This window comes from Triticum urartu, chromosome 4A (assembly GCF_056163025.1).
Source record: "Triticum urartu cultivar PI428250 chromosome 4A, HENAU_Tu73, whole genome shotgun sequence".
Classification (NCBI taxonomy): domain Eukaryota; kingdom Viridiplantae; phylum Streptophyta; class Magnoliopsida; order Poales; family Poaceae; genus Triticum; species Triticum urartu.
The window spans coordinates 413,717,355-413,789,443 of NC_141876.1; the positions used below are offsets into that span (position 1 = coordinate 413,717,355).

General features: G+C 44.1%; 2 protein-coding genes across 4 annotated transcripts; one reads left to right on the forward strand and one right to left on the reverse strand.

Annotated features, from left to right (window-relative positions):
• The first annotated feature begins 11,257 nt into the window (after nt 1–11,257).
• On the forward strand, nt 11,258–25,596 carry SPK1 (guanyl-nucleotide exchange factor). Of its 3 annotated transcripts, XM_048714786.2 has the most exons (31): nt 11,260–11,743; nt 11,867–11,962; nt 12,724–12,886; nt 12,966–13,084; nt 13,573–13,685; nt 13,809–13,864; nt 13,981–14,078; nt 14,245–14,382; nt 14,448–14,756; nt 14,847–15,110; nt 15,225–15,392; nt 15,479–15,670; nt 15,770–15,813; nt 16,690–16,759; nt 16,867–17,028; nt 17,832–17,939; nt 18,076–18,113; nt 18,674–18,818; nt 19,493–19,619; nt 19,734–19,927; nt 20,027–20,157; nt 20,577–20,652; nt 20,758–20,868; nt 21,000–21,182; nt 21,577–21,720; nt 22,451–22,624; nt 22,697–23,044; nt 23,125–23,454; nt 23,681–23,866; nt 23,942–24,916; nt 25,021–25,596. In XM_048714786.2, the coding sequence occupies exons 2-31, from the start codon at nt 11,876–11,878 to the stop codon at nt 25,273–25,275; spliced, it is 5,508 nt and encodes a 1,835-aa protein (XP_048570743.1). In that variant the 5' UTR covers nt 11,260–11,743; nt 11,867–11,875; the 3' UTR covers nt 25,276–25,596. The 3 variants fall into 3 exon arrangements, with proteins under 3 accessions (XP_048570741.1, XP_087374628.1, XP_048570743.1); XM_048714784.2 differs by having other exon boundaries at nt 11,258–11,743; nt 22,451–23,044; XM_087518502.1 differs by having other exon boundaries at nt 11,258–11,721; nt 11,809–11,962; nt 22,451–23,044.
• Nucleotides 25,597–25,919: 323 nt separating this feature from the next.
• Nucleotides 25,920–29,559, reverse strand: LOC125551530 (rhamnogalacturonan I rhamnosyltransferase 4). Its single transcript, XM_048714787.2, has 8 exons — nt 29,208–29,559; nt 28,242–28,309; nt 28,057–28,145; nt 27,818–27,971; nt 27,439–27,728; nt 27,141–27,345; nt 26,907–27,064; nt 25,920–26,697 (listed from the first exon to the last, which is right to left on the reverse strand). Exons 1-8 carry the CDS (start codon nt 29,476–29,478, stop codon nt 26,436–26,438), a joined length of 1,497 nt encoding a protein of 498 aa, XP_048570744.1. The 5' UTR covers nt 29,479–29,559; the 3' UTR covers nt 25,920–26,435.
• Nucleotides 29,560–72,089: the final 42,530 nt, after the last annotated feature.

Here is a 72,089-nt window from a genome sequence, read left to right on the forward strand (position 1 = left end):
GACAGGTGGCCCCACCCGGTGGACCCCCGGGACCCCTCCGGTAGTCCCGGTACAATACCGATAACCCCAAAACTTGTCCCGATGGCCGAAACAGCACTTCCTATATATAATTCTTTACCTCCGGACCATTCCGGAACTCCTCGTGACGTCCGGGATCTCATCCGGGACTCCGAACAACATTCGGGTTACTGCATACACATATCTTCATAACCCTAGCGTCACCGAACCTTAAGTGTGTAGACCCTACGGGTTCGGGAGACATGCAGACATGACCGAGACGTTCTCCTGTCAATAACCAATAGCGGGATCTGGATACCCATGATGGCTCCCACATGTTCCACGATGATCTCATCAGATGAACCACGATGTCAAGGACTTAATCAATCCCGTATTCAATTCCCTTTGTCTATCGGTATGTTACTTGCCCGAGATTCGATCGTCGGTATCCTTATACCTTGTTCAATCTCGTTACCGGCAAGTCTCTTTACTCGTTCCATAACACATCATCCCGTGATCAACTCCTTGGTCACATTGCGCATATGATGATGTCCTACCGAGTGGGCCCAGAGATACCTCTCCGCTTACACGGAGTGACAAATCCCAGTCTCGATTCGTGCCAACCCAACAGACACTTTCGGAGATACCTGTAATGCACCTTTATAGTCACCCAGTTACGTTGTGACGTTTGATACACCCAAAGCACTCCTACGGTATCCGGGAGTTGCACAATCTCATGGTCTAAGGAAATGATACTTGACATTAGAAAAGCTTTAGCATACGAACTTCACGATCTAGTGCTATGCTTAGGATTGGGTCTTGTCCATCACATCATTCTCCTAATGATGTGATCCCGTTATCAATGACATTCAATGTCCATGGTCAGGAAACCGTAACCATCTATTGATCAACGAGCTAGTCAACTAGAGGCTCACTAGGGACATGGTGTTGTCTATGTATCCACACATGTATCTGAGTTTCCTATCAATACAATTATAGCATGGATAATAAACGATTATCATGAACAAGGAAATATAATAATAATCAATTTATTATTGCCTCTAGGGCATATTTCCAACACCGGCAACCCCGAAGTGACAATAATCGGGACCACTCCCGGTGATGACCGTAGTTTGAGGAGTTCATGTATTCACTATGTGTTAATGCTTTGTTCTGGTACTCTATTAAAAGGAGGCCTTAATATCCCTTAGTTTCCAATAGGACCCAGCTGCCACGGGAGGGTAGGACAAAAGATGTCATGCAAGTTCTTTTCCATAAGCACGTATGACTATATTCGGAATACATGCCTACATTACATTGATGAATTGGACCTAGTTCTGTGTCACCCTAGGTTATGATTGTTACATGATGAACCACATCCGGCATAATTCTCTATCACCGATCCATTGCCTATGAGCTTTCCATCCATTGTTCTTCGCTTATTTACTTTTCTCTCGCTATTGTTATCATCACTATAAAACACCAAAAATATTACTTTCACTACCGTTACCTTTTGCTACCGTTACCACTACTATCATATTACTTTGCTACTAAACACTTTGCTGCATATATTAAGTTTCCAGGTGTGGTTGAATTGACAACTCAGCTGCTAATACTTGAGAATATTCTTTGGCTCCCCTTGTGTTGAATCAATAAATTTGGGTTGAATATTGTACCCTTGAAAACTGTTGTGATCCCCTATACTTGTGGGTTATCAAGACTATTTTCTGGCGCCGTTGCCGGGGAGCATAGCTCTATTCTTTGAGTCACTTGGGATTTATATCTGCTTATCATTATGAAGAACTTGAAGTATCCAAGAACCAAGATTTACCCTCAACTACGAGGGGAGGTAAGGAACTGCCATCTAGCTCTGCACTTGATTCACCTTCTGTTTTGAGTAAGCTTGCGACACCTAAACCTACTTCTGCTATTAATTCTGATATGTCACATGTTATTGATGATGCCACTTCTGTTATGCATGATACTTATGATGAAACTACTTCTATGCTTGATAATACTGTGCCACTTGGTGAATTTCTTGATGAACAACTTGCTAGGGCTAGAGAGAATGAAATTATTGAAACTGATAATATTGATGAAAGTGATGATGAAGATTCCCCCCCTAGATATGAATTGCCTGTTGTGCCTCAGGGCCATGTTATGGATGAAGAAACTGCTAGAGACTTTCTTGCTTGCAATGATAGGAGTGATCTTAAGAAATTATTAGCTAAGCTGAAACAATAAACTCTGAATGCTATTATCAAATATGATCCTGCTTATGCTACTTCACCTATCTTTGTTACTGATAAGGATTATGATTTCTCTGTTGATCCTGAGATAGTTACTTTAGTTGAATCTGATCCTTTCTATAGTTATGAATCTGAAACTGTTGTGGCACATCTTACTAAATTAAATGATATAGCTACCCTGTTCACTAATGATGAGAAAACTTGCTATTATATCCTTAAATTATTTCCGTTCTCATTAAAGGGTGATGCTAAGATATGGTTTAATTCTCTTAATCCTGGTTGTGTGCGTAGTCCCCAGGATATGATTTATTACTTCTTTGCTAAATATTTCCTCGCTCATAAGAAACAAGCTGCTTTAAGGGAAATATATAATTTTGTGCAAATTGAAGAAGAGAGTCTCCCACAAGCTTGGGGGAGGCTTTTCCAATTACTTAATGCTTTGCCTGATCATCCTCTTAAGAAAAATGAAATACTTGATATCTTTTATAATGGACTAACTGATGCTTCCAAAGACCACCTGGATAGTTGTGCTGATTGTGTTTTTAGGGAAAGAACACCAGATGAAGCTGAAATTTTATTGAATAATATGTTGACCAATGAAAATAATTGGACACTTCCTGATCCAATTTCTGATCCAATTCCTGAACCAACTCCTAAGCCAACTCCGAAGAAAAGGGGTATTCTCTTTCTCAGTCCTGAAGATATGCAAGAGGCAAAGAAATCTATGAAAGAAAAAGGTATTAAAGCTGAAGATGTTAAGAATTTACCTCCTATTGAAGAAATACATGGTCTTAATTTACCGCCTGTTGAAGAAGTACATGGTCTTGATAACCCGACACAGGTAGTAAAGGTAAATTCTCTCTATAGATATGATAAAGTTGAAACCCCATTTACTAAGTTTGCTAGCCCATGCTTGGATGAGTTTGATAACTTTATGGTTAAGCAAGAAGATTTTAATGCTTATGTTGGTAGACAATTGAAACATAATGCGTATATGATTGAACACTTGAGTGATTATATGGCTAATGTTAAAGGTGAACTAAAACTTATTAGTAAACATGCTTCTATAGTTACCACTCAAGTAGAACAAGTACTCAAAGCTCAGAATGATTTAATTAATGAATTAAATAGTAAGAAAAATGATAATGTTGTTAGAGTTATGACTAGAGGTGGTAAAATGACTCAGGAACCTTTGTATCCCGAGGGCCATCCTAAGAGAATTGAGCAAGATTCTCAGAGAAATAACGTTGATGCACCTAGTCCTTCTAAGAGGAAGAAAAAGAAAAATGATAGGACTTTGCATGCTTCTAGTGAACCTGTTATTGACACACCTGAGAATCCTAATGATATCTCTATTTCTGATGCTGAAACCCAATCTGGTAATGAACATGAACCTAGTAATAATGTTAATAATGATGTTCATGTTGATGCTCAACCTAGTAATGACAATGAAGTAGAGATTGAACCTGCTATTGATCTTGATAACCCACAATCAAAGAATCAACGTTATGATAAGAAAGACTTTGTTGCTAGGAAGCATGGTAAGGAAAGAGAACCATGGGTTCAGAAACCCATACCTTTTCCTCCTAAACCATCCGAGAAAAAGGATGATGAGGATTTTGAGCGCTTTGCTAAAATGATTAGACCTATCTTTTTGCATATGCGTTTGACTGACATGCTCAAAATGAATCCTTATGCTAAGTATATGAAAGAAATTATTACAAATAAAAGAAAGATACCAGAAGCTGAAATTTCCACCATGCTTGCTAATTATACTTTTAAGGGTGGAATACCAAAGAAACTTCGAGATCCAGGAGTACCAACTATACCATGCTCCATTAAAAGAAACTATGTTAAAACTGCTTTATGTGATCTTGGAGCCGGTGTTAGTGTTATGCCTCTCTCTTTATATCGTAGACTTGATTTGAATAAGTTGACACCTACTGAAATATCTTTACAAATTGCTGATAAATCAACTGCTATACCTGTCGGTATTTGTGATGATGTGCCTGTTGTGGTTGCAAACGTTACTATTTTAACGGACTTTGTTACTCTTGATATTCCCGAGGACGATAGTATGTCTATTATTCTTGGATGGCCCTTTTGAATACTGCAGGGGCTGTTATTGATTGCACCAAAGGCAATGTCATTTTCATGTTAATGGCAATGAGCATACGGTACACTTTTCGAGGAAACAACCTCAAGTCCACAGTATCAACTCTATTGGAAAAATTCCATCGATTATTTTTGGAGGTTTTGAATTTCCTCCTCCTACTGTCAAGAAGAAATATGATATTCTTATTGTTGGGGACATGCATATCCCCGTTGAGGTAACCTAGTGTTATTCGAAAATTCTCCGGTTCCATATTATTCGGAATGAGTTTGTTAATAAGACCTGATCAACCTTGTTAGTGGATTCCTTTTGATGAGCATGCGATGGATGAATTTAGAAAACACAACTCTGTGTGCCCTCTTTTTACTTTCTGTTATTTATATTAAATAAACCAAAAATAGTATTTTCTGTCTGTTTTCTGAATTATCCATGCAATAAAAATACCCCAAAAGTAAAGGTTCTCCAAATGCCCTGAAATTTAAATATGATTTTTTCTGGAATATTTGAGAATATCTGGCACTGAGAACACAACACGGGAGCAAGCACCTGGCCACGAGGGTGGAGGGCGCACCCTACCCCCTGGGCATGCCCCCTGCCTCGTGGGCCCACGGTGGCTCCCCTCCACTTATTCCAGCTACCACACACTCCTTCCTCCCACAAACATCACTAACCATCTCAAATCCGAGTCCAAGCTCATTTTGCTGCCATTTTCAATCTCCTTGCTCAAAGCTCCATTCAAAAAACTTCTTTGGGGGATTGTTCCTTGGTATGCGACTCCTCCAATGGTCCAATTAGTTTTTGTTCTAGTGTTTTATTCATTGCATATTTGTGCTGCTTAGGTGACCATGTTCTTTAGCTTGCATGTCAAATTTATGTGGTCAAAAGTAGTTTTGATGCATGATATTGCCTCTAGGCACTTGTAGGAGTAGTTGCTATCAATTTTGTTGAGTTTGGTTCACTTTTATTTTGAAGTTACAAAAAAACGGAAATTTTCAGAAAAAGATGAAGAGATTTTTGAGAGGCTCATCGAGCCGAAGCTCGAAGGATAAGCAAAGTGAGGAGGATAAGAGGCCCAAATATAATCTTCCTCGCACCGCGGAGGTTCGGCCATGTGAATGGCCTTGTGATGATTTCTTGAGAGCAGTCGGGATTTATGATAATTTCTATGAATTGGCTGAGAATGCATGCCTCACCGCCTTCCTCCACGACCAACGCAAACAATATCTCTTACTCACCAATATCTTTGTGCAAAACTTTTATTTCCATGCTAGGAGCTCACCACCTACGGTGGAATTTTATTTATATGATGAGTATAAGGAGATGTCACTTCATGATTTTTGTCGGGTTTATTTGATCCCTTTCGAGGGCAGCGTAGAGGAACCACATCGTGACGATGTGGATGGGTTTATTGATACCATCATTGTAGGGGAAACGAGGAAGGTTTCCGACGCACGAATTGCTAGCATACACTTTTCTATTCTACGTTACTTTGCTATATTTGCTAGTAGATGCTTAATTGGGCACGGAAACTGTGGAAACTTGAGTGCCCCTGATATTGTTATTCTGTGCCATGCCTTATTTCCTGATGACACATTCAGTATGGGCGCTATTGTTGCAAAGCGGTTAAATCTTAACCGTACTAAGGGCCCTGTCCTTGGAGGCATCTTCGCCTCGCGCCTCGCTGCACACTTTAACATACCTATTAGGCATTATGAGAAAGAAGAAAAATTGTTGCCCCCTATTTATCTAGATTATAAGAGTATGGTAGCACATGATTTTATTGTTAAGAATAGGGAAAATGCGCTTAAGTACAAATTAATATTTGGTAAAAATCATCCTGAGACTATTACCTTGCCTGCTCCTTCCTTGTTTGATTTATCTGCAGGCAAGTACCTTGTTCCGTTGGAGGCCATTCACGCCGACCGGAACCCTACACCAGCTACAGAGCTAGAGCCGGAACCACAATTTGATCCTCCACGACAGTCTGATTACCAGTGGGATCCGGAGGTGATTGCCAACCAGTGGCAATCCGAGGCTTCTTCACAGTATGACCCCAACTATTACTTTGGATATCCGCCAGGCCAGTCGTGGCCATAGACCAACTTAGGCTAAAAGCCTAAGCTTGTGGGGAGTACATATTTCTCACCGACATTACATTCATGCTCACACACTCATTGCTAGTTGTCCGTGCTCATACTTTTTCATTGTAATATCCATGCTAGTTTATTTTCCTTTTTATGCTTCCTTCTTGTGTGTTTAATAAACCTTAAGAAAAAACAAAACAAAGTAGTTATAGCTTTCAGCTAGTTTACTTTTCATGCCTGTAGTAGTAATAATTAAAAAGAAAACCCAAAAAGATTTCTCGTTCTTCTTTTGCTTGTTGGGAGCTTTCCCGTGTAAATAGTTTTATTTCTTTTCTTGTTCTTTGGGGGTCGAGAGGAGAAGACCATAATGAAAATGTTAAAGTGGCTCTCATATGCATTATTGTTGATCTAACAAAGAGCCCATATTACCTTGTCTTCTCTCTTGAATTGAATGCTTGAAGATTCCAGCTTAGTCCAATGCACGTGCACTATTATTATTATTCATACTATTCAACCGTGCAAGTGAAAGGCAATAATGATGATTATATGATGAACTTATTGAGATGAGAAAAACTGGTATGAACTCGACCTCTCTTGTTTTTGTAAATATGATTAGTTCATCGTTCCTGATTCAACCTATTATGAATAAACATGTTTGCAATGACAATTAGAGATTATAGTTGCTTATGCCATGCTTAATTAGCTAGGAGCTTATAATGGTTTACCTTGCCCGACATGCTATTAAAATGGTTGTGATGTGGTATGATAGGGTGGTATCCTCTTTTGAACGATTCGAGTGGCATGACTTGGCACATGTTCACGCATGTAGTTGAAACAAAATCAACACAGCCTCTACGATATTTATGTTCATGGTGCATTATATCCTACTCATGCTTGCATTCGGTGTTGATTAATTTTAATGCATGTTCATGACTGTTGTCGCTCTCTAGCTGGTCGCTTCTTAGTCTTTTTCTAGCCTTCACCTGTACTAAGCGGGAATACTGCTTGTGCATCCAATTCCATAAACTTCAAAGTTATTCCATATGAGTCCACCATACCTACCTATATACGGTATCTACCCGTCGTTCCAAGTAAATTTGTATGTGCCAAACTCTAAACCATCAAATAAACATTCTGTTTTGTATGCTTGAATAGCTCATGTATCAACTAGGGTTGTCCGTATCTTCCATGTTAGGCGGGTTATTCTCAATAGGAGTGGACTCCGCTCCTCACTCACGAGAAAATGGCTGGTCACCGAGATGCCCAATCCCATGCTTTACGCCAAATCAAATCAAAATAATTGCAAACAAAACTCCCCCGGGACTCTTATTAGTTGGAGGCACTCGTTGTTTCGAGCAAGCCATGGATTGATGCTTGTTGGTGGAGGGGGAGTATAAACTTTACCATTCTGTTTGGGAACCGCCTATAATGTGTGTATCATGGAAGATATCGCCATCTCTCGGTTGTTATGTTGACAATGAAAGCATACCGCTCAAAATATTATTCATATCTATTTCAAAACTGAGCTCTGGCACCTCTACAAATCCCTGCTTCCCTCTGCGACGGGCCTATCTATTTACTTTTATGCTGAGTCATCATCCTCTTATTAAAAGCACCAGTTGGAGAGCACCGCTGTCATTTGCATTCATTACTGTTAGTTTACATTGAGTATGACTTGACTGGATCTCTTTTACCATGAATTACAATGTCTAGTCAGTCCTTAATCTTTAAAGGTGCTCTGCATTTATGTTTTGCGGTCTCAGAAAGGGTAGCGAGATACCATCTTGTTATATTATATCATAATTGTTTTGAGAAAGTGTTGTCATCCGAAATTTATTATTATTGCTCGCTAGTTGATCATGCCATTGATATGAGTAAACATGAGACCTAAATGTTATTTTGGCTATGGTTAGTTCATAATCTTTGCTGAAAACTTGAATGCCGGCTTTACATATTTACAACAATAAGAGCAAACAAAGTTTGCAAAAAAATTTATTTATCACTTTTAGTTTATCAACTGAATTGCTTGAGGACAAGCAAAGGTTTAAGCTTGGGGGAGTTGACACGTCTCCGTCGTATCTACTTTTCCAAACCCTTTTGCCCTTATTCTGGACTCTAACTTGCATGATTTGAATAGAACTAACCCGGACTGACGCTGTTTTTAACAGAATTGCCATGGTGTTATTTTTCTGCAGAAATAAAAGTTCTCGGAATGATCTGAAAATCAACGGAGAATTATTTTGGAATATATAAAAAATACTGGAAGGAAGATCCACGTTAGGGGGGCCTCCACCTGTCCACGAGGGTGGGGGGCGCGCCCTACCCCCTGGGCGCGCCTCCTGCCTCGTGGGCCCCCTGACGCTCCACCGACCTCAACCCTGACTCCATATATTCACTTTAGGGGAGAAAAAACCCAGGGAGAAGGATTCATCGCATTTTATGATACGGAGCCGCCGCCAAGTCCTAAACTCTCTCGGGAGGGCTGATCTGGAGTCCGTTTGGGGCTCTGGAGAGGGGAATCCGTCGCCATCGTCATCATCAACCTCCATCACCAATTTCATGATGCTCACCGCCATGCATGAGTAATTCCATCGTAGACTTGCTGGATGGTGATGGGTTGGATGAGATTTCTCATGTAATCGAGTTAATTTTGTTAGGGTTTGATCCCTAGTATCCACTATGTTCTGAGATTGATATTGGTATGACTTTGCTATGCTTAATGCTTGTCACTAGGGCCCGAGTCCCATGATTTCAGATCTGAACCTATTATGTTTTCATCAATATATGAGAGTTCTTGATCCTATCTTGCAAGTCTATAGTCACCTACTATGTGTTATGATCCGGCAATTCTGAAGTGACAATAATCGGGACCACTCCCGGTGATGACCGTAGTTTGAGGAGTTTATGTATTCATTGTGTGTTAATGCTTTGTTCCGGTACTCTATTAAAATGAGGCCTTAATATCCCTTAGTTTCCAATAGGACCCCACTGTCACGGGAGGGTAGGACAAAAGATGTCATGCAAGTTATTTTCCATAAGCACGTATGACTATATTCGGAATACATGCCTACATTACATTGATGAATTGGACCTAGTTCTGTGTCACCCTAGGTTATGACTGTTACATGATGAACCGCATCCGGCATAATTCTCTATCACCGATCCATTGCCTACGAGCTTTCCATCTATTGTTCTTCGCTTATTTACTTTTCCGTTGCCATTGTTACCATCACTATAAAATACCAAAAATATTACTTTTGCTACCGTTACCTTTAGCTACCGTTACCACTACTATCATATTACTTTGCTACTAAACACTTTGCTGCAGATATTAAGTTTCTGGGTGTGGTTGAATTAACAACTCAGCTACTAATACTTGAGAATATTGTTTGGCTCCCCTTGTGTCGAATCAATAAATTTGGGTTGAATACTCCATCCTCGAAAACTGTTGCGATCCCCTATACTTGTGGGTTATCAAAGCCGCCATCGTGCCCATCCAACACCGAATTGAGGCTTTCGCCCGGAGACAACCGCCAACTCCAAGAGAGCGAGGGAGATGACGAACACGCCTCGGCGACGCCTCCAAGAAGGGGAATGACAACCATGGTTGCCATCGCCGCCGGTCCGATAATAGCCGTGCAGGATTTTCATCCTGCGCGTCGCCCATCTCCACACCTCCAAGGACTTGGCAACAACGCCCAAGTAGTCTCGCACCGCCGCCACCGCATCACCTTGCCGAGGTAGCCGCGGAGCCAAGGACCAACGACCGATCGCACGACAAGGGGAAACGTGGCCACACCACCAACACCCAACCTGGACGGAGAATCACAGCCACCCCACTCCTCCGGCAAGGTCCATGATCGCCCGCTCCAAGGGACGGCCTTGACAACCAGGCCCCCCTTTCCACGCCATGCATCACCACCGCTCACCACGCTGCCCAGTGGGGGCAGACCGCTCGCTGCTCGCCAGGACTCCATCCTGGCTGAGCCTCCATAGTGCCGCCACCTACCTGACCATGGGCTCGCGCCGCCGCCACCAGGAACGTGATACCGCACCGCTACAAGTCCTCGCCAGACCCTCTCGCTCCACCAGGCATCTTGCCATGCTCCAGCCGTCGACCTCGCATCCGACCATAACAGACTGGCCTAGCCCGAACCCCGCAATGTCGAGAGGCGCCGCACCCCCCAGCCCACGCACTCCGCCAGGACGCGCTGCGACCGCCCAGACCCCCGAGAACCACCGTCATGGATGGAACAGAAGCCCCTAGCGCCCCCACACTAGAAGAGGGCGAGACAGATCCCGCCGACACTGGCATCGCATGGGCTTTGCCCGCCGGGGCCCGCCGACAGCGGCGGCTAGGTTGGAGCACCTAGGTCGCCCGCGGGGAGGCGACACAGGGGCCAGGGAGGGGAAGGGAGTCGGTCTTTGTTTGCAACGGGCTCACATTTAAATGTTTTCACTCATCGAATAGTTGATATGCTATTATTTTGAGTACCGCGGACTTAAAAAGACAGGAGCAAACATTTGGGGGAAGGATTGGATGACCGGCTCCCGTATTTGGGTCCGAGGACGAGTCCACGTACAAATACCGTTTTCATTTTAAGAATCGGCGCTCTGGAACTATTTCCACATAATAAAAGAAAACAAAGTCCAGTTTATACAGTAGCAAAACAAAACAAAACCCTTGTTACGACAGTACGAGTACTAAGCAACCCTCGCTGTGTGCCCCATGGCAGACACACCAAACAGTCTAGTGGTGTCATTCATTCACACTCTTGAGTCTTGACAGCGAAGCATCTCTGTTCTGCGACACAGCCAGAGCAGCCGCAGCGCAAGCGGAGGCATATTTCTCGTCGAAAGAGTTTTAAAAGCCCGAACAAATGCGCAGGTAGAAGCCAAACCAAATCTTTGTTTTTCTATTATTTCCCTTTTCCCCTCCCCTTTTCCACTAAGACCAAGACGAAACACTCATCCTCCCAACTCCACCTGCTTCGCTTCCTCTCCACTTCACCAAACCAAACCCTCGGGTGGGGGAGAGCGGAGCAGAGCACAGCGGAGCAGAGAGGAGATGGCGAGCGCAAGCAATGCGCAATGAGTGGCGGCACCCTCGCCTTCACTGCTCCTGCTTTTGCCTTCTACTAGCTGCTGCTCGGTGCCTCGGGTTGGCGCAGTGGGTGGGACTGGGAAGGGGATTCATTCCTTCGCGCCGCGCCTCTCGTCGGCCACGCCTCCACCGCCCGGATCTGGGCCGCAGCGCCGAGATCCTGAGCTCAGATTCGTGAGCTCCCTCCCTCTCTCCGGTACGGCGTTTTCTCGGGTTTTTACCGGGGTGTCCGTTGATGGTGATGTTTGTTGGCTAGTGCAGCCAGCGCTGCACGGATTTGTCCTGAATTGGTTTGGTGGTGGATTATCTGTCGGCTCAGGTGGCGGCCATGGATTCCCCGGCTGCCGGTGAAGGACAGCGGTTCAAGCGGATTCCAAGGCAGCCTTGTGGCCGGAACCTGGAGCTGGATCCACTGGTACGTCTCGCTCCCTACTCCTGCGTGTTTCCTTGGTTTGGTTGTGCCAATGCGGCTCTCGTGTATATTTCGTTTTGTCGAGTGTTGTGGTAGTGCATACAATGTGGTACTACCTGGGAAGCCCCAGAGTTTGAAATGACATTGAATTGTGTGTGCTCCAGATCTCTCCGCATTCGTTGCTTAGGGTTTTGGGTTTCTTAACGTGCGCATGCTTCAGTGAGAGGAGAGCTGAGGAGTTTAAACTGATGTTGTTGGTATTAGTGCCAGTGGTGAACTGCTGCTTGCTATGTGCTGCTCATGTCAAACCTGCATTGCAGGATATAGTTGTCTAATCTCCTTATTTCCAGGGCGCTTCTGTTGGGGTTTTCAACAGATAGCTGATCTTTTCTTATGCTTAGCCTCACAATGCTATGTTGGTTTTTGGTTTGCTGCTATTTTGGGAATGAGCTCATTGAGTGGTCCATTTTGGATGTGTGCCCATATCTGGACAATGAGTTGAATTGTTCACTGTATTAGTAGACCACCAAGAATGGAACCACAGTACTTGACCACTACTATATGATCCATGGCTATACGTTTTCCATCGTTCTCACGTATGGCATTCCATGATAGAGCTATGTCCTTAGTATCAGTATTGCACATCTTTAGTGGCTGATAATTCAGTTTGCTCCTTTGGGTTTCAATCAGGAAAAAGTAACAATTTCCGGCTGCAATTTTGAGAATTAAGGATGAAAAAGCTAAGCTTCTTTCTGTTTTTTCAGCTTAATGAGAATTTGGAACAGTGGCCACATCTAAGTGAGCTAGTACAGTGTTATAACGCTGATTTTGTGAAAGATGACTGCAAATATGGACGCTATGAGAGTGTCGCGCCACCGTCCTTTCAGAATCAAATTTTCGAGGGACCTGACACCGACATAGAAACAGGTAATCCAACATCCTTGTGACTGGATTAGCTTCTTATACATGGTTTACTTAATATTTTTATATATTTGCTTTGTCATAGAATTGCAGCTTTGCAACGCTAGGCATTCCAAGCCTGAGGAAACTACTGAGGATGATATGCCAAGCACTTCAGGGAGGCAAATATATGAAACTGAACCATCTGCTTCATCTTCAAAAAAAGTAAGTGCATATTCACTAGATTTCTGTTTTAGGTGGATTCTTACCATATGTTCTCTTTCTTGCCCCTCTAGTAGCAGACTACATGCTAAACTAATTTCTCTGCGGTTTAACCCTAGTGCCTTGGTCCTCAACTCCTCATATGGGATAATAAAAACTATATTGTGAATTGCTCATACATGTATTTATCTTGTCCTTGTTTCAGCTACTACAATACTTTCCTGTTGAACTTTTGTTCATTTGTATCACTTGTGTCGATCCTTTATGCGTTCAGTCGACTAGTACTTTTTCACTTCGTTTTTTTTACTTCCTGTGCAAAGTGCAAACAAGGTACATTCCACAGTACTGTTGACTTGAATGTTTCTAGCAGAAATTAAGCTGTGACCTTTCTTAGTTTAATGCATTTGACCAATTGTCAATAGCATATACGGTATGAGGTTTGTCATCTTGATGTCAGCATTAACGACATGTTGCCCTGCTTGTTTTTTCAGCATTGTACTCTCTCACCTTTACCGGCATATGAACCTGCATTTGATTGGGACAATGAGAGATCTTTAATATTTGGCCAACGCCTGCCAGAAAGTCTCCCTGCAACACACAGCAGGTTTGCTTTAAGCTGCACACTCAAGCATTACATCTCTTTGCTTTTGTTTGCACTTCTTACTCTGGGCAATCTTTGTTACTACTTACTGGTCACATGTTATAACTTGATCTCTACTGCTTGCAGTGGATTGAAGATAACGGTCAAGGTATTGTCTTTGTCATTCCAAACTGGATTAGTCGGTGAGCAAAAATATTATTTCTATGTGTTTGTTCAACACTTCTAAACTGCAATATGTTCTCATTTATACTTCGCAGCATGATGACTGACCTACCTTTTGGTAATGTATCATGTGCAGAACCTTTTAGCGGTACAATCTGCTTGTACAACAGAGATAGGAGAGAAAAGCTATCCGAGGACTTCTACTTCCACATACTTCCAACAGAAATGCAAGATGTAAGGAGCAACGTTTATTACTCCGTTCGGGGCCAATATTTCTCCTCTAAAATTTTGCTACTGACACCGGCAGATAGAAATAGTTGTAGCTTGTCAAATATACTGAAATTCCATATTAACATAATTTAAATCGCTGACCATTTTCATCCCTTTCGCATTTGACCAGGCTCATATATCTTTGGACCGTCGGGGTGTTTTCTCATTGGACACCCCTTCACCATCAATCTGCCTTCTGATCCAGCTAGAAAAGGCTGCTACTGAAGAAGGGGGAGTAACTCCTTCCATTTATTCCCGTAAAGAACCTGTAAGAAATAAATCTCCCTCCTTTAATCGCATGTTCCATTACTCTAATGCTCAGTTTTGTGACAGGTGCACTTGACTGAGAAAGAGAAGCAGAAGCTGCAAGTTTGGTCTCGAGTCATGCCATACAGAGAGCCATTTGCATGGGCAATGATTCCTCTGTTTGAAAACAACCATGCTGGTGGTGATGCTGCCTCTCCTAGCAGCCCTTTAGCACCAAGTATGTCAGGCTCAAGTTCTCAAGATAGCATTGTGGAGCCTATCTCCAAACTCACTTCAGATGGAAAACTCAACCATTATTCAAGTGGAAGTTCTGTTATTGTTGAGATATCAAACTTAAACAAAGTGAAGGAAAGCTACATGGAAGACTCCCTCCAAGTAAGCATTATAGCTGAGCAAAGTCAGTTAATGTTGTTACTTAAGTGATTATTAACTAATTAATCATGCCAATTCTTGTGTCGCTTGTAGGATCCAAAACGAAAAGTACACAAGCCAGTGAAAGGTGTGCTAAGGCTAGAGGTGGAAAAACTTCATAATGACCGTAATGAGGCGGATACCATTTCTGAAGGTGGGAGCATAACCAATGAATTGCATGATGCTGGCGAGCTCAATAATGGCAGACACAGCAGGAATAGCATTGATGGGATCCACAGTTCTCTGAATTCTAGTGCCATTGTCAAGAAAGATACACACCAGAATGGTCAAAGTTCCAATGGAGAGAATGGCAACAATGTAACTAGACGAGTTCCTCATCCACCTCTTGTGTTCAGTTCTCGATTTTGAAACTTATGTTGTAGGATTTCATGTCTTTTCTGTTCATGTGAGATGCATTCTTTCTTGTTACAGTTTCAAGCTTTTGACTTTCGGATGATGGCCCGGAGTGAACCATTTTCACAACTTTTCCATTGCCTCTATGTGTACCCATTGACTGTTAGCTTGAGCCGCAAAAGAAATCTATTTGTAAGGGTAGAATTGAGGAAGGATGATTCTGACATACGTAAACTTCCAGTAGAGGTTTGTTCATGAAGTTATCATACCCCTTTTGCTCTGTTGGTGGTGTCTGTTCAATGTTCTAAGTGACTAGATATATGGGGTTTCAGGCTGTCCATCCAAGGGATCAGAATTCAACACTACAGAAGTGTGCCCATACCCAAATTTCTGTTGGCACAAGAATGTCTTGCTACCATGACGAAGTTAAGATCAGTCTGCCTGCTCTATTGACGCCCCAACATCATCTTCTGTTCACATTTTTCCACGTAGATCTCCAAATGAAACTGGAAGCCCCTAAACCAGTATGCCTTCTGTTCCTTGTCAATTAGGACACATTAATACAGTTGGTTTATCTCTTCATGTTTATTTTGCTGGTTTCTAACATGTTTGTGCTCCTTCAGGTGATTGTGGGATATGCTGCACTTCCACTGTCGACACACATTCAGTATGTATTAGATTGTCATCTTTATTTTTGTATACACGAAATGATTAAATGGAACTAGTCTGAGCCTGTCGCTTCATACGTGGGATCACATTCAAGTCAACGCGTTATGAATCATGATTTATTTATCATCTTAACTTAACTCTGTTTATGTGACAGAAAGTGAATATATGAACTAAGACGACTGAGCATTGTGTTTGTCCGCTGCTTATTCGTCCTAGGACGACTGTAACCGACTCCCTATCTTTTCAATGAAATGAAACACAAAGGTCTTTTGCGTTTTCTCGAAAAAAAAGAATATATGAACTAAGCTTTCTTGCTAAAACTTGTGAGGTGGTCTTTTATAGTATTGTTTAACTCGTGAAGCTTTATTGCCACCTAGCTTGGCTAGCTAATTAACTAACCTTAGTAAATTTAAAATTTACTCCTGTTACTTGTGCAACTAAGAAGTATGTAAACACCATGGTGCTTGTTCACTAGCAAGACTGCAAGTGCATACTGCTTACTGTACTTTCTAGCACAATGTCTGTATGTTGCTACTTGCTATGGGTTAAAAGAGCTTATACATGTTAAAGAGGATATACTACTGCCTCTGTCAGATCAAATCATCTAAGGAGTAAAGATAATAAAAAATGGGAGCTGACTGCCTTCTGCAATAGCAGTTTGGCCTTCTGCAATAGCAGTTTGGACATAACATATGAACGTACTTCTGGGCATATACCTTTTTTTTCAATGTAATGTTGAAGGGCCATCTACTCAGTTCTACTTCTACCTCAAGTTTGACGAGGAACTCTGAAGTGCTTGCAGTCTCTTAAATATTAGCGTGAGTTGATGAGAATGAAATTGAATTTGATATGTAGCAATTTTTGAATCCAATAGGTTACTTTCGGATGTGTCTTTGCCAATTTTACGAGAGCTTGTTCCGCATTACCTGCAGGAAAGTGGAAAGGTTTGCTACTTGTCCTGTTTCCTTTTGCTGTTTTTCTACCGTGATTGCAGAATTATCCTCAAATGCATTTGCTGTAATAGTACCTGAAAGTTGCAATTCTTATACAGGAAAAAATGGACTACCTGGAGGATGGAAAAACTGTTTTCAGGCTGCGGTTAAGACTTTGCTCTTCGTTGTTTCCAGTTAATGAAAGGATAAGGGACTTTTTCGTTGAGTATGACCGTCACACACTACATACAAGTCCACCTTGGGGTTCTGAGCTTCTTGAGGTATCCTTTTACCGCTGAATGGCTTAGATTGGAGCTTCTGATGTTAGTTTCTTTCATGATCCCTCCCCTGCTGAATGGCTTTGATAATAATATACCTTTGAGTTATGCCTGGATGATACCTATTAGAATATGTAAAAAGATGGAAAAAGTTGTGCAGTATTTGTTATGTTCTACATGTCTAATTAGATATGGAATATGGCCAAGTTCTAGAGCATAGAGGAAATTATCTGTGTTGAAGTGTATATGTGGATTGCCTAGCCCTTTCCATCAGTTCGGACTTTTGGTTGCGTTGGCTAGTGCATGAATCTTAACATGGTATCAGGGCCCAAGGTCTTGTGTTCAAGTCCTGGCTTTCGCAATTTAGGGTGTTGAAGTGTATTGTGGATTGCCTAGCCCTTTCCATCAGTTCGGACTTTTGGTTGCGTTGGTAGTGCATGAAGCTTAACATGGTATCAGAGTTAAGGTCTTGAGTTCAAGTCCTGGCTTTTGCAATTTATCTAAAAATTGTTGTTCCCCCCTTTGTGTCCACGTATAGGCCTCTTGAACCGTACCTCTGAGTCTGTCCACGTGTTGACTTTCCGCGTCACACGTGAGAGGGGGTGTTGAAGTGTATATGTGGATTGCCTAGCCCTTTCCATCAGTTCGGACTTTTGGTTGCGTTTGCTAGTGCATGAAGCTTAACAATCTGCACTGTGTATTTCAATATTTGTTTGTGGCATTTTGCACAAATTTACATTGTGTTGGTACTTGCACCATATACCGACGATACATATCTCTAACCTTATTTTTTGGGGGGGTTGCAGGCAATAAATAGTTTAAAGAATGTTGAATCTACTGCATTGTTACAATTTCTTCAACCAATACTCAATATGCTGCTACATCTTATTGGCGATGGTGGTGAAACCCTTCAGGTTGTTACTTTGCTTATTATGTTTCCATTCTGCATAAGCACATGCGCCGTTTTGACTGAACTACATTTCTTGCCGAGTGTTTATATTGATGATATTACACATTAGTTTTGACCCTATAGATTTATTTTTCTTGCAGGTTGCTGCATTTCGAGCCATGGTTAATATTCTAACCCGGTAATTCCCTGTTTTGCTGTTCGGTTTGTCCTCATCCCTCTGATATTTGTGTGCAGCTGTGCACCAGTTTCTTTCAATAGCTCTAGCATTCCATGTTCGTCCAACTTCTCAAAATCCTAATTCCAAACATTTAGACGGCCTATCGTTTGCTGGAGAAAAAAATAAAAGAATATTTGGATGGCTTTTTCATCTCATGTGTCATGAAGTCTGATTCTCTTAGTTTGTGCTCACTAAAGTGGTGCTGCATTTTGAGCGAAGTATAAACTGTTAAGTTTTATATTATGTGAGCGCTTGCTGATTGCACTTGCATATGTTGCAGCACAACAAACAAGGATGTGGGAAAGCTGTTAACATCATGTTGCCATATTACCATATTTGTCTTTAGAGGCCCTATCACACAAGATCTTTGCGCTCTTCTCTCATCTTTAGCAAAATCTGAATGTCTGGCTTTAATTCTTTAAAAAAATATTTTACGATCCCCCCAGTAGAATTATTCATTCAGGAGTCATGACCATGTATGTACCTTAAATTGTGTTAAAGTCGATGCATTTCTATCGCAGGGTGCAACAGGAATCATCTGATGGAGCTGGGAGAAATAAGTTTCTCGTTAATTATGTTGATCTTGCTTTTGACGACTTCGGTGATCGGCAGACACCTGTATACCCTGGTTTGTCTACTGTTTGGGGCAGCCTAGCTCGTAGTAAGGTTAGTATGGATTTCTTCTCTCTGCTTGAAGTAATGAAATTTGAGTTCGTTCTACTTTATTTCATGCCGCGTTTAATTTTTTATGTATGAACCTGTTAATGCATGGGGGTAAACATTCATCTGCGGATGGTCATAATTGACTACTTGAGGTAAAATGGTGCTAGGTTACTGGGGTAAACATCCGTCTGAATGAGGGTGACGATTTGGTGAGGACTATACCTAGAATAGTCAGCCAAGTGTGCAGGACTTAGAGACTAGGTTAGACTTCTTTGTTATTCATCTTATGATAATTCCCTTATATAGCCATCCGCCTAACAAGGATATCTAGTGCAACCAATAAACTGGAGACAATCATATCAAGGGGAGTGCATGGCAGGACGTAGAGAGACTATGATAGATTTCTTTGTTGTTTACGATGTAAAGGATGATAACACTTATATACCACATCACTTGCACCAATAATAAGTATTTGCATCAGCGACTAGTTAATATAGTGGACTTGATTATTAACCTTTTGCTTTTACTGTTATTTGCAACTCAATATATCCTTTTTAATGGTTATTTTCTTACACTTTTCTGCTTCAATTGTGTCTGTTCATTCAATCTGCTTACTTTTAACAGAGATGCATCTTTCTGCTGCTCTGCTTCACCATTGTACACTTTTGTCATTTTAGGCTAAAGGTTATAGAGTTGGACCTGTCTATGATGATGTGTTGGCAATGGCTTGGTTTTTTCTGGAGCTTATTGTAAAATCAATGGGATTGGAACAAAGTCGTCTCTTCTACCACAATCTTCCACTTGGTAGGACCAACTAGCGAGCACTTATAGCTGCAGTCATTAGTATATCAGTATCAATACATAAATACTTAATTAGACTACGTAATATGGTCCTAATTGTTTGCTGCCATGTGCTAGGTGAAGATGTCCCACCGCTGCAGTTGAAAGAAGGAGTCTTCAGATGCATCATGCAGCTATTTGATTGCCTTCTAACTGAGGTTCATGAACGCTGTAAAAAGGGTTTAAACTTGGCGAAGCGCTTGAACAGCACTCTTGCTTTCTTCTGTTACGATCTTTTATCAATCATTGAGCCACGCCAAGTTTTTGAGCTGGTAATGCTGGACATCACATTTAAGTTTGTCCCTCCCCTTGCTCGTGAGGAGCTTCATTCCAAATACTGATATGCATAACTATGCATTTGTGTTCTTCAGGTTTCATTGTATATGGACAAGTTTGCAGGGGTTTGCCAGTCAGTCCTCCATGATTGCAAATTGACATTCCTGCAAATAATATGTGATCATGATCTTTTTGTTGAGATGCCTGGTCGGGATCCCACTGATAGGTAGGTCCCACTCTAAATTCGTGGATTACCAAGCTAGGGAACTATAAATACTCCAGTTTGCCAAAACTGTTTTAATAGACCAGCAATGTCGTTCAGAGCCTTTGGTCTCCTAATACTCTTCTTACTCCAAGTTCTTTTAACTACCAAGACATTTTTTTACGTTCTCCATAAATATAATGGCATGATGATTTTATACCTTTTGTGTCCTCTAGTCCTTACAATGATTACACTTTGTTTTACTTAAACATTACCAATCCTGGTTTATTCTTTGCTTCGATGTTAGAATAATATTATGTGCAAATATCCTCTTGAAATTCCAATCAAAAACACTTGTGAATGTCTCATGCTCTAACATGCTGCAAATTGTGGCAGCTTTTTATATTTTCTGATGATTTTTTACTATGATATCCCCTTTGCAGGAATTATCTCTCGTCGGTTCTGATTCAAGAGATCTTTCTCACCCTTGATCATGATGATTTGTCACAGCGAGCGAAAGTAAGCATCTCAATTGAGATCGAAGTGCTTTGGTCTACATCTCAATGCATTACTTCGCCATCTCACATATGATGTTAACTCATTCTTGTTTTGTCATTATTGTAGGCGGCTCGTATTTTAGTTGTTCTTATATGCAAGCATGAATTTGACGCGCGATATCAAAAAAGTGAAGACAAGCTGTACATTGCTCAGCTGTATTTTCCTCTTATAGGACAGGTTTGAGATATTCACATCACAATTAACTTCCTTGAAATGAATATCAATAATCAGAACTCTGTTTCTCTGCAAGGTTTGGCATACACGCGGTTCTTCTTACAGTTTCTTTTCCTGTGAAAAACACCTTGCAGATTCTTGATGAGATGCCTGTGTTCTATAACCTAAATGCCATTGAAAAACGTGAAGTGCTAGTGGTCATTTTGCAAATCATAAGGAACTTGGACGACACAACTCTTATAAAAGCATGGCAACAGAGCATTGCTAGAACCAGATTGTTCTTCAAGCTACTTGAAGAATGTATAACCCATTTTGAGGTTCGTACAACCCTTTTTTATTTAGAATGTTGAAGTTTTTGTCATTGTTATCAACTTCTGTGACTGAGTGTGATGTTTCTACACTTCAATTATAATTCTGACTAGTAAAATCTCAGTGCACAAAAGATTTCTGACGGGGTGTACAATTTGTTTGATGATTTGCAAAGTACTCTTGGGTGACTGGTCGGAGTGGTATCTGAATGACTGAATCCAACTTTTTTCTGGCGTTCCTGTTGGATGTTTTGACTTATTCCAACTTAGACAACACACTCTTCTTTTAACTGGTGGCACTATTGCATGACAGGGTTCTGAATCTTCTTTGTTACCATAAAACCACGTTGATTCGCAATAGTTTATTCAGAACTAAACTAAATCTCCCGAATTCTCTCTGCAGCATAACAGAACAGGAGACAGCTTGCTACTAGGTTCTAGTTCTCGGAGCCCTGATGCTGAGCGCCCTGCGTCCCCCAAGTATTCTGATCGGTTATCCCCATCAGTTAATGCATATTTGTCTGAGGCTTCGCGCCATGAAATAAGGGTATGGTGCCAAATTATTTATAGGAGCCTAATTTTCCAGCAGTAGTACTTTTACCTGTACTTTTCACAGGGTGAACAGTTTGAGTATGAATAAGCTCTGACATGCATGAACTTGAATCATGTTGGCTTTCTTGGTATGTCTCAGCATTGTTGGTTACTGTTTTTTTTTGGTGGCAAAGTTAAGATGCTATTGGAGAGAATGTGGACAGTAGATATCCTTATAAGAAACTGATTGGACTTGGCTTGTGTTATATTCCAAACAGTTCATTAAGTGTGGTTCATGTATATCAGTTTATGAAATGCGCATCATTTGAAGTATAAATAAAACATTAGTGAGTAAAGGGTTATATTCTCGACTGTGTTACCATGTGGCTAGCAAGACTGATTAATCAGCCAAGTCTTTCTCACTACACTGGTGCTCCACTTTCAGCTTTGGCCATTACTCTTCTTGGCATGGTTTTTTAATGCCACTAGGATCACATAATTCTTCAGAAGATGCCAACTGACAAAGTTTATTATCTGGCCCTGAAGGAGTAGTTTACTTGAGTGTCAGAATAAGGCTCGACGTCCACTAATATCTACTGAGCCTGCAGTGGTGGAGTTGAGCCTGTTTCATGCTAGAGAGTGATTTTATTTACTTGTTCTGAACACACATACTTTGTAGGAGATGTGACGAAAAATCATCATGAGAAAAATTGTTAGTTATTTGTCATGACTGCTATTTAATGCAGCCCCAGGGAACACCGGAAAATGGGTACATGTGGAACAGGATTAGTCCTCAGCTAAGTTCCCCAAATCAACCCTATTCATTGAGGGAAGCACTTGCGCAAGCGCAATCTTCAAGAATAGGATCAACAGCCAGGGCATTGAGAGAGTCCCTACATCCAATACTGAGACAAAAGTTGGTAAGTATTACATTCCCATGTGAATCTTGTGGTGATTTAAACTTTCTTCAGTCTGACAGAAAATTCCTACAGGAACTCTGGGAAGAAAATCTTAGTACTGCTGTGAGCCTTGAAGTCTTGGGAATAATTGATAAGTTTTCAGTTGCTGCAGCTTCTCGAAGCATCTCGACTGACTATGCTAAGCTAGATTGTGTAACATCTATCTTGATGGGTCTTTTATCTAGGAGCCAGCCCTTGACTTTTTGGAAAGCTTTCCTTCCTGTGGTCTATAATATATTTAGTCTCCATGGTGCAACACTGATGGCAAGGGAGAATGACCGCTTCTTGAAGCAAATTGCTTTTCATCTTTTGCGACTTGCTGTATTCCGAAATGATTCTGTTAGAAAAAGGGCCGTTGTTGGGTTGCAGATCCTTGTTAGGGTAAGCTGCTTGCTGAATTTGAGTTCTATAAAATCATGAAACGACTTTACCTGATACAGATGTTTTTTTTGTGCCTCTAGAACTCATTCAACTATTTCAAGAGCACCACAAGGCTGAGGGTCATGTTGACTATTACTTTGTCAGAACTGCTATCTGATGTGCAAGTAACTCAGATGAAATCCGATGGATCTCTTGAAGAAAGTGGTGAAGCTCGGCGTCTTAGGAAATCACTGGAGGAAATGGCTGATGTAAGGAGTAAGGATCAGTTGAATGATTGTGGCCTTCCTGTTACTGCACTGGAAGTGGCTGCTGAAGGTTCCACAGACAATAGGTGGTCTTGGGTAGAGGTTAAGCATCTATCAAAGTGTCTAGTCCAGGCCCTTGACGCTGGCCTTGAACACGCCCTTTTGGTAAGCAAGTTTTGGCAAAATAATCATTACTGTGCTATCCATAAAAGTGATGTACTACCTCCGATCCAAAATAAGTGCCCCAGTTTTGAACCATTTGTTCATGTCATCTGGACAACCGAAACACTACTAATATGTGATTATACTTTTAGTGATGTCATTTTTATGCATCTGATTTTCTTGATTAAGTATTGAGCACTGAACCTGTAAATTTTAATGTTCTTTTCAGGGTTCTGTAATGAGTGTGGACAGGTGTGCAGCTGCTGAGGGTTTCTATAAGCTAGCATTGGCCTATGCCCCTGTTCCGGATCTTCACATTATGTGGTTACTGCACCTTTGTGATGCACACCAGGAGATGCAGTCATGGGCTGAGGCCGCGCAGTGCGCAGTTGCTGTAGCTGGTGTGATCATGCAGGTTGTAATGTTAACTTCTGTTCTTCTATTCCTTTAATTTCTCTGGAGTTTTATGACCTTCGAACCCTTCTTACAGGCACTTGTTGGAAGGAACGATGCTGTGTGGAGCAAGGAGCATGTTGCCTCCCTCTGTAGGATTTGCCCTATTGTGGGCACTGATATAGGTGCAGAAGTAGCTGCAGCAGAAGTTGAAGGATATGGTGCATCCAAGCTTACTGTGGATTCGGCCGTCAAGTATCTTCAACTTGCGAACAAACTCTTTGCACAAGCTGAGCTTTACCACTTCTCTGCCAGTATCCAGGAACTTATCATTCCTGTGTACAAAAGCAGAAGGTCTTATGGGCAGCTGGCTAAATGTCACACGTCACTCACAAGCATATATGAGTCAATTCTTGAACAGGAGGCTAGCCCTATCCCGTTCATTGATGCTACCTACTACAGAGTTGGATTCTATGGGGAACGATTTGGCAAGCTCAATAAAAGGGAGTATGTGTTTAGGGAGCCGCGGGATGTTCGTCTGGGTGACATTATGGAGAAGCTTAGTCATACCTATGAGGCTAAGATGGATGTGAATCACACGTTACACATCATTCCTGACTCGAGGCAAGTCAATGCTGATGAGCTGCAACCTGGTGTATGCTATCTGCAAATAACTGCCGTTGATCCTGTAATGGAGGACGAGGACTTGGAGAGCAGGAGGGAAAGGATTTTCTCTTTATCCACTGGTTCTGTTCGTGCACGTGTGTTTGACCGTTTCCTTTTCGACACACCATTCACAAAGAACGGAAAAACGCAAGGTGGCCTAGAAGATCAATGGAAGAGACGCACAGTGCTCCAGACAGAGGGTTCCTTTCCTGCTCTGGTAAATCGTCTGGTGGTGATAAAATCTGAATCTCTAGAGTTTTCACCTGTGGAGAATGCGATTGGAATGATTGAAACAAGGACAGCTGCATTGAGAAATGAACTAGAAGAACCACGGAGCTCTGAAGGTGATCAATTACCAAGACTTCAAAGCCTGCAAAGGATACTCCAAGGAAGTGTGGCTGTTCAGGTAAGGGCTGTGATCCTGCATCTCTGCGCAATATGAACCAGCTTAACTTTGTTTGCTCCTCTATTTCTTTGTATTGCTGATTTTCTCAAAATGTTGTGGTGCAGGTCAACAGTGGTGTATTAAGTGTGTGCACCGCTTTCTTATCTGGCGAGCCTGCAACCAGGCTCCGGTCTCAAGAACTGCAACAGCTGATAGCTGCATTGCTTGAATTCATGGCTGTCTGCAAGCGTGCAATCCGTGTGCATTTTAGATTGATAGGGGAAGAAGACCAGGAGTTCCACACGCAACTTGTCAATGGGTTTCAGTCTCTTACTGCTGAGCTTTCTCACTATATTCCTGCCATACTTTCGGAGCTATGACTGTAGCAAGGTGGCAGGCAGTTAGGTAGCATGTGAATGGTTGGTTGATTTTTCAGTTGGGGATCTGCTCCAAATGTTCATATTTCGAGTAGCTTTGGTTGTATAGTTTGAGAACTAACCGGGGCCTTTGCATTTCTGCTGTGTCACGATTTTGGGGTGTAAAGTATATGCAACTTCTTAGTGTGATGTACCTGGATCATCGTGTTTGTTTGTGGTTTGCTGACAGTGATAGGCAACTTAGCTGGTAGCTGTTGGAGCGGCATTATTATTACTATTATTATCATTATCATTATCATTATTATTATTATTATTTTATTGTCATTATCGGGTGTGATGACACACACTGCAAATTAGCCGCTGGAATGGAAGTGTTTCTTCGAAAGCACGAGCTATTAAAATTGTTCATTTAGAGAAGTACGTTTTCAGTATACTAGATGGTCTTGCCTTGTGCTCGTGCCCTTATGGCCTTATTTACGAAACAAGTTGAATGCTTGTGGTATCAGATATTAAGATCGTGGCTACCAAGCGATACGATAAAAATCTCAAGTTATCAGTATGGTGTGCGGCACCTGTGTAGTACGTCTACAAAACATGCATGCCCTAGCGTCATACCAGCTCAATGCCTTGCATCGGCATGCCAGTCATTCGCACTTACAAAAAAGATGCAGTGCATTTTCCATTCGAGGAGTTCGACAAGGTTTATGTACATCAAAAGCAAATGCTGCAATCTAACGCTACAACATAGCATCTGGTGCGACCCAAGCGAAGTTAGATCTACATTACAGTTCACTCACATGTTGCACTTACAGCTGAGTAAGGCCGCACCATCAGAAATCCTGAAGAACTGGGAAACCCTCATCAAGCCTCTGGGTGGCATAGGCTCCTTCACACCCCATGTGGATCATCCAATCCAGAAGAATACTCTGCTGAGCTACAGGTTGCACATGCACAGCAGTGTTACAACTTCATGAGTGGAGGCTCGGCGAAAAAATAAGAGCACTGTCTTCGGTACATGAGGTGGCTGCTGAAGCTTGTTATGCCACTACTGCAGTCAGCTGATCAGGTTATTAGGATGGGCATCTAGATGTAGCTGTCAAACCGTGTTACCGTTTTTAACTTCAGCCTTCTATACTGATCAATCGGGCACCCAAGTGTAGTGTTTATGTCTCTGTATGTTTTAGCTTTTCCCTTCTCTTTCTAGCAGGCCCGAGACACTCATAAGGATTTGCATAGAAGTAGTCCTCTTCCTTAGGCTGCCCTGCGATGACTTTTCTTCTCGTGGGCTGGCTCATTCGGCCCTCATGTAGCTCCTTGACAGCAGTACAGAATTCATTCCATGACAGCTCCTGGTCTTCAAAAAGATCTATAAGCTCAACCAGCTTCTTCCTATCAAGCTGTATAGTCCTGTGGAAGCCCATAAACCTGCATTTGCAACATATACACCTCTCAGTTAACCTAGGGGTGTTCATTTTACTCTTGCTCACTATAGCCGCGATTCTTCAAAGCAAACATCTACATCCACACGATAGCTGTACACTAGACTTCCCACCCAGCTAATCATGTCATAATAACATATAAACATGGTGGGAAGAAGAAAATATGCTCATATTAGGAAGGTCAGATAGACATGCCTGCGGTGTCCTTCCACAACTTTAGCCATGTTTCCATCATTACTGGGAATAAAAACATCACTCGCGACAGAAACAAGATAGTCCAGGGCTGCCATTTGAGTCGAGTGTTTTTGGAAGAGGTGTAGCTCATCTTCAGATAAAAGCATCTCCTTACGCACCTACAGTTTGAATATCAGATAAGCATCATTTTAATGTTAGCAAGAAATTCTGGATGTTAAATTATGATCTGCTTACGATGTTAGGGAACTCTGCCTTCAACGCAGCTAATCTTTTTTCACCACCGTAGATTTCACCAGAGGCAATATATATCCTAGTGTCCCTGGGGATACCAAGAGCTTTGAGCACTAATGTTGTTTCCCCAGGTGTAAGCGGGCAGAGGCCCTCGAGCCTTTTCTTCTCAGAGTCTATTTCCTTTTCTTTCCACCAGGGATATGCATACCTGAGGTCCAAAGAACAGACAGAAATGAACATTCAATACAAATGATGGGAGGAGAAAGTATGGTTAACTGAAAAGCTGTATCGCCGAAGGAACCTCATTCTCGTGAGCTCTGCTGTTTCTTGACCAGAACATCCGTGTGTACAGCCAGAGAAGGCGAGCATATCCATCTCATATCTCAGATGAAGCACAACAAAAGATCCAGTTTTCCTGAGACTCGATATCATATTGTTGCCTAGGGCCTCAATGGATGGTGTAAATCTTAATGCATTGTAGTTAACATGGCAGCGAAGCTTTTGGAGCTTCAGAGGAAGGCCATTGTTCGCAAGGCGAGAATCTGTCCTGCTAAAACGTATAACCTTGTGCTTTCGTACAAGAGGCAAGATCTGGAAGGAAGACAGCTCTGACAGTAAGAATCAAGCAGAGGATAGGACAGAAGTATAAATCTATCTCTTGGAGGAAGATTACTTCTAACCTGTCTCAAATAGTATTTCTCACTAGACCAGCTGACTGGTTGCATTGATAATGGAACTTTCCCATTAAACTTATGTGGGAGTTCTCTGATAACCTTCACCTCATCTCTTAAAGAATAGATGAAATGATTCACATCAAATATATCTCCAAAATCACTGCAAAGTACAAATACATCGAGTCAGCAATTGCAAGTTCTAACTGCATAATCAACCACCAAAAGGAAGTGTGAGAACCACACACCTAGGATCAGCCCAGAAGGATTGCTTATCAAGTTCAGGTACAACCATGGTCAGATTCAAATAGCGTGCTACAGTTACCATGTCACATATCTGCACAAGAGAAGCTTTCGTGGAGCATTAGCAGAGCATAATTGGACGCTAACATTTCAGTAACACAAGACCAGAGAGTTTGCATTCATTACTGACCGCAGCTCGCATTTGGTTCAGACCGCCATTGCATGAAACAAGAAGATAACCGTTACTTCTGTAAGATCCTACAGGAGAGAAAGAAAGATTTACTCTGCCTGAACTTATCATTGTGGCAGCGTAAACAGCTCTGCTACTATCAACACCACTACCAGTTGATGCTGCATATATGTCAAAATCAAACTACACAGTAGACTCAGGTAAAGATGAGGAAACTGTATTCTTGAGCAATAAAATTTTCTGCAAAGGGAGCTACAAACTGTTTCTGTTGGATGTATCACCAACATGGTGATTAGAACATCACCGTGTAACAGGGAAAAACTTCCACGTTGCCGAAACATAAAGTTTTCCTTAAATATAAATACCAATTATCTCCATGTCTACAACAGATATTAGACCTAGCATTCCCAAGCAAACGACACAAATGCACCTTGTCAACAAGCCAAAACACAAATTAAGACCCCACTTTTTGGCATAACGACTCGCATCACAGGACCAAAGCGACCCCAACTCATCAACTAACTGGAAACAGCATAAGACAACACCAAACAATCAATTATTCTCTAGCCAGTCTCCGTCACAAGAGCCCATCGAAATCCATTTTTGACCAACCCACCAAATCGGCATTGAAAACTAAAAGAACCAAGACATGCACTAATTAAGAGAAATCATGCAACTATGAACTCACAACTTCGGCAATCATGAATTTCCAAACATCCCAATGGCACCAGATTAACGATCTACACCAAGAATGACTCAAATTGGCTGGGCTCGTTCGTTCAATTCCCGGTAAACGATTCGATCCTATCTAACGAATGCTGTCAGTAACCACATTTGGGCTGCCGCTACTGAGATAGCGAGCCCCTCAACGAAGGAGGACGAGAGTAGGTAGGACCAGATTCCAAGAACCCAACCCAGAACAAAGAATCGCCCAACGGCGAGATCAAGAAGACAAGAACCACTTACTCCTGGTAGGTAGAGCTGGGGGTGCAAGGTCCCCTACATCGTCGGAGGCGACGGCGGTTACGGCGGAGGCGGTTGCAGAGGTATTGCGGTTCCCTATGCAGGACGGGCGGGCGGCGCGGAGCGGCGAGAGGGGTAGACCGAAGAAGGTGGAGAGCTGGAGGAGCGCCGTCCAGAGCACTATGCTGGAGGCGACCCGCACCGCCCAGCGCAACAAACCGACACCGCCTATGCGGCGGCGGATCACCGGAAGCGAGGCCTTTTGCTTGGCCATAGGGGCTTCCGACTCCTATGGCCACTAACTAGTGGTCGTGTATACAAGCGCAGGATGGCCAGGAGCGTTCGTTGTTCTACCACAGACTGGGCTTAACTGCAGGGTGGGTGCGATTGGTAGTACTAGTAGTAATTAGAGTAAATTCCGGTTTTTACCCCCTATTTTTACATTTTTGACAATAATTACCCCGTTTAGCGAGATTTCATCCGTTTTACCCAATTTAGCAAAAGTGTTGCCACAGTTTACCCAGTTTAATATTTTATGAGCATTCTGACACGCTGATCCAATTGTGTTACCATGTTTGATATTTTTGGAGTTGATGGTATTCTCCTATTATTTATAAATCAGATCATTCTTCTATTATTTGCAACAGATCATGGAAATACACTACTATCAAAATTTATTAATATAGACTACAGATTGCTCGAAAACAGGTTGAATGATGCTTCCCATTTATAGATAGCACCAGGACCTTATAGTACAGCTGAATAACATCACATGTATAGATAGCTTCACTAGTTCACAACTGCAGAAGCTTCAGAATACACCAAACAGTAGCAGTGGCACACACACCTTGTCAGTCTTCACCTTTCTTAGCTCCTACACCTTGCAAAGCTCTCCATCTAGGATGCTAACATCATCTTGTCCTCCATCACTTCCAGGAGCTGTCACAAACCACAAAAATCATCCTCCATCTATCCGCCTTACAACCACTGAAGGAGATCTGGGTTACTCTAAAATATATTCTGATAAAGGTTTATCAAACTGAAGAAGTAAAAGAATTCCAATATTCAAAATGTTGAAAAACACTTTAAATCAATGTACCTCAATTACAGAAGGGTGATATATATAGACATGATCTTCTAATAAGCATCTTAATTTTGTCCGAATTAAACGCCTAACCAGCAAATGTATGAGTCAGGAAAATTTTAGAATACACAAATTGCTGTAATAGAGATGGTCAAAATAATGTGGAATGGGGTATGACTGAGAGGGCTTGTTTGTTCACCAACCTTGCTGATTTGTTGGACCAGACGTCGCCATAGAACCGCCATCAACTGAGCACAGACTAATAGGGTCCCTGCTATGTCGCCAAAGTAGGAAGAAGAACTAAGCACAACCTGATGCGGTCACATACATGATTAGTTTTTTAAGTATATCAAATTCATAGGACTACGCCGACGTCAGCGAACTTGACGGGACCATCGGATTCCACGAGGTCAATTCTTGCCATGATGTTGTGGCCATACAGCCCGGCCCGAGGAGGTATGAAAGCGCATGGCCAGGACCTCAGCACCCGCCACCGTCGCCGTCATCGTCGCCACTGCTTGACAATCCTGAGCAACGGTTGGGGGCGAGCAACGCAAGCGAGAACCGAGTAGAGGCGAGCATGGCGCTCGCCGCTCGGCCGACTCGCATGTTGTGCGTTGGACGCGATGCGAATGATCACCATCAGGCTGTCCTGGTCGGTAGAAGCTACGAGGACTGGTTCGGCATGGAGAAAAATAGGCAATAAAAAACCATTGATGTGGCATGCCAGCTGGACCAGACAATTGAAACTTGTCGGTCAGAACACAAAATCTTGCTAAACAGGGTAAATTCTGGCAGAACTTTTGCTAAATGGGGTAAAACGGACAAAATCTCGCTAAATAGGGTAATTAGTGTCAAAAATGTCAGAATAGAGGGTAAAAACCAGAATTTACTCTAGTAATTATCAAAAGATAATTACTACTGTAGGGATTAAAAGCATCTCCGGCAAGAGCCTCTACTTTAAGCCTACTTTAAAACAAAGCCCACTATTTTAGGGCATCTCACACGGCAACCCATAAATTTCCTCCCGCATCTGTCAGCAGACACGGATACGGGAGAACACCATCCAACGCTAGACGCATACATTTCAAACTTTTTTTCCAGCAAATTGGATGAAATTCATGCAAACACGGCCGGATTTCATGTAAACATGACGGATTTCATACAAACCGGACGAGGGCGGTTACATTTTGAACATATTTTAACTAAAAAGGTAAAACTATGTATTTGCATGTACAGTCGTGCGGAGCTCCACTCCCACGACACGGATACGCTGCACTAGTCTACGGTCGGCCGCGGCGGATCACTTTGTCTTCCCCATGTCCAGCAGCTCGCTAACCGGACCGTCCGAGCCCTGGAGGCACATTCTTCCACGTATCTTTCCTATGTCTGGCTACGCCGCTCATTGGAGTGGCAAAGAGGATGCTTCAGTCGGAGGGGAAGGTGCTTCCGTGAAGCCCAGACGGGTGTGCCTAGGATGGTCTGAGATAAAGACCGGGTAGGTCACTGGCTGTACAGGCCGGCGACGCGCCGACGGTGGCCTCCATGGGATACAAGCGGCGGCGGCCTCCATGCGATACAAGCGGCGGCGGCCTCCATGCGATACAAGCGGCGGCGGCCTTTCATGTTCTACTTCTCCTCGATGATGGCGGGTGGCGCAGACATGCTGGCCGCCACCTCGTCGACATCCGCGCAGCCGACTTCTTTCTCTGCATGCATGGCATGACTACGCGCGCATCAACGACGGATGGCGCGGTCGCACACACTGGAGGCGGTGATGCCCGTGCCGCCGTGCTCCCCCCTGTGCCGGGATGGAGCAACTCGCCACTCTTCCGTGATTTGGCTTCGAGTGGCGAGTTGCTGAACCAGGCGCCGGCTTGGGGCGGTAATTGGCTCCATCGGGCTAGGCGGGGGAGGTGGTGCAGCGAGCTGCCTCACTCGTATCCGGCGGGCTCGGCAGGCCACCCAGCCAGCTTTTATGCCGGAGAACTGCTCTTCCGGCTCGTTGATGCTCGAAAGAGTGGAGAAATGGTGAAGGAGATGGGAGCGGCTGAGTGGTGCGAATCTTGCCCGGCCTCTGGCCTTGTTTAAATAGAGGGCAGATGGGAGGAGTTTGCCCGGCCTTGCGTTTAATTTGAGCCCGCCTGTGAATGGACGTGTGGCCGGAGTAGGTTTCTTGGCTTCCACGTGGGTTTAATGGAGGTGTTTGAATGCGGCGAGGAGGCGCGTTCAGCCGGGCGTGCAGCGGGCGGCGCCCTCAGCCGGCGCGCCATTTCGATGGCGGAGGGAGTGACAAGTCATGTCCACCCTGAGCCGCCTTCAACGTCGAGCGGCGCGCTCTACAACGGCATGAATGCGGGCAGCTAGACGATAGGCGGGAAGTGCGTGGGGGCGAGGGGGGTGGGGTGAGCCAGGGCGGTCAGAAGCAAGTGTGACAGCGGTTCGGACTCCCGCAAACCTCCCCCACGTTTGTCTCCGGTTTGCAGGAGAAACGCGTCGCAGACCGACACATGACTGCGTTGGATGGCTTCCGCAGTCCGGACGCATGCAGGAGGTTTGAGGGTCGGCGTTGGAGATGCCTTAGAGCAAAGGCTGAATAGAGATTACTCAAAGTTCACCAACAATAAAAATGTAAATGCCTAGTTACACTCATCTCTGACCGTGCACACACACGAACACCCGACCCTCCGAGAGATTGGGACCATAGATATGAGATAACGAAGTCATTACAAATGCTTTATAGTTGATAGGCACACCATATCATTGTGAGATAGTAGCGCAGAAAACACTGAAATAAATCAAGAAAAATGGGGTAACATATGCCAAATCTAAAACTTGAACCAAATGGATAGATTCCACCGGTAGAAACATAGTCATTCCATCTATGCTCATCTCGCCTAATAATCAATGTTTGCATCCTCGAATCATTTTTTCCTTTTGATTTAGATTATTTATACTTTTTTTGAATTTTTAAACCCCCGGGGGGTGGGGTGGAATCCCCCACCTGAATCTTTATATATTTTCGATGGGATAGGCCCCAAGTTGGTAACAGCAGCGGTTTACGGGCGTAGCCTAAAGGCTAACTCAAGAGAAGGATTACAGAGGGAGAGGGTGAGGGACCAAGACACACACGATCAACCCACACCATACACCATGGGGGCGGGGGGGGGGGGGAACGCACTGAGCCAGACTTCGACGTGCCCTCGATCAGTCACACGCAGGCGGCCGCGCCAGAGTGTCAGGTCCTCCCTGTAACTGCTTAGGACACCTGACAGGGAGGGGGTAGCCTATGAAACACCACCCCATTCTTGTGCTTCCAGAGCCGCCAGCAGCAAAGCTGGACAAAGACGGTGGGGGAAGCCCCCCGACAGTGTTGGAGACATCGAGCGACTGCAGAGCACGCACCGAAGCACCAGAGAGACACACACCCAGGTGCTGCCAGAACTGAACGATAAAGGGCACTCGAAGATCATGTGATTAGCCGTCTCAGGGGCAGAGGCACAGATGGGAAACTCCTCGTCTCCAGGCGAGATGATCGTCTTCTTGAGCAACACGCCGCGCATGTGGACCCGACATTGCATGAGCAGCTAGTCGAAGAACCGCACTCTGGGCGACGCCCGTGACTCTTATAGGAAGATGGCTTGGGGCGCTTGGGTGGCCCTAAAGTGGGCAAGCTCATACACCCGGGTAGAGGAGAGTGCACCATGGGGAGCTGCAGACACAGGAAGCCACCACACATCCACCACGAGGTGGGACGACACCGCCGCCATGAGCACGAGGAGCTCTGCATGCTGGGCCTCGCCGTAGCGAGTAAGACGGGGAACATGCAATTGTCCAGCCCCCCGCTCACAAACACCCCAGACCGTGAGATTATTCATACTTCCTGGTAGTTTGGATAGAAAAAGTGAGCCATAGTGTAAAAATGCAAGTTTTTAGCCGACTTTTAGAAAAATCGGTATTACTTGAATAACCAGATTATACAAAAATATGTTTTGGTCTGGAAAGTGAAAAATGGGCACATTCAGTTTTTGTTTGGATACTGGTTTGGACTCCTCCAGTGGCCTTCTCTCATGACATTCTCTCTTAATGGTCTTTGATTCCTCCTCCCGGTCTCCTTTCTCTGTCCCTATACGCACACACCTTCATCTGGCTACCTGTTTCTTTTGTTCCTCCTCATCGCAAACAATTAATTGAACTGAACCATATGCCCTGCATCGCACACACAACTAAAATCTGAACCATGTTTTATGCATCCGCCATCGCAAATGCTTTGCACCTTTTTGACGGTTTTTACACCATCATTTGCGATTATTGCATCGCACACAGTTTCGTTGAAGGGTCTCTCATCGTAGTGTCGCGTTGGCAGCATCCTGCAGTAGTGGGTAATAGATGGCGTGTTGATGATGAATTCCTTGCTCTTGTGCTTCAAATGATAGTCTCCCCCAACACTCAACTCTCTCTCACAGATTTGGCTATGGTGGAAAGATGATTTGAGCGGAAAGCAACTTGGGGAAGGCTAGATATCAAGATTCTTGTGGTTGGATTGGAATGTCTTGGTCTCAACACATGAGTAGGTGGTTCTCTCTCAGAAAATGAGTAGTGGAAGTGTAGGCATGTTCTGATGTCTCTCTCTCAAATGGAGAAGGGGGTGGAGGGGTATATATAGCCTCCACACAAAATCCAACCGTTACACGCATTTGACCCAACTCGGTCAGACCGAATAGAAGAACTCGGCGAGACCAATTCAGTTCAAAATGTGAACGTTAGGAATCTTAGTGGGACCAACATGATCAACTTGGTGGGACCGATGTGCTATGGTTAGGGCAAAACCTCATCTCGGTGAGACCGATTGCATAAACTCGGTGAGACCGATTTCACCAATGAGCAGACAAAGAGTTGGTCAAGCAAACTTGGTGGGACCGATTGCATATTTCGGTGAGACCAAAATAATTACAACAGGCAACAGAGAGTTTGCAAGGCCATCTCGGTGAGATCGAGATCCTGATCGGTGAGATCGAATTGACTAGGGTTTCTAGCCGTGGCTAGGCCAGCTGAACTCGGTGGCGCCGAATAGATCAAATCAGTGGGGCCGAGTTTGACTTTTTAGGTTTTGGAAATATGTGGAAATGAGAAAGTGGCTGAGGGTTTTGGAGCGATATCACTAAGCACTTTGAGCAAGTAGACCATTAAGCAACATCTCATCCCCTTTTAGTAGTATTGGCTTTCCTATGGACTCGATGTGATCTTGGATCACTAAAATGAAAACGAAGAGTCTTGAGCCTTTGCCAATCTTTGTCCTTAGAATTTTGAGGGGTCCACATCTCTAGTCCATGCCATGCCAATCATTGAACTTTCTGAAATATTTAACTTGAATGTATATTAGTTCAATGAGCTATATGTTGTTATGAATTACCAAAACCACCCGGGGATTAGTTGCACTTTCAATCTCCCCCCTTTTGGTAATTGATGACAACATATAGATCAAAGCTTCGAGAAATGATAACATGAGTGAAATACATAGTCTCTTTGGGAAGTATGTGATAAGCAAGAGCTCCCCCTAAATTTGTGCATTATTTAAAATTTTCTTTTGAATGCAAATGCACAATCGATTAGGATCATGGGCCACTCTTCCATGTCACATACATCTTGGTGGAGCGCTCAAAATGATAAGAGTTAAGTAACATGCACTCATCACCAAGGGAAAACATGATTTATCACACACAAATATCATAGACATCATCATGCAAGCACACATTAAAGTATAGTATGATCAAACACATGATCACAAGAGTATCTCACAAACAAGCACAAATATTGTGGTATGAATCAAATGAGCAAACGATCAAAGCAAATGATCAAAGTAGCAAGAGAGGCAACAAAAAGCAAAACTCTCTCTCTCTCTCTCTCTCGAAGCCTAATGATCTATACAATTTCTCCCCCTTTGGCAACAAGTTACCAAAAATCTTGAAAATGCATAGTGCTATGCAACACTCTAGGCATGATCTCCAGGAGCTGCTGAAGTGGTCTTCTGGATGGTTGCTCATGTGTGCGTAGAAGGCATGGAGAGGAAAACATTTGCAAACGCTTCTGAAGATGTCTGAGGAGCTGGAGTAGTTGAAACTGGAGGAATGACTGTTGTAGCTATAGACCTTTGTGCCCTGGAGTCTCTAACAACTGGCATAGCTATAGACCTTTGTGCCCTTGGAACTCTCTGAAAAGTGTTTGTGGTAGGTGAGTTACTCCTGTCCTCAACTTCTTCCTGGAACTTCTCCATAGTAGTCTGGATCTCTATGAGCTTCACATCTAGATCATGGAGTTTGGTTTCAATGATCCTCTCAAGACTTTCTTGATTCTAAGTCAGGGTGGCCAAGCCTTTCTCAATCCTCACAGTAGCCTCAAGCAGATAACTGAGTTGATCTTGCTTGGTCTTTAGCACCACTTGTGAAGCATTTGGTACACTAGCCGCTTTTGCAGTCTTATCTCTCTCTCTCTCTCTCTCTCTCTCTCTCTCTCTCTCTCTTCTCATGGGCTTTAGCACATGTTGGATGTGAGGCATCCATGACAATCTCATTGTCCTCAAATTCTGGCCTCAGGGGAAGATGCTCTTTATCAAGAAGATATGTCCCTGTCCCCATCTTGGATTTGATCAACATCTGTATATGAGGGGCATATCCACATGATCTCTTCTGATCAGCTGCAGTTCTCTTCACTGTTTCAACTATCAAACTCATCACTTTGAACTTTTGTGGCACATCAAACATATGGAGCAAGTTGATGGTGGTACATCAAACACACTTGACCACGGATCATCCTATGATCTCCTGACTTGTGCAACAGAGTGTGCCTCAAGATGGTGTTGATGGTGGTGCAGCTGGCTCTTCCTCCTCCTCATCTTCATCTGAATCTCTCATCATGGAAGGTTTGCCAATTACTCGGGCCACAGTCTTCTTGACTCTCTCCTTCCTCTTCTTTCCTACAACAGCCTCTTCCTCTCTTGGTTCAAGAGTGAACTCGATAGTTTCTTGAGTGGAGGCTCTGGCTTTTGACATGGGCTTCCTCTTAGCAGGAGCTTTCTTATGCATTCCAGGCTTTGTGGCAATAGCAGCACACTCCTTCTTTAGCACTTTCTTCTTTGAGGTGACCTCCACCTCAACAACAAAATTCTCATCCTTAGATTCTGAGGTTTTCTTCTTCCTTTGCCTAGTAGCAGCCTTAGGCAAGTTGCTTGGAGTACTTCTGCTACTATCATCATAACTGTTGTTGGAGGGACTAGTGCCCTCACTGAGATTCACTTGCTCTTCAGACCTGTTCTGACTGTCACTGTCCTATGACATCTCTGAAACTGACCCTGTGAATAGATAGGTATAGGTAGAGTGGATGAGCATCACAAAACACAACTATTTTGCAAAAATATTGAGACAAAACTTAACTTTAGTTTTTTGCAGAAAGCATTTCGGAGCTACCGATTTGACAAACTCGATGACACCGAAGCATTAACAAAATCTAAACATGCAATTTTGGTCAGACCGAGACGTAGTTTGGTGACTCTGAGATGCTAGGGTTTCACAGAGTAAGTGATTTCGGTCACACCGATTATTACGCTTCGGTTAGACCGAGTTGTACTTGTGCAATGGCCTGAACCAAATCAGTGAGACCGAGATCCTCAGATCGGTCGGTCCAAGATGAGTTCGGCGGAAACCTAACCCTAAGTTTTTGCATCAAATCTACTCTAATGGAACTTTTTGGTGGATAGATTGATCTCATTCATGGTAAGAACAATGGCAATGATCTTTGTGCAAGAATCGGAAAAAGAGAACGCACAAAGAGGTTGAGTTCGTACCCTAACTTGGCTACGAACTCGCTACAGCGACAACAACGGTGAGATTTCCGTTGACGGTGACAGAGACCAGTGGCAGGAGGACACTGGCGACGATAGAGATGATCCAGAGACCAAGGGGGCGGCAGAGCTGGGACATGCGGACGAGTGGTTTGGAGGAATTTCCAAAATTTCAACCCACGGTATATATACCCAGTCACTGTCGGTGTGACTGAGTGGAATGACTCAGTGACACTGAGATGCAAAACTGCTAGCAGTTACAACAACTCGGTGTGACCGAATTGTTCAAATCGGTTGCACCGAGATGAAAACCTAGATCAACTTAATGAATTTGGTGAGACCGAGTGTGATGAGTTGGTCTGACCAAGATGCATTAAGAGGTTTTGGAAGTTTAAGCCCTTGACAGATCGGTTGCTCTGAGTGTCTGAATTCGACTTGTTCAAGTGTTGTGATGTAGCATGAAAAGAGTTTGAGGCGAGAAAACCATAGATAGCTGGAGGGAGTACTTAGGAATTCTTGTCCATCCATTTGGCAAAAAGAAAAATCAAACAATCAAAGCAACAAATGGATGTCCTCGAATGGAGAAAATTATGCAACCAACATGCTCACAATAAGATATCAAATGAAATATGTGGCAAAGCATGCACAATCACTCTAGCATCTATCAAGCAATTGGCGATGACTAGGTCATCTATATATGAGTATATTGACTGAGGAGTCAAATGAGAACATTTGATCGTAGGTCATACTCATCGTTTAAGCACAAGTGGGGTTACCACTTTTACATAAAAGCATTGTTGTGTTCACATCATTTGAGTTGCTTTAGCTCAATTCTTAGAGCTAAGCTCCCTCGAGATGTGATATCCCCCCTAAGAGGGATGAACTAACCTTGGGTTTTGTCGACGATGACTTCATGTAGATGTTGAAGACGTGGATGCTCAATGTTGATGTAGATCATTTGGAGCAATCCATTGGAGTGAGTTGCACTTCAATACCTACATGGGTTAGTCCCACAAGGAACATACAAGGATATTCATAGACATAGAGTGAAACACACATATGACGATGTCCATGAAAGCATTAGGTTACCTTGTCCCTTGTCTTACCAACAAGAGGGTTTGTGACTCCTTGAACTAGTGCAAGATATGGAAGTTGACTGCACTTGTCCTTGCCAAAATGAATATGAATGAAATATGTTGGCGGAGTCACCGTCAAGAACTCTCTAGTTCTTCTTCTTTGGAACCCACATCAACTTGATGGGAATCCTTGGAGTTGTAATCGTACTTGATGAAGTAGAACTTGATGTAGTCTTGGGAACCCACTTGACCAAGGTCTTTTGAGCTTCTTCAAATGAATCAATCTCTTCTTGAAGCTTGTCATTGCCTTTTAGCTTGTGGCCTTGTGGTGGAAGATCATCTTGAGCTTCTGTCCCCTTGAAAGAAGTGGGGTCATACTTCTCTTGTTGAGGAACAAACTTCATCTTGGGGTATTGATCTTCTTCCCAATCAACTCCATTGGCATTGAACTTTCATTCAAAACCAACGCCTTGATTCTTCCAGTGCCTTCCTTTCTTGCGCACAATTTCCTCAAATTGCTTACTTCCGCAAGGCTCTTGTAAACACCTTTCTCTATAATTCCTTTCAATAAGCTATTTTCTTGCTCAAGTGTAACTTGGATAAGAGAATCATTAGTGAGATCAAGAGAACTACTAGAAGCAGCAATATTGGATTTAACATGATTGTTGTTACTACTAGAAGAAGAATCTTTCTTGCTCTTGTTGCTAGACTTTACTTGTGGCATGTAAGTAGACAAGAGTAAACACTTGGCAATGTAAGAAGAACTTTTCTTTCGAATATCATCATTGATTGCTTTTAAGAACCCATGCTCTTTCTCTAAGTTGAGCTTCTCAAAGCGTAGCTTCTCATGAGTCTTTAAAAGCTCTCGATGATCCCTCTAAGGTAGTTTCATGAGCTAACTTAAGAGTGTTTAGTTCTTTAGTTAGACGCTCAATATCCTTCTTATCATTGTCATTCGTTTTATCTTGATTAGCATGATTAATAGCAGTTTCATCATAGTTTTCATCACTAGTGTTGTCAACAAGTAAATCATCATCACCTAGCAAATCATCTTCATCATTATTGAAATCAACATACTCGGGGTGTGACACCTTAGGGCCTTTAGCCGTGAATCATCTTCCAATTCCTTCATTTGGTGAGTCAAATATATTGTACGAGTTGGATGACACAAGTGCAAGACCGGCAATTCCTTCATCTTGAGTATATTCGGAGTCGGAGTGATAACTTCTCTCGGAGTAGTTGCCGGAGTCAGAACGGGATACCCATTCACCAACATGAGCTTGATGTCTTCGTCTTGTGTAGCTCTTTGATGACTTGTCCTTACTTTCCAAATCCTTGCTTCTACGAGAGGGTCTTCATTCATAACAATCATCTCTACTCCTTCTCTCTCTTGGAGGTGATTCCTCTCTTTTACTTCTCTTTTTAGGCGAGTCTTCTCTTCTTTTGTAGGGACCTGTACACTCTGATACCACTTGTAGGATCAAAATTAGGTCTAGAGGGGGGGTGATTAGACTACTTGACCAAATAAAAATCTAACCTTTTCCCAATTTTAAGTGTTGGCATATTTTTTAAGTGCTAAAAATAGATCTCTAGAATTCATAAAATATTTCATATGCTCAATACTGCAAATCCGAAATTCAAAAGACATTCATATATGAAAGTACTCTCAAAATACACAACACAAAACACAATTCACAACCTGCAAATACTGACAACCCTAAGCTCCTCCTCACAATTCACAACCTGCCCGACTATTGGGTTGGGGGGCAGTCCCCTCCTATTCCTCGGCGGAAAATAGCCGCCCGGTGAGACGTGGTGAACAGTGAGGGAGAGGATGGTGGGGAAGCGTCGTCGGGCCAACTGCTTTTCTCCTCTTGCAGTTGGGTTCGGCCAACGAAGACTCCACCAGCTTGCTTTGGCACAACACCCTCACAAACGACACCCTGTAGATGCTCGATCCTTCAATATCTGGTGGATGCTCCATCTTGGATCGATACTCTCACCACTGTTGCCTCACGATCGGATTCGGTGAATCTGTTTGCTCCATGGCCCAGAGGAGCAGCTCTATGTACTCCCGTGCGACTCCCTTCAAGAGTATCGCCGCCTTTTCGCTCTGTTGCAGATATTTGGCCATGGAAGTCACTGTCGCCGCTAATTGGTCCTTGTTGTCAAACCAAGACTGTATCTCCAACATCCTAGCTAGCTTCACAGGGTCGCCATCTGCGATGCTCACGTATCGGTTGTACTCCTCCATTGATCTACTTCTGCATAGCACCTTCACTCGCTGGCGGTGGTTTTTGAATGGAAGAGGAGAGGAGCGACGCTGGTTTTGGATTAGAATGGGAGAGGAGCGGTGCTGGTTTTGTATTGGAACAGGAGAGTGTAGGATCGAAAGTAGTTCTAGAGGGGGGTGATTATACTACTTGACCAAATAAAAATCTAAACTTTTCCCAATTTTAAGTGTTGGCAGATTTTAGCAACTATCACAAGTCAAGCAATCAACCTACACATGCAATTCTAAGAGTGTAGCAGCGGAAAGTAAAACATTGCATATGAAGGTAAAAGGAAGGGTTTGGAGAAGGCAAACACAATGTAGACACGGAGATTTTTGGCGTGGTTCTGATAGGTGGTGCTATCATACGTCCACGTTGATGAAGACTTCAACCCACGAAGGATAACAGTTGTGCGAGTCCACAGAGGGCTCCACCCACGAAGGGTCCATGAAGAAGCAACCTTGTCTATCCCACCACGGCCATCGCCCACGAAGGACTTGCCTCACTCGGGTAGATCTTCACGAAGTAGGCGATCTCCTTGCCCTTACAAACTCCTTGGTTCAACTCCACAATCTTGTCGGAAGCTCCCAAGTGACACCTAACCAATCTAGGAGACACCACTCTCCAAAAGGTAATAGATGATGTGTTGATGATGAACTCCTTGCTCTTGTGTTTCAAATGATAGTCTCCCCAACACTCAACTCTCTCTCAGAGATTTAACTATGGTGGAAAGATGATTTGAGTGGAAAGTAACTTGGGGAAGGCTAGAGATCAAGATTCTTGTGAGTGGATTGGAATGTCTTGGTCTCAACACATGAGTAGGTGGTTCTCTCTCAGAATGAGTAGTGGAAGTGTAGGCATGCATTGATGGCTCTCTATCAAATGGGGAAGGGGGTGGAGGGGTATATATAGCCTCCACACAAAATCCAACCGTTACACACATTTGAACCAACTCAGTTAGACCGAATAGAAGAATTCGGTGAGACCGATTCAGTTCAAAATGTGAATGTTAGGAATCTGATGGGACCGATGTGCTAGGGTTAGGGCAAAACCTCATCTCGGTGAGACCGGTTGCATAAACTTGGTGAGACCGATTTTAGCAATGAGCAAACAGAGAGTTGGTCAAGCAAACTCGGTGGGACCGATTGCACATTTCGGTGAGACCAAAATAATTACAATAGGCAACAGAGAGTTTGCAAGGCCATCTCGGTGAGACCGAGATCTCGATCAGTGAAACCGAATTGACTAGGGTTTCTAGCAGTGGCTAGGTCAGATAAACTTAGTGGCGCCGGATAGATCAAATCGGTGGGGTTGAGTTTGACTTTTTAGGTTTTGGAAATATGTGGAAATGAGAAAGTGCCTGAGGGTTTTGGAGCAATATCACTAAGCACTTTGAGCAAGTAGACCATTAAGCAACACCTCATCCCCTTTTAATAGTATTGGCTTTTCTATGGACTCAATGTGATCTTGGATCGCTAAAATGAAAATGAAGAGTCTTGAGCCTTTGCCAATCTTTGTCCTTAGCATTTTTAGGGGTCCACATCTCTAGTCCATGCCATGCCAATCATTGAACTTTCTGAAATATTTAACTTGAATGGATATTAGTTCAATGAGCTATATGTTGTTATGAATTACCAAAAACACCCGGGGATTAGTTACACTTTCAGAGAGGAGGGCGGTGGTTTTGAAATGGAAGGGGAGAGGAGCGGCGTTGGATTTGGATTTGAACAGGAGAGGTGCGGCGGTGGTTTAAGAGGATAGGAGCGACGCTGGTCTTGGAAATATTTTTTGTTTTGCATATTTTGGGTCAATGTTTGACCACGTACTGTATTTGACAAGCAAAATGTGAATGCATGTCATAAAAAATTGTATCATTTGGTTCATATCTGATTTTGATTTTGATCCAGTCACATCGCGCCGGCCCTCTCGTCCAATCCTAAATCGCCACCGCACGCTCCTCTCCCTCTTCTCCATTGCAAGACCACCTCCTCTCCTCTTCATCATCTCAATTCCAAAAGCACCTTATCTCTTCTCCCTCTTCTCCATTGCAAAACCACCCCCTCTCCTCTCCATCTTCTCTATTGCAAAACCATCGTCTCGCCTCTCCCTCTTCTCTATTGCAAGACCACCGTCTCTCCTCCCATCTTCCAAAGCTAGCACCAGACCTCTCAGAAGGACATCTATGGAGAGGATGCAACAGCGAATCGGGCAGATCACCGGCGGCGACCCGGCGAAGTTAGCCAGGTTGAAGGAGATTCTTACTTGGTTTGACAACGAGTGGGAGATTTCGAGGACGGTGAGGGCCATGTGGAAATGTTTGCGAAAGAGCGAGATGGCGACGATGTACACCTCGGCGGCAGTCACGCCGCAGTCCTTCGAGTTCATCGAGTATCTCCTCTGGGCAATGGAGCAGACAAATTCGCCCGAGGCGAAAGTCAGGCGATGGTGGTGGGCGTACAGGTCGAAGGTCGAGCATCCAGAGGATAATGAATCGATCGAGTACGGTGTGCCGTTCGTGAGGGTGCAGTGCCAGCCGGATCCACAGGAGTATTCATTCTGCCACCGCAAGAGGAGGCCGGATGGCGCGATGTCGCTTCCCCGCCATTCTCCACGGTCCCCTCACTGCTCGGCTCATTTCAACGGCGGCGGTAGGGTTTAAGGTAAGCTTCGCACTAACCTAATCTTTCATCTGCTCATGCTTACAATCAGTGTGACGGCTAATGAAAATCATGCTTACAATCAGTCTCCAAGTACTACGCAAATCACCCTAAAATAGCTCTGGACCAAAAACAAAGTTGTGACACTGTGTACAAATAAACAAAAATAGATTGGTGCTTCTTTCAGAAAAGAGTACTCCCTAGAAAGGTGCCAATATAAGCTACTAGTATTTGATTAGAGGATTTGCTGTTGAGAAAGATCCATCCACAGAGAGTGCCACACATCCCACTGGTGGTGGTGGATGCCAATGCTTAGATTGATCATGGTTGGTGTCGGTAATTTTTACTTGGCACCTCGCACTCTACATATATGCTGGTTCCATCCGTACATTTGTATAGTTCCACCAAAATGCAGCTGAATAACCATGTTTGCACAGATAATGAAACAGTGTGATTACATTATAGTAGCACTAGTTGATGAAACATACACTAATAAATAGAAGAAAATATTGCAATAGTATCTCAGTATGTCATGCTGCGAGGGCGAGATGGGCCCTACGACGCCTCATACGGTAGGCCTCATACTGGAAATCGACCCAATTCTCCCCGATACACCTTCTGCCAGTGATGAACATCAGTGTACAACGGTAGTACAAGGAGGGGCCTTGAGACATTCCAATCTCTATTTTTGTGCAGATCAACTAAAATTGAGCACCCCAGTTTGCAGAAACACTTAAACATTAACAATGGGACTAGTTGATGAAACATACACTAACAAAGAAAAGCACTTTCTTTATCTACATTGGAAATGAAATGATAGAGAGGACACTCGCTCTATTTTAACAGTATTATTACTTCATTTTATCAGTGGCACTAGGGTCGAGCAGGTGGCAAGCGAGGTGTACCATGCGTCGCAAGGATGGAGCACTACAAAAAAAAGACACATCCGTGACATTTTGGGTCGAACGATTTTTTTTCCTGTCATGCTTATGACACTTCTATGACGATAATTGTGACGAAACCCGGTATCATCATAGATGTGGTGGGCTCCTACTTCTGTGACAAAAAAATCATGACAGAAAATGGGCTTTTCGTCCTGGGCGGACCGGAGACGCAATTGCATGACATTCTTTGGACCGTCCATGACGGAATAAACCGTGGTAGAAGCGAGGTCGAGGAAAATATCCAGGAATTCCCGGTTACGGTGGGTGGTCGGTGGCCAAGCGATGCGCGTTTCTCTCATACACGTATGCGCGTGGGTGCGAGGCATTAGGCTCTAACTGAACCCGAGCGATTGCACTTCAAGCTACGCGTTACTGAACCCGAGTGATCGATCGATCTGGCTGTTAACTGAACCCGATCGAGTGACGCTACTGCTGCTAACTGAAGCCGATCGAACCTGCCGCCTCCTTCCCTTGATGAACAATGAGCATTGTTTGGGGGGGGGGGGGGTTGGATGAGCAGTTCCCGGTGGGGGGTTGGATGAACATGACCCCGTGGTAGTAGAGGCCATTGCCCTGGATGAACAGGGCCCCGATCGAGCTGGTTGGGGGTGGATGAACAGGACCCTATGGAGGGCTCAATGAACAGGACCCCATGGACGGCTGGTTGAATAGTGGTCGGTAGAGGGATGGATGAACAGTAGCCCGTGGAGGGGTGGTTGAACATGCCCCCGTGGAGAGGGATGGTTGAACAGTAGCCCGTGGAGGAGCGGTGGAGGCTGGATGAACAGGAGCCCGTGGATGAACAGTCGCAGGTGGAGGCTGGAGAAGGTCGATGGTGGATGAACAGTAGCCCGTGGAGGCTGAAGGAGGTCGACGGTGGAGATGAACAGTAGCCCGTGGAGTCCCGTTTAACGGTACGCCACCACACCCCTCCCGATCAACAGGACCCCCGTTTTGACTATAGCGCTCCAACACAAGTCCGTTTCCTCTGTTTTGCGGTACGCCACACCCCTCCCGATCAACAGGACCCCGTTTCAACCATAGGCACTCAAACACAAGTCCATTTCCTTCGTTTTGCATTACGCCAGACCCCTCTCGATGAACAAGATCCCGTTTCGACCGTGGTCAGTCGAATAGAAGGCCGTTTCCTCCGTTCTGCGGTACGGCAGGCCTCGTTTCGATCGACTGTTCTGTCCAAGCCAGCTGGCTCCCATTGAACACGACGCATTCTATTCCGATCCAGCCGGTTGGCTGTCAATGAACAGGACGCCGTCGCTGCCTCTCCATGTACACGATCCCTGGTCGTACGTATGCACGAGTAGGCGTTCGAGACCCTGCCCGTATGTACGTATGTGGCCGTATTTACTTTCTTGCACCCTAGATGTACGTACGTGTACAAGCTATGTGCGTGCCTCTTCTACGACACGTGCCCTTCCTTACTTGGCCACGGTTCATCGCTGCAGCCTGCAGACAGACCGATCGACCAGTATGTACGTACACGTTCATGACCAGAACGACAACGTTACGTACGCTTTGACCAGGTGGGTCCCGACTGTCAGGCACTTCCTTGCGTGCGAAGATGTAGCATGTGGGTCCCAGCAGTCAGTGGGTAAATGTTTTTTCATGAAATACGATGGCCCGTTCGGTGGGTCCCTGTTGTCAGGTGGAGGAGTCATTATTTTGCGCGTAATAAGGTTGCACTTCCTTGCTGCAGCTGTGGACCCAACTGTCAGCCTCTCCATGTATAGTACTCTTCCGATGGAAGTTGTTCCTTGACCACATTGACCACGCCGCGCCGAGAGCACCAAGGCAGTCGACGACGGTGAGGCCTAGGATGGGGACGACACAGAGCTGGGGAAGACGCGGCAGTGGATGCCCACGCAGAGAGGAGTACGCGGGTTGACTGGTTCGACTGTGGTGTGAGGCTACCATCACCATAGGGCCTGGCCAGCGGTGGGAGTAATAGGGGGCGGTGAGGCCTCCACGGCAGCACAGGCGGCCACGGGAGGCAGGAGCACGCGGCACGACCGGCGCTGGTGTGGGCAGCTGGAGCAAAAATACCAGAGGTTGAAGAAGCACTACGGCCGTTGGATGGACATCGTACGGTCACTAAATCATTCATATTGACTAAGTTGACAAAGCCCTCCGTCTCCATCAACTTAGTAGGCCCACAAGTCAGCCTCCCACTATGGTGGGTCCCAGCTAGCAGGGGAGTATTCATTTTTTTGTGTTGACCATGCTGCGCCGAGCCCATCCAAGGTGGTGGATGAGGGCGAGGCCCTGGACAACAATGAGCCGGATATGGGAAGACGCGGGAGTGGAGTCGCAGACGGAGAGGTGTACGAGGGTTAACTGGTTCTGGTGCGGCGTGGTTCGGCAGTCGATGGAGAAGAACAAGAGGTGTGGAGGGGTGGAGGGATGGCCTGGCCGACAGTGGGTAGCGCTTCATAGTGAAGCATGCTAAGCAGAGCTGCTAGTAGCAGGAGGCGGGAGCAGGTGGTCCCGGCGGTGCTGGAGGAAGAAGACGAGAGATTGGAGATGGATGTCGGTCGTTGGATGTAAATCCAACGGCTAACGATGTCAAAATCGTTTGTTGACTAAGTTGACAACGACTTGTGTTGGCTTCGACCTATTGGCCCACATTTCAGCCTCCAAAAATGTGGCACGTATTCAACCCATTTTTTCATAATTTACAGTCTATTTGATCTTTTTCTTTTGAGAATTACAGTTCATTTGCTGCGCTGGGTGAACAAATAATGTAGCATCCATGCGTCCCATTTTTTTAAAACTACAACCCATTTTCATTTTCTCGAAATACATGAATTTGCTGGGCTGGCTGAACAAATAATGTAGCATCCGTGCGGCCCATTTATTTTTTCCTAAAAAATTACAGGCCATTTGAACTTTCTTGAAATACACGATTTTGCTGGGTTGGTTCTAATAATAATGTTGGGTTGGGCGCAACAATGTTATCAAAAAATAAATAGGGGCTGAGCATTTTGTTATAAATATATTAAAATAATTTGTGATTTATTATTACATTGGTCCTTAAATCTTACGAAGCTTTTGTACACAATCACCAGGATTTTCATTGCCTTAATGTAAAAAACCCAGGATTTTATTGTTAAGAAATTATTTTTATAAGTTAATAAGATGTGGGATATTGTTTTCTTATATATGTAAGTATTTGTTAAATATATGATGACAATAACAATAATATATAATAACATATAAAATAATTTAAATATATATAATATAGTTAGAAGGGAAACATAAGTTGGACCTGACGTTCCTATTCTTATATAGAAAAATAGAATAGACCCCTGCGTTTTCTTCAAAAAAATACATAAGTTGGGTTGCCGATGTTTCAGGAAAAATAAAACCTCGGATGGGAGGTCCATAGGCCGGATGATACATGATGGCCCTCAAGAAAATACAAACCGTCATGTCATGGGCTGCTGATGTCTACTACGCAACTTTATTCTTGTAGGCTTGTGTTGGGCCTCCAAGCGCAGAGTTTTGTAGGACAATAGCAATTTTTCCTCAAGTGGATTACCTAAGGTTTATCAATCCATGGAGGCGTAGGATGAAGATGGTCTCTCTTAAACAACTCTGCAACCAAATACAAGAAATCTCTTGTTTCCCCAACACACCTAATACAATGGCAAATTGTATAGGTGCACTAGTTTGGCGAAGAGATGGTGATAAAAGTGTAATATGATGGTAGAAATATATTTTTATAATCTTAATAAATAAAAACAGCAAGGTAGCAAATAGTAAACGGGCATAAAAACGGTATTGCAATGCTTGAAAATGAGGCCTAGGGTCCATATTTTCGCTAGTGCAATCTCTCAACAATGCTAATATAATTGGATCATATAACCACCCCTCAAAGTATGACGAAGAATCACTCCAAAGTTCCTATCTAGCGGCGAACATACGAAGAAATCGTTTGTAGGGTACGAAACCACCTCGAAGCTATTCTTTCCGACCGATCTATCCAAGAGTTCGTACTAAAATAACACCAAATAATTTCAGATTCATAATACTCAATCCGACACAAAGAACCTCAAGGAGTGCTCCAAGATTTCTACCAGAGAAACAAAGACAAGAATGTGCATCAACTCCTATGCGTAGATTACCCCAATGTCACCTCGGGAATCCGCGAGTTGAGTGCCAAAACACATATCAAGTGAATCAATATGATACCCCATTGTCACCACGAGTATTCATATGCAAGAAATATATCAAGTGCTCTCAAATCCATAAAAGTATTCAATCCAATAACAACGAAATCTCAAAGGGAAAAACTCAATTCATCACAACAAGATAGAGAGGGGAAAACTCCATATGATCCGACTATATTAACAAAGCCCGCGATACATCAAGATCGTGACATCTCAAGAACACGAGGGAGAGAGAGAGATTAAACACATAGCTACTGGTACAAACCCTCAGCCCCGAGGGTGGACTACTCCCTCCTCATCGTGGTGGCCGCCGGGATGATGGAGATGGCCACCGGTGATGATTCCCCCCTCCGACAGGGTGCCAGAATGGGGGCTAGATTGGTTTTCGGTGTCTATAGAGCCTTGCGGCGGCAGAACTTCTGATCTAGGTTAACCCCGAGGGTTTTTAAAATATTTGTCAATTTATATGGTAAAGAGGGGGTGCGGGAGTCCACCGAGGTGGGCACAACCCACCTGGGCGTGCTTGGGCCCCCAGGCGCACCCTGGTGGGTTGCCCCCCCCCCCTCAGGGTACCCCCAAGGTTATGCTCTGGCCCATCTTGGGTGTTCTGGTCCATAAAAAATCCACAAAAAGTTTCATGGTGTTTGGACTCCGTCTGATATTGATTTCCTGCGATGTAAAAAACAAGCAAAAAAAACAACTGGCACTGGGCACTGGGTCAATAGGTTAGTCCCAAAAATGATATAAAGTTGCTATAAAATGATTGTAAAACATCCAAGAATGATAAATTAATATCATGAATACTTCATAAATTATAGATACATTGGAGACGTATCAGCTGCGCATGTTAAAAAAGAAAGCCTAGACGGGGCAGCCCACAACCCAGCTGATACTTGCTGGCCCAGTGTTAATAAATGATACCTGCCAGCTCCCCGGCTTCGTTGTAAATTTATCTCCTTTAGTAACTACGTTGAAGCACCTAAAAAATGTAACTATGTTGACAAACCCGTGGGCCCCAACGTCAGTATAGCATTAGGAGGAAGTATTTTTTTTCAATGAGGCACTTGCTTGCGTACGGCCATAGACCTAGTGGGTCCCGATTGTCCGCCTCTCCATGTACAGTCCTCTCCAGATTCCTCTCGCTTGTTCAGCATGTTCACAACGGCAGATAGCGGTGCCGCGGCGAGCGCACAAAGGTGCAGGACGAGATCGAACCACCTGAGGCAGTGCCTTATTTCTACCGAAACTGCTGAACTAGCCCAGTGGCCAAATGACACTACCCGACCACTGTTCCGCCTGGGTTCGATTCCACCTGATACAGGGAAAATATCTCCAATTTTTTTGCCTTTGCCATTATTGACATGTGGGTCCCCATTGTCATCTACGCACACCATGTCCAACACTTGCCAAAACTTCGTCCCTCCTTTTCTCTGTTTTTCGCACTCAACATTGTGTGGGCATTTTGAAAATAGTATATATTTTTTACTGTGCATCATATGAAGATGTTCTATGCATGAATGTTGATCAGCATGATGTTAACTGGCTAGTAGTTCCATTTTCGACCATGAATAAAACTTCCAACATGATGTTATCCCTGTTTGAAAAGGGCGTGTTAACATAAATGCTCTGCCTCTAAAACTTCTACTTTCTTATCTGAAACTGAACTTGCAGTTTCTTATCTGAAACTGAAACTTGCAGTTTCTTCTCTGAGAATCACATTGTCTGCACTTTTATACTCGTATGAAACTACATTTTTTAAGTGCTAAAAATAGATTTCTAGAATTCATAAACACTTCATATGCTCAATACTACAAATATGAAATTCAAAAGACAATCATATCCGAAAGTACTCTCAAATTACACAACACAAAACACAATTCACAACCTGCAAATACTGACAACCCTAAGCTCCTCCTGACAATTCACAACCTGCCCGACTATTGGGCTGGGGGGAGGGCAGTCCCCTCCTATTCCTCGGCGGCAGACAGTCGCCCCGTGAGACGATGTGAATGGTGAGGGAGAGGATGGCAGGGAAGCGTCGTCAGGCCAACTGCTTTTCTCCTCTTGTAGTTGGGTTCGGTCGATGAAGACTCCACCGACTCGCTCTGGCACGACACCCTCACAAACGATACCATGTAGATGCTCAATCCTTCAATCTCCGGTGGATGCTCCATCTGGGATCGATACTCCCACCACCGCTGCCTCACGATCGGATTCGGTGAATCTGTTTTCTCCATGGCCCAGAGGAGTAGCTCTATGTACTTCGGTGCAACTCCCTTTAGGAGTATCGTCGCCTTTTCGCTCTGTTGCAGATATTTGGCCATGGTTGTCGCCGTCGCCGCTAGTTGGTCCATGTTGTCAAACCAAGACTGTACCTCCAACATCCTAGCTAGCTTCACAGGGTCACCGTCTGCGATCCTCACGTATCGGTTGTATTCCTCCATCGATCTACTTCTCCACAACACCTTCACTCGCCGGTGGTAGTTTTTGAATGGAAGAGGAGAGGAGCGGCGCTGGTTTTGGATTAGAACAGGAGAGGAGCGGCGCTGGTTTTGGATTGGAACAGGAGAGGAGGGGCGGTGGTTTTGAAATGGAAGAGGAGAGGAGCGGCGCTAGATTTAGATTGGAACAGGAGAGGAGTGGCGGTGGTTTAAGAGGAGAGGAGCGGCGCTGGTCTTGGAAGTATTTTTTGTTTTGCGTATTTTGGGTCAAAGTTTGACCATGTACTGTATTTGACAAGCAAAATGTGAATGCATGTCACCAAAATTGTATCATTTGGTCCGTATCTGAATGTACTTTCAAATTATATTATTTTTGCAACGTATAACATATATTTTATTTGTGAAAATCATGGTCAATTATGACCCAGAATAAAAGGGAGACTAGTTGATGTGGGGCCGCTTTCTTAATTGAAGGGTAAATTGATTTTGATTTTGATCCAGTCACAGCGCGCCGGCCCTTTCGTCCAATCCTAAATCGCTGCCGCACGCTCCTCTCCTTCTTCTCCATTGCAAAACCACCTCCTCTCCTGTCCATCATCTCCATTCCAAAACCACCGTCTCACCATCTTCTCCATTGCAAAACCACTATCTCGCCTCTCCCTCTTCTCCATTACAAGACCACCGTCTCTCCTCCCATCTTCCAAAGCTACCACCGGACCTCTCAGAAGGACATCTATGGAGAGGATGCAACAACGAATCGGGCAGATTGCCAGCAGCGAGCAGACAAAGTTAGTCAGGTTGAAGGAGATCCTTACTTGGTTTGACAATGAGTGGGAGATTTAAAGGACGGCGAGGGCCATGTGGCAATGTATGCGAAAGAGCGAGACAATGATGATGTACTCCTCGGTGGCAGTCACGCCACAGTCCTTTGAGTTCATTGAGTATCTCCTCTGGGTGATGGAGCAGACAGATTTGCCTGAGACGAAAGTCAGGCGGAGGTGGTGGGCATACAGGTCGAAGGTTGAGCATCTAGAGGATAACGAATCGACCGAGTACGGTGTGCCATTCGTGAGGGTGCAGAGCCAGCCGGAGCCACAGGAGTATTCATTCTCCCACCCCAAGAGGAGGCCGGATGACGCGACGTTGCTTCCCCGCCGTTCTCCATGGTTCCCTCGACGCTCGCCTCATTTCAATGGTGGCGGTAAGGTTTAAGGTAAGCTTTGCACTAACCTAATCTTCCATCTGCGCATGCTTACAATGAGTGTGACGGCTAATGAAAATCATTGTTACAATCAGTCTCCAAGTACTACGCCAATCACCCTAGAATAGCTATGGACCATTGGGTCAAAGTTGTGACACTGTGTACAAATAAAGAAATATAGATTGGTGCTTCTTTCAGAAAAGAGTACTCCCTAGAAAGCTGCCAATATAAGCTACTAGTATTTGTTTAGAGGATTTGCTGCCGAGGAAGATCCGTCCACAAAGAGCGCCACACATCCCACTGGTGGTGGTGGATGCCAATGCGTGCATGGAGCATGGTTTGTGTCGGTAATTTTTACTTGGCACACCTCACACTCTGCATATATGCCGGTTCCATCCGTACATTTGTGCAGTTCCACCAAAATGCAGCTGAATAACCTTGTTTGCACATATAATGAAAAGGCATGATTACATTATAGTGGCACTAGTTGATGAAACATACACTAATAAATAGAAGAAAATATTGCGATAGTATCATAGTATGCCATGCTGCGAGGGCGAGATGGGCCCTACGACGCCTCATACGGTAGGCCTCATACTGGAAATCGACCCAAGTCTCCCCGATACACCTTCCGTGAGTGATGAATATCAGTGTACAATGGTAGTACAAGGAGGGGCCTTGAGACATTCAAATCTCTATTTTTGTGCAGATTAACTAAAATTAAGCTCCCCAGTTTGCAGAAACACTTAAACATTAACAATGGGACTAGTTGATGAAACATATACTAACAAAGAGAAGCACTTTCTTTATATACATTGGAAATGAAATGATAGAGAGGACACTCACTCTATTTTAAATGTATTATTACTTCATTTTATCAGTGGCACTAGGGTCGAGCAGGTGGCAAATGAGGTGTACCGTGCGTCGCAAGGATGGAGGCCGGGGGTGCTTAGACCGGGATGTTGAAGCTAGCTCTTTCAGTCCCTATCTTCCCCCCGATGTCTTTGTGGTAGCATTTGGGTTGTAATCCAAACTTGGTCGAGTTGGTGCTGCGTCCCCCTACCTTCCTAGCTTATGTGGCGAACTTTCCTCTTGCTAGTACTCTGCCCGTTATAGTAGTAGTTGCATAACTGCCCGTTTACACTGAGATGTTGTCAGATAATGGTTATGTTTGGGTTTCTTTAATGAAATCAGAGGAAACCCCCTCTTTTGATATATATAAAAAAATCAGTGGCACTAGCGGTGCCAAAACATTGCCTCAAATTAATAGTGCCACTAGATTAAGTTGCAAAATAATAACATTACTGCTTTATCATGGAAGTGCCAAAACAGTAGCACAAAAGCAGACTCAACATGCAGGATCTTTGGCAAACGGTCGGACCAAAAAGGAACATACCTCGTGATGGGAACCATATCTGAAGTCAACGTCATCGTAGAAGGGATGACACCAGTCACCAACATGGATGATTCAATTCAGCGACCTTTTGGTGCAATTCACATAGAATGAAGCAATGTCCCATGAGCTAGCAACTTCTTTTTCATTTTTTTAAGAAAAGGGCTCCAGCCCCGGTTCCATTTCCATCAGAAAACGAAACCCATAGAGCTTCTTCTTCATTAGTTGCAATAAAATTGAGCAACATCAAGGTTGGTTGTGAAGCTTGTGGAATGTTCAACTATAATTTGGATATCATTTGTGCAGTTCAACTAAGATCAAGCGTGAAATCTATATCTTTGTTTGCACAAAAAGGTGGAGAGGAGGGTGACTAACAAGTGATGAAACATACATCAAATGAAAAGAAGCATGTTCCTTATCTGAATGGCAATCCTACAAGGACAGTAGCAATATCTAAAGTAGCAGAATTGCTAGATATTAGTGTGGCCGTTAGGATTAACTATGAAAACCGTTAAATATGACATTACTTTAATGGTGCCATTGCTTCATTTTACCAGCAACATTACATTAACAGCTGCTACAGAGTTGGTATTTGGGCACGAGAGAGTAGGCGGACCAGGAAAGTTGCATTTCTAACAAAAAGAAGCAACTTATCTTAATGGGAAATTTAGCAGGACATGAAACAGTGCCATTGATTCATATTACTAGAGGCATTACATTGAAAACAACATTGGTTTAACGTATCCTTACTTTTAACAGTGCGTCTGCTGCATTTTACTAGTGGCATTACATAAGAGGGGCTCGGGGCAACAAACATCAGAACATGATATCTGGGTTGGTCCCATTTTTGTTCAGTATAGCCACCTTATACTGTGTGAGGCTAGCAAATCTAGTGTTGGACATACTTTGTTGACTTGTCCCCTAGTCCCCATTTTCTTTCCTTTTTCAACAAATAGATCGGGTTTATATTGAGTTTGTATTGCGTTTCCTTTTATTTCCCTATTATACCAAGAGACCACTTGGATAGCCAGTCTCTGCTACTTTTCGCCCCCATTATTTCCTCTTTCGACCAAGTCCTAGATTCAGGTAACAAATCTTCCCCCACCCCACCCCATTTCTTCCTTGTTTGAACCAAGTAGTACTAGATTCGAGTGCATGAACTAGTTTTACCTCTTAACAGTAAAAATTTAGGTGGCTTTCGAACAGCCGATCGATCCTATCTACGAGGGGGCCTGAGAAATAGTAAAAGATACAAATGCAGCTACGTCAGGAGCTGGGGAAGTAGAGCAAGGCCGGTTTCGAAGGAAGTTATACCCGAGGGTCGCCTGGACATCGCTAGGTGGGTGGTGGGAGGCCGGATCTGCCCACACTATGGCAGCAAGGAAGAAGGGGACGGAGGCCCTCCCCAGCCGGCGGTGCATGGGAGAGAACGGCAAGGCACGCTGATCGGGGCACGCCGACAGTGGGTAAGAGCCATCGCCGAGGACGACCGCGTGAATTTTGCACCTTCTCACCTTCCCTGACGGAGAGAATCCGGCTGGATCTGTGACCAGCGGTGAGCAGAGAGAGAGAGAATGTGGCCACCATTGTCGTGTTTAGATCTGGAGAGGACGAGACAGTGTGAAGATAGCAACACTAGCAAGCAAGCGCGGAGGCTCCTGCCTATATAGTGGAATAGTTTTATTTTGTCTACCAGAGCCGGCTTGACCTCGTCAATGACTGTTGAGAAGTCTTCATGCACGTGCCCTGGAGGCACAGTTGTCGTCATTTGGATCTGAAGCACCAGATTAACATATAACACGAAAAAATGCCACATGACAAGAAACCATAACCTCACTACCCCAAGGAGACAACATGAATCCTGACGGACAAACTAGACAAGGATCAAAGCTCAAATTAAAGATAAACTCGTAGAAAAGGGGTCCATCGATAAATGTCCTAATTAACATAGCCGACTTGACCTAGATGGCAGCCGAGTAGTCTTTGTGCATGTGCCCCCAATGACCAGCGCCTTGGAGGAACTCAGTTGTTGCTGTTTAACCCTCACAGTGATCCGAAGCACATGAGACCTAATATTGCGAGATGACAAGAAACCTTTTTTTAGATTTCTCATTAGAACTACAGCCCTGTACAACACAGCCTGCACGATATGTAGACAATAGCCAATCCAGCCATGTCTGCTGGAGTCTAGTCACATGCATGGACGAACTGATCTTCCATGTCATGCAAGGATCGTCCAGGCACTGACGGCTGTACAACACTGCTCCAGTACTATCGCTCGTCTCTCTCTTTTATTAACTCACCTGACTTGCGGGACCGGGGAGTGTGCCTACGGTCGGTTCTCAATTGCGGTCCCAATGTGTGTGCAAACGCAATATGACGCACGTTCCATTTGGAGAGAGGCGTGCCAGACCGACCAACCGTTTGGGGTGCGACGCGAATGCGACGAGCATGTTGTATACTCCGTACATGTGTACCGCCGTTTTCTTGAGGCTTTGCTGCATGGCGCAATCCATGGATACAAAATTATACTGTACTATTTAAAAGTCAAGGGCGGGGCTTTTCCCATGCGGTAGGTGGGGCAGTTCTGCCTATTCGGTTCGACAGAGACGCGGGAAGATGAGGGAGTAGGCTACTATAAACGTAGGGCTGTGTGATTTGACAACGAGTTACTGCTGGACAGGTGGGGCCCCATGATTTGACTTGCCATTATCATTTTAACTGTGGTGCTATGACCGCCGTGAGTCTCCCGATTCCTGATCACCGTCATGGTATACAGGTGCCGCTCCCAATGCTCCAGCATGTAGAGGACGACTCTTGCATGAGAGCCCACTCCTCCATTTTTTCCTTCCCTCTCTCCTCCACATATGCAAAAAATTCCATGTAAGCGGGCTTATAGCCCACTACTGTACCTACTCGTGCAGGTGCTAAGCCTGCCACATAGGCATAAAATCTGATGTGGCAAGTTAATTAAGAAGAGAGAGACTAGTTTGGTGACCCCAGGAAGAAATGGTGCTAAGCGTGTGTACCTAGGTGAAAAAATAATTTTGAGTCTATAACTAATTAAATGAAGCAAGCTTAGCAACAAAAAACTAAGCACCTATGCATTGGGGACTTGAGTTGCTAAGCCATTTAATGCCCTTAGCACCTCATCTAAGCACCATTTCATTGAAAGAGGTCACTACTTGGCAAATGCAATAAATACTACGAAGAAAGAGATAGAGAGAATTAAAAATAATAATCTTATTGCCAACCTTATAGCTAACCTTGTTGTATGAGTGACTAAGTGATGACTATGTATGACATGCCAACATCAGATAGCCTAACGCACCTGGACAGAGGAAGTAGTTTCATGCATGCGAATTAGGCAATAAAATGCTCATCTATAGTCGTCTGAAATCTCCAAGGGCACGATCGCACGAGCGAGGCGATGGTCGTGGTAGGCGCGACCATGATACGGGATGCTGACAGCCCTTGGATCTGAGATCAAACGGTCGCATGTTAAGTTGCTAAAACTTTGCAGAATAACCCTCTAGGATAGGATATTCACCCATAGGTCTAGAATCACGCCATGCAACTATTCGATCTCAGATCCAAGGGCGCTCGGAAGCCCGTATCATGGGAGCATGGAAAGCTTCGTATCACTTGTAATTTTCAAGACGCTTGATGTGCGAACACGCAGATGCATGAAGCCATTTAATTGGGCGTTGAGTATACATGACATCCAATTGGACCCCCATAGTACTGTGCATGAGTCCATTTATCCACCAGGCAAGCCACTACCCTGCCGTTCGCACGCCACACTCAACATTTTTACAATCAAAAATCCGCTAGCAGTTCGCCCCTACTCGTCCTCGGATATCCTTTAACACTATGACAATTCGCTCCTAGTCGTCCCGTACTTTCACATTACGGCAGTTCCACTAATCTTAACCCTCCTCCCAAATCCATGGCATCCCAAATCTCCATGATCGGCGGTGAGTACAAGGTTAGAACCATCACTAGCGATGAGTTCGACGTCATCTACACCCGTTCTTCCGCGATGGTGAAAGGATGCCTTGCTCGCTTCAGACGCATGTTCGAAAAGTCAAATGGTGAGTGGGTCGCTGGGCTAGATATTGATTACACCACAGCCCTGGACAAAGAGAAGAATCTAAAGTAGGAAGAGAAGATGAAGCCCGCTGTGATCCAGGTTTGTGTGCATAACCTGTGCTTAGTCTAGCAGATATGCCATGCCAATGTTGAGTGTGAGGAATTTAAGAACTTCCTCGCGAGCAGCCTAGTCAAATTCGTTATTGTAGACTTTACGAACAACTGAAGAGTCCTGGGTCGGATACGCCTCGTTGTAGGCGAGCCCTTCGACCTCCAGAAGAATGGGCTGGTGCCCTCCTGTGATCAGCCTTCAATGTTGACCCTGGCAGGAGCCACTAGCTACATTACTGAACCCCGATCGATCCCTTGTTGTTAACTGAACCCGAGTGATTCCTTCGCTACTGCTACTAATTGAAGCCGATGGAAGCTACCTCTTGATGAACAGTTCCTGGTGGGGGTTGGATGAACAGTTCCCGGTGGGGGTTGGATGAATAGGATCCCGTGGTAGTAGAGGTCGTTGCCACTGGATGAACAGGACCCCGACCGAGGAGGTGGGGGTGGATGAACAGTAGTCGGTGGAGGGACCCCGTGGAGGGTTGGTTGAACAGGACCCCGCGGAGGGCTGGTTGAACAGGTGCCAGTGGGGCTGTGTAACATCCCAAATTTTCAATTTGGAATGTTATACACTAGATCATCATGCATAACATATTTTCTTGCATCTTGGCCGATCCTAGAAATTTCACGCAACTCAAGGACCTCTGGAGAGAGTTGGAGATTTCATTATTTTCATATTTGAGAGTTTCTTAAATTTTGAAAAGAGAATCGTTTGATTTATTTATTTTATCTTCAATAAATTTTCCGGTGTCAAAATATGAGAGAGGGAATAATATGACTTTCCCAAAATTTAGGAAAATGAAGATTTAATAAATAGATCAATTTTTCTTTGCCGGAGTTTTATTTGCATTTTATTTGGATAGGGAAAAATGCGCGTTTTCAAAAATTGCATTTTAGGTCCGGAGAAAAGTTCATTTTGTTCGGCTCATTTTTAGGAGTCGGGGAAAATTTACTTTAGATTTTTCGGAGTTTGTTTAGATCTCTTTTTGTTTTTTTTCTCTGCACGCGGAAAACTATTTAAAAAAACAAAAAAAAACTGGAGCAGGCCGGCCAGGCCAAAGCCCAGCCGGGCCGAAGGCCACCGCGCCCTAGGCCACCGCGCGCCTAGCGCCAGGCGCCAGGGAGCCGGCCGCCGCCGCCTCTTGCTCTACGAATCCTTTTAGGATTCTAGGGTAGCCCTTGCCCCTTTTTCCTTTGTTTCGTTATTCCTAGTCCTACTCCGTTTATTCTTTCCTATTCCTAGTCTAATTCCTTGCCCTCTACCCCAAGTAAACCCCTCCCCTCCCCAATATAAATACCCAAGCACCCCCCCTCTAAACATCAAATCAAAGCCCCTCTCCTCCACACCGCACCTTGCCACCTCACGCCGCGCCGCTGCACCACCTCACCCGCACGCCGCCCTAAGCCGCCGCCCGCGCCTTGCCTACACCGCCGCCGCCCCTCACCCACGCCGCCGCCGCCGCCGCCCAACGCCGCCGCCGCCGGAGCCCCGTTCGCCGGAGACCTCGCCAAGGTTGCCCCGCGCTACATCTATTCTTTTTCTCGGATCGTTTTCTTCTAATCGTTCCGATTCTTTTCTTCTCTAAACCGTTCCGGTTTTCTAGATCGGTTTTTCGTTCGGTTTTTCTTCTCCGAAACCCTAGATCGGATTCGTTTTCTTCTCCGATTTAGTTGTCTTTGGACCGTTCGCCGGACCGTTCGTCCTAACGAACGTGATCACCGGATTCTTCTAGGTTAACGAACGCCCGTTCGTTTAACCGTTCTTCTTTTTCTTTTCGTCGGATTTATTCCGCGATCGCGATCTCAGATCCGATCTTCTTTCTAGTCTTTCTTTTCGCTCGTTTATCGGAATCAGGTGATTCAAGCGCCTGGAGTTTCGTCTCGAAACCGCCGTTCCGTCTAATCAACCTGAACAAGCTTTTGCTACAGTAAAATTTTGACCTAGATTCAACTTGCTAGAACCGAGTTGTTTTCTTCTGCCGCTTGTTTTTCCGTCGTTTGTTCGGTTCGTTCTTTCTTTGCAACCGGAGTTCTTAAATTGAACTTTCTGGTTCGTTCTCTTGTTCGAGTTTTACCTGTGCATTAGATGAGTACTTATTGTATGCTTGTTGTTTGTCTGCGTTAGATTACCCGGATTGCGCCGCCTGTTACTTCGAAACCCTAGGACTCGCAGATCATCAGCAAGGCAAGTAACACTTTGATCATACCTTTTCTACAACCCATGTTTTATTGCATTAGATCAATCCTCACACATTGCATGATTAGGATCTAATTAAATTGTGGGATGGGAAGTAGATGAGGTAGTACCTATTACCTGTTTATTATCCAACTTTTGGGAGTTATCTCTACGTTTGCTTATATTGCCATGCTATGCTAGTAGACGTGGATTGGGTGAGTGATATCCATGACAGATGTGAGATTGATAATTTTAATGGTTTACCTAAGGTGGCAACTTAAACACACATCTGGGTGGATTGAGGCACCTGATGTCTATCAGGACTTGCCTGTTTTTTTTGGACCGCCACCCAGGCTCAAAGGGATCATAAGATCTTTCATGCTAGAAACTTCCGTGTGCAGCCACAAGCCATTATGGGCTCTGGCATAGTTGACTAAGTCGTGCGAACTCTTACGGGGTGGACTAGCAGATGTAGGGGATGTAGGTGTACTGGTCTACCCCACAAGTAAGGTGCTAGTGCTTCTGAAAGACTATGTCTCGGTCATCCGTCTTCTCAAACACCATGTAGTGCGAGAAACCAAACGGAGGCGATCGAGTCTTGTGGGGAAAAGTGCGCAAACCTCTGCAGAGTGTACAAACTAATCATGATTAGCCGTGTCCCCGGTTATGGACAACTTGAGTATCTAGTACTTGAATATCATGTGAATCTCAACATGTTACTTCTAATTAATGTTGTTGGGTTTTAATTATTTTTAATTGGGATTGAGAATGCTGTCAACCATTCTCAATGTTTCACAACCACCATGATAGTTAAATAAATTTATTCCTTTGCAGTAGGGAAAAATTGGCTTTACGCAAAACTGTAACCATAGAGCTTTCCACCAGCCATATGTGCATATAGTATAGCTGTTTCATTCCATTATTCTCTATGTGTTACATTGCCAGCATATTCCATGTGCTGACCCGTTTTCGGGCTGCAACTTCTCATGTTGCAGACTTTTCAGACGATGATTGAGGTGTTTTAGGTCGTGGCCCTATACTCAGTGATGCCGCTGGAGTTGATGGACCCATTTATCTTCCGAGTCTTCCGCTGTTATCGATATTAGATGGCCTTCAGCCATATTTATTGTAATAAGTTCTTGTTCAGCCATCGATGTAGTAAGTGTGTGATTGCAACTCTGCTATAAAACCTCGATGTACTGTGTGGTGTCAGCATTACTGATCCAGGGATGACACCGTAGCACAGTAGACGTGATCCATTCGGGTCAGGTCGCTACAGGCTGGATGAACAGGACCCCATGGAGGGCTAGATGAACAGTATCCGGTGGAGGCTGGATGAATAGGACCCCGTGGATGAACAGTAGCTGGTGGAGGCCGGAGGAAGTCGACGATGGATGAAAAGTAGCAGGTGGAGGCTGGAGGAAGTCGACGGTGGATGAATAGTAGCCCGTGGAGTCCCGTTTTGCGGCACGCCACACCCCTCCCGATGAACAGGACCCCGTTTCGACCATAGGCGCTCCAACACAAGTCTATTTCCTCCGTTTTGCGGTATGCCACACCCCTCCCGATCAACAGGACCCCGTTTCGACCGTACGCGGTCAAACACAAGTTTGTTTCCTCTATTTTGCGGTACGCCAGACCCTGCCTGATGAACAGGCCCCCGTTTCAACTGTACGCGGTCGAACAGAAGGCCCGTCTCGTCTGTTCTGCGGTACGCCAGACCTCGTTTCGGCTGTTCCGTCTGAGCCGGTTGGCTCCCGATGAACACGACGTATTCCGTTGCCCCCCAATGAACACGACGCATTTCGTTACCTCCCCATGAACACGACGCAGTTTCTCCGTTCCAACAACGCTTCCGATGAACAGGACTCGGTTGCTGCCATCCGTGGCCTCTCCATGTACACGAGCCCTATCCATACGTATGCGCGAGTGCGTGTTCGAGACCCGCCCGTATGTACGTACATGGCCGTATTCTTTGGCATCTAGTTGTACATACGTGTACACGGTTTGGACTGGACTGCCCGAACTGCTACCGCTCCTTACTCGGCCACGGTTCATCGTGGTAGGCAGACCGATGGACCGGTATGTACACAGATAATGCTACGTACGCTTCGACCAAGTGGGTCCCAGCTGTCAGGGAGGATAAGGACGCACTTCCTTGAGTGCGAAGATATAACTGGTGGGTCCCAGCTGTTAGGGGGAAGAACATTTTTTTTGCCCGTAATAAGGATGCACTTCCTTGCGTGCGAAGATGTAGCTGGTGGGTCCCAGCTATCAGGGGGAGAAAACATTATTTTTAGGGTAAAAAGGATGCAGTTGCATGCATGCGTCCATGGGCGTGGTGCGTCCCCACTGTCAGACTCTCCACATACAGTCATCTTCTGAGGACTCTCGTTTGTTGACCACATTGACCGCACCGTGCAGAGCGCACCAAGCCGGTGTATGATGGCAAGGCCCCAGACTGGAACGCCCCAGAGATGGGGAAGACGCAACAGTGGAGTCGCAGACGGAGAGGACTGGGAAACTTGACTGGTTCGGGTGCAGGGTGGGCCTACACTCGGCAAAGAATAACAGGAGGTGCGGAGGAGTGGAGGGATGGCCTGGCCATCGGTGGGGTAGCGTTTCGCTGCGAGGCGTGCAAAACAACACCGTTGGACACCGGAGGCTGGAGCAGGTGGGTCCCGGTAGCGCTGGGGAAGAAGACGAGAGATTGAAGAAGAATGCCGGCCGTTGGATGTAAATCCAACGCCTTGCTTAGGTATCGACCTTTGTATTTTTATTTTTTGCGAAAGTGCTTAGGCTTCGTCCTACTGGCCCACATGTCAGCCACTCCGTTTGTTTTTTAGTCCATTTGGTGGGATAGGTGAAACAATGATGTAGCACCTATGCATCCCGTTTATATATTATGGTGGAATTTAAATCCCATTTGCATTTTTCTCGAAATCCGCGGACTTGCTGGGTTGGGTGAAAAATATCATGTTGGGCTGGACGGAGAAATGTTATAAAAACATAAACACATGATTGCACCTCTATTACTTCATTGGTCAGTAAAATCTTTGCAAGATATTTGAATTTTCAACCAATTTATATGCATTAGAGCATCTGCATGTAGTTCAAATTTGAATTATGCACATGAATGCATTGAAAACTCAGTTAATGCATAAAAATGACCAAACGAACCCCGAAAAATCCCAAAAATTGACACAACACTCCTGTTGTTCTATGTTGACACTAGGAAAAAAATTGAAATCGAGAAGAGCAATGGATATCGTTTCGTCCCCAAAGGTAAGACGTTCCCTACCGAAACCATCAGGCTTGTTGTGAGAAGCTCTGGTTTGTGAGAAGCATATCCCCAAACCTGCCCCAAATGGGACAAAAAATTTACCACGGCATGTTGATGCCGCTCCATGATAGCATGCCAAGTTTCATGAATTTCTGACAATTTTTGGATTTAATAGAATTTAAAAACCAGGTATCTCAATGTTTGCGGCCGAGTGACGGTGGCAGGGTGTTTGACATTCATTCCCATTTCTTGCATGGGACCTAAGCATGCAACCAAGGACACATATTTGAATTTTCAACTAATTTATATGCATTAGAGAATGTGCATGTAGTTCAAATTTGAAATATGCACATGAATGCATAGAAAACTCAGTTAATGTATAAAAATATCCAAGCGAACCCTGAAAAACCCCAAAAATTGACACAACACTCCTATTGTTCTATGTTGACACTAGGAAAAAAATTGAAATCAAGAAGAGGCAACAGATATCGTTTCATCCAGAAAGGTGAAACGTTCCCTACCGAAACCATGATGCTTGTTGTGAGAAGCTCTGGTTTATGAGAAGCTTATACCCAAACCTGCCCCAAATGGGACAATTTTTTTACTACGGCATGTTGATGCCGCTCCATGATAGCATGCCAAGTTTCATGAATTTTGGATTTACTAGAATTACAAAAGCAAGTACGTCAACGTTTGCCGGAGAGCCACGGTGTCGTGGTGTTCGAAATTCATCCCCATTTTCTTGCATGGGACATAAGCATAAACCCATGGACACATATATGATTTTACAACCCATGTTGGTGCACCGGAGCATGTGCATGTAGTTTAGTTTTGAATTGTGCACCTGAAATGGCTAGAAAACCAATTTAATGGATAAAATGTTGAAACAAACCCTGAATAATTCCAATTCTTTTACGACACACATGTAGTTGCATGTTCACTGTAGATAAAAGGTCTAGCAATTGGAACACCGTCCATTGCCCCTGTGACCCCATTATGTAATTCAAATCAAGACGAAAAATCAAGTAGATCCCACACTATTTATTATAACCAACCGTGTGAGATGCAGCACAAAATATCTTGTAGCACCGTTGGAGTATAGTATGCATATGGCTTACGTGAGACGGTGCGACGGCTACACTCCACAACCCGCTCTGAATAAGGGACCGTGTCTAATGACACTTTGCGCGCCAGTTTTTTCGCTGAAGCGATTCCAAATTTTCGGCTTCCGCAGAAATATCTACCTCCCCGCCCCCTCCCCCTTACCAAAAGCCACATTTCCCCTGTTTTCGTCTTCCTTTCCAAGTTGAAACCTTCACTCCTTGCTTGCAGCGTCGCCTCCTCGCCGGTGACCCTCCTTCACGCTGCTCGACTTCATCTATCCAGGCAGGTAATCCACACCCGACCCCCATCTTCCTCCTCCTTCCACATCCCACATGCCCCGACCGTCGGCATGACACCTTCCACCCAAATCACCAACCCCTCCACTAAATAAGCACCGCCCTAAGCCATGGTGCACGCAGTATAGCCAGGAGCTCAAGGAGCATTTGGCAGCGGAGAAGCAAATCATGGACACACACACGGATGAGGTCGCGATGGCTTCCATTCGTGCCGACCCCCAGATCTTCGAGGAGCACCTCGCCGTCGAGGCCACCATCGACGCCTCGTGCGCCGACGCCGCAACGCGGTTGGCTGCTTTAAAAGACAGTTCGTGCCGTTTTATCGAGGCAACCGTCAGTGCCTTCGACGAAGACTACGAGGTGTTTTCTCAGCGTGCACGTGCTTACCTCATCTCGAGAGCTAGCAGGTTGGTGCCCGGAGCGGCTCGGGCAACTCACCAGTACGACAAGGGCACCCACGATGCGGAGGCCTCGCCCTCTTCCATGTCCAAGGGGCCAATCGTCATTGATATCTCCGACAATGAGGAGTAGCTTGTCTTATTAGCTCACTATAAGGACCCATGTTCAGTTTGCTAGCTACCGTCTTTCCCTAACAAATTCTAGTGGATTGTGCTATCTACTTTTACCATGCAATCTTCTGCTCTAGAGTATATGTTCTATATGTCGTGCAATGTGGTTTTCAGTTAACTATTTGGTTCAATTCTGCAAATGTGATGTTCAATTCTGTGGGGTGTAATTTTCCAAGTTGTCAAGCATGCTTGGTTTGGTTAACTGTCCGATCTTCTATTAGGAGTATTTTATATTGTGCAATGTGGCTCTCAGTTAATGTTTGGTTCATTTGTTGTGGTGTTTAGTTAACTGGTTGGTTCAATTCTGCAATGCGATGTTCAATTGTATACCATGTGAGAAATAAATCAAATTTGGCTGTATTAAATACACGAGAAACAAATACAATTGCTATATTTCCAAGTTGTTAAGCTTAATTGTCTGATCTTCTATTAGGAGTATGTTATATTGTGCAATGTGGTGCTTAGTTAACGTTTGGTTCATTTGTTGTGGTGTTTAGTTAACTGCTTGGTTCAATTCTGCAATGCGATGTTCAATTGTTGTGGCTGCATTCTGTTATTGTATACCATGTGAGGAATAAATCGAATTTGGCTACACTTAATACATGAGAAACATATACAAGTGCTATATTTCCTAGTTCTTAATCATGCTTGGTTTGGATAAATGGGTTTTCCATGTGGCTTGAATTAATCTGATGAATCTGCAATGTGCTTATTTATCATCAACATATTTTTCTGATAGAATGCGAACCCTTACTTAACCTGATGACTAACTACCTTATATGTGTTGCAGGGAAACAATGGGAAGCACTAAGGTTTAAAAGATGGTACTAACTATTATACCTTGCCTTTTTTATTCATTTGCCCCATTTCCAATATACAGAAGATATTTATGCACATCCTTGTTTTCACGCCTTTCCAAAGCAGTTCACTGATGATTACCTCTCAAACCACCTTTGTGGTCAGGAGGCAAGGAAAGTTTTCATACAACACCCATGGTTCAATATTGAAGTGTTCCTAAAGAGGCCGAAGGATGGACGGTCAATCATCCACAGGCAGTGGCCTAAAGTTGCAAAGACCTTCACATGAATGAAGGCTCAATATTCACCTTCCGCTTCAGCAGTTTTCCAGATGAGATGCATTTGTCTATGTACCGTCTATGATGCTAATTTCAAAAGGTTCTAGATGTTGCATGCGAAACTTGGTGCTGGTGCAGTTGTGTAATGGGGTAGCTGAGTGCTAAAGCTATATCATGTTGTACTCGGATGTATTTCAATTATGAAATCCTGCTTCCTTAATATGGAAATGAAATATATTACATGCTTAATATGAATGTCAATTGGATTAGTAAATGGATTATTAATAATAGGGCAATTAGCTTGCTAATTGGGTTTTGCTATTGCAAACGGTTATTTGGAAAATACCGTCGGCGATGACCTCAGGCTACACACACAGTTTCTAGGAATAAACCGTGTTGGATCAATGAACAATCACACACGACCTTCTCTCGAAAACTGTTTGCGTTAGGCCACCTTGCGCAAATGTTTACCACAACAAACTGTGTGTGATGGACAGCCTTTGCCACACAATTTCTTCTATGCACCGTGTGTGATGCATTCAATAACGCAAATGATAAAATTGTTAATACCGTGTGCAATGGCAACACTATCACAAAAGATTTAACGGGGAAAATTGGGTGTGATGTACCTATGAACGGAAACATTTTCCTTGGAGCGACTGTGTGGGATGTACATACGAACGGAAACGTTTAGCGGGGACTGACTGTGTGGGATGTACTTGCGACCGGAAACAATTTCGCATGTATAATTGTATTTTTTAGCTCTACTATACGTATTTCCATATTTGAGCACTCGCCGGTCGGACACGACCTCATTTTGCCGAGCGTGTGTGCCAGGAGGGCATACCCCCGACGGTTTTTGGGTCATGTGGGAAGGACCCTAATAACCCACAAGTATAGGGGATCGCAACAGTTTTCGAGGGTAGAGTATTCAACCCAAATTTATTGATTCGACACAAGGGGAGCCAAAGAATATTCTCAAGTATTAGCAGCTGAGTTGTCAATTCAACCACACCTGGAAACTTAATATCTATAGCAAAGTATTTCGTAGCAAAGTAATATGATAGTAGTGGTAACGATAGCAAAAGTAATGTTTTTGGTATTTTGTAGTGATGATAGCAATAGCAATGGAAAAGTAAATAAGCAAAGAACAATATATGGAAAGCTCGTAGGCAATGGATCAGTGATGGAGAATTACGCCGGATGTGGTTCATCATATAATAGTCATAACCTAGGGTGACACAGAACTAGCTCCAATTCATCAACGTAATGTAGGCATGTATTCCGAATATAGTCATACGTGCTTATGGAAAAGAACTTGCATGACATCTTTTGTCCTACCCTCCCGTGGCAGCGGGGTCCTAGAGGAAACTAAGGGATATTAAGGCCTCCTTTTAATAGAGTACCGGACCAAAGCATTAACACATAGTGAATACATGAACTCCACAAACTACGGACATCACCAGTACGTATCCCGATTATTGTCACTTCGGGGTTAACGGATCATAACACATAATAGGTGACTATAGACTTGCAAGATAGGATCAAGAACTCTCGTATATTGGTGAAAACATAATAGGTTCAGATCTGAAATCATGGCACTCGGGCCCTAGTGACAAGCATTAAGCATAGCAAAGTCATAGCAACATCAATCTCAGAACATAGTGGGTACTAGGGATCAAACCCTAACAAAACTAACTCGATTACATGATAAATCACATACAACCCATCACCGTCCAGCAAGCCTACGATGGAATTACTCACGCACGGTGGTGAGCATCATGAAATTGGTGATGGAGGATGGTTGATGATGACGATGGCGACGGTTCCCCTCTCCGGAGCCCCGAACGGACTCCAGATGAGCCCTCCCGAGAGGTTTTAGGGCTTGGCGGCGGCTCCGTATCGTAAAACGAGATGAATCCTTCTCTCTGATTTTTTCTCTCTGAAACCAAATATATAGAGTTGGAGTTGAGGTCGGAGGAGCTCCAGGGGGCCCATGAGGTAGGGGGCGCACCCTAGGGGGGCAGGCGCGCCCCCACCCTCGTGGACAGGTGGTGGCTCCCCTGGTCTTCATCTTTTGCAAGGATTTTTTATTATTTCCGAAAAGATGTTCTGTGAAGTTTCAGGTCATTCCAAGAACTTTTGTTTCTGCACATAAATAACACCATGGTAATTCTGCTGAAAACAATGTTAGTCCGGGTTAGTTCCATTCAAATCATGCAAGTTAGAGTCCAAAACAAGGGCAAAAGTGTTTGGAAAAGTAGATACGACAGAGACGTATCAACTCCCCCAAGCTTAAACCTTTGCTTGTCCTCAAGCAATTCTGTTGATAAACTGAAAGTGATAAAAAAAAACTTTTACAAACTCCGTTTGCTCTTGTTGTTGTAAATATGTAAAGCCAACATTAAAGTTTTCAGCAAAGATTATGAACTAACCATATTCACAATAACGCATAGGTCTCATGTTTACTCATATCAATGGCATAATCAACTAGCGAGCAATAATAATAAATCTCGGATGTCAACACTTTCTCAAAACAATCATAATATGATATAACAAGATGGTATCTCGCTAGCCCTTTCTGAGACCGCAAAACATAAATGCAGAGCACCTTTAAAGATCAAGGACTGACTAGACATTTTAATTCATGGTAAAGGAGATCCAGTCAAGTCATAATTAATGTAAACTAACAGTAATGAATGCAAATGACAGTGGTGCTCTCCAACTAGTGCTTTTTAATAAGAGGATGATGACTCAGCATAAAAGTAAATAGATAGGCCCTTCGCAGAGGGAAGCAAGGATTTTTAGAGGTGCCAGAGCTCGGTTTTAAAATAGAGATGAATAATATTTTGAGTGGTATACTTTCATTCTCAACATAACAACCAAGAGATGGCAATATCTTCCATGCTACACACATTACAGACGGTTCCCAAACAGAATGGTAAAGTTTATACTCCCCCTCCACCAACAAGCATCAATCCATGGCTTGCTCGAAACAACGAGTGCCTCCAACTAACAAGAGTCCCTGGGGGAGTTTTGTTTGCAATTATTTTGATTTAGTTTGCATAAAGCATGGGACTGGGCATCCCGGTGACCAGCCATTTTCTCGTGAGTGAGGAGCGGAGTCCACTCCGCTTGAGAATAACCCGCCTAACATGGAAGATACAGACATCCCTAGCTGATACATGAGCTATTCGAGCATACAAAACGGGATATTTATTTAAAGGTTTAGAGTTTGGCACATACAAATTTACTTGGAACGGCAGGTAGGTACCGTATATAGGTAGGTATGGTGGACTCATATGGAATAACCTTGAGGTTTATGGAGTTGGATGCACAAGCAGTATTCCCGCTTAGTACAGGTGAAGGCTAGCAAAAGACTGGAAAGCGACCAGCTAGAGAGCGACAACAGTCATGAACATGCATTAAAATTTATCAACACCGAATGCAAGCATGAGTAGGATATAATCCACCATGAACATAAATATCGTGAAGTCTATGTTGATTTTGTTTCAACTACATGCGTGAACATGCGCCAAGTCAAGTCACTTAAATCATTCAGAGGAGGATACCACCCTATCATACCACATCATAACCATTTTAATAGCATGTTGGCACGCAAGGTAAACCATTATAAGCTCCTAGCTAATCAAGCATGGCACAAGAAACTATGATCTCTAGTTGTCATCGCAAACATGTTTATTCATAATAGGCTGAATCAGGAACGATGAACTAATCATATTTACAAAAACAAAAGAGGTCGAGTTCATACCAGCTTTTCTCATCTCAGTCAGTCCATCATATATCGTCATAATTGCCTTTCACTTGCACGACTGAATGATGTGAATAATAATAATAATAATAATAGTGCACGTGCATTGTACTAAGCTGGAATTTGCAAGCATTCAATAACAGGAAAAGACAAGGCAATATGGGCTCTTTTGTCAGATCAACAATAATGCATATAAGAGCCACTTCAACAATTTAATCATGGTCTTCTCCTATCGACCACCAAAGAAAAGAAAAGAAATAAAACTATTTACACGGGAAAGCTCCCAACAAGCAAAAGAAGAACATGAAATCTTTTTGGGTTTTCTTTTAATTACTACTACAAGCATGAAAATTAAAACTAGCTAAAAGCTACAACTAATGTTTTTTATTTTTCCTTAAGGTTTATTAAACACACAAGAAGAAAGCATAAAAAGGAAAATAAACTAGCATGGATGATACAATGAAAAAGTATGAGCACCGACATCTAGCAATGAGTGTGTGAACATGAATATAATGTCGGTGGGAAATACGTACTCCCCCAAGCTTAGGCTTTTGGCCTAAGTTGGTCTATGGCCACGGCTGGCCTGGCGGATATCCATAATAATAGTTGGGGTCGTACAACGATGAAGAAGACTCTGACTGCCACTGGTTGGCAATCATCTCCGGATCCCACTGGTAATTGGACTGTTGTGGAGGATCAACTTGTGGTTCCGACTCTGGCTCTGTGGTTGGTGTAGGGTTCCGGTAGGCATGAATGTCCTCCGGCGAGACGAGGTACTGGCCTGCAGATAAATCAAACAAGGAAGGAGCAGGCAAGGTAATAGTCTCTGGATGCCGTTTATCAAAGAACAATTTCTATTTAAGCTCCCCTTCCCTATTCTTTATAATGAAATCATGCGCTACCATACTCTTATAATCTAAATAAACAGTAGGCAACATTTTTTCTTCTTTTTCATAGTGCCTAATAGGTATGTTATAATATGCAGCAAGGCGTGAAGCATAGATACCACCAAAAATGGGACCCTTTGTACGGTGCAGACTTAACCGTTTAGCAATAATACTGCCCATACTCATAGATTTATCACAGAATAAACTGTGGAACAAAATAATAATATCAGGAACACTAAGGTTTCCATAGTTTCCGCAACCAATTAAGCAACGACTAGCAAATATTGCAAAGTAGCGTAAAACAGGAAAATGTATGCTAGTGATTCATGCATTGGAAACCTTCCTCGTTTCCCCTACAGTGATGGTATCAATAAACCCATCCACATCGCCACGATGTGGTTCCTCTATTTTTCCCTCGAAAGGG

Excerpts from the sequence above, each read along its gene's own strand:
- SPK1 (XM_048714784.2), top strand. The coding sequence starts at position 11,876 with ATGGATTCCCCGGCTGCCGGTGAAGGACAGCGGTTCAAGCGGATTCCA. Across the intron at positions 18,114-18,673 it reads ATGGTTAATATTCTAACCCG|GGTGCAACAGGAATCATCTG; the intron begins GTAATTCCCTGT and ends TTTCTATCGCAG. Across the intron at positions 19,620-19,733 it reads CTACCACAATCTTCCACTTG|GTGAAGATGTCCCACCGCTG; the intron begins GTAGGACCAACT and ends GCCATGTGCTAG.
- LOC125551530 (XM_048714787.2), bottom strand. The coding sequence starts at position 29,478 with ATGGCCAAGCAAAAGGCCTCGCTTCCGGTGATCCGCCGCCGCATAGGC. Across the intron at positions 28,310-29,207 it reads CCCAGCTCTACCTACCAGGA|GATCTTACAGAAGTAACGGT; the intron begins GTAAGTGGTTCT and ends TCTCTCCTGTAG. Across the intron at positions 28,146-28,241 it reads TGAACCAAATGCGAGCTGCG|ATATGTGACATGGTAACTGT; the intron begins GTCAGTAATGAA and ends TCTCTTGTGCAG.